At 37.8% G+C, this 72,089-nt stretch overlaps 3 protein-coding genes across 3 annotated transcripts; all 3 read left to right on the top strand.

Moving 5' to 3' along the window:
* The first annotated feature begins 6,343 nt into the window (after positions 1-6,343).
* LOC136781970 (uncharacterized) lies at positions 6,344-6,922 on the top strand. The gene has a single exon (XM_066741026.1). The coding sequence runs from the start codon at positions 6,344-6,346 to the stop codon at positions 6,920-6,922; it is 579 nt and encodes a 192-aa protein (XP_066597123.1).
* A 31,840-nt stretch (positions 6,923-38,762) lies between these two features.
* Positions 38,763-40,148, top strand: LOC136781969 (uncharacterized). Its single transcript, XM_066741025.1, has one exon. The coding sequence runs from the start codon at positions 38,763-38,765 to the stop codon at positions 40,146-40,148; it is 1,386 nt and encodes a 461-aa protein (XP_066597122.1).
* Positions 40,145-44,117, top strand: LOC136781968 (uncharacterized). Its single transcript, XM_066741024.1, has 2 exons — positions 40,145-40,151; positions 40,216-44,117. Exons 1-2 carry the CDS (start codon positions 40,145-40,147, stop codon positions 44,115-44,117), a joined length of 3,909 nt encoding a protein of 1,302 aa, XP_066597121.1.
* Positions 44,118-72,089: the final 27,972 nt, after the last annotated feature.

Raw genomic sequence — 72,089 nt, 5'->3', positions numbered from 1 at the left:
CTTTGCTGTAATATTTGCATTTAATTCGTTTAATATCATGCTTGAGGGTTGAAAGGGATCTTTTTCAATTGAATTTATAATCAAGAGACACGGTAGTGTCTGGAAGGCAAATACATATAAAAGTACCGCTGACGCTACCGTGTAACTTATAAATATAGCAAGTTTTGCCGTCCCAATTATTAAAGCAATTTATTTCCGTGAATGATTAATTGTCATGATTTAACTAAAGCTTTTCCTAAACTGGTTTTGAATAAGCTTTCATTTGAGACCATAAACATGAAAATCAGTTCATGCAATCTACAGGGTCTTTTTCTAAACTGGAACCATAGGAGATACCGTGTTATCGGACTATAGAGGTCTAATGATGGAATCCAAGAGCGCTGATTGGACAGTATCGAGTAGTGCCAACTTAAAGTAGGTCATTGCCAATAAGACGGATGTGATAAAAGTTTTATCCGCCATGTTGAGTGTTCATTAATGGTGCTCATGCTGTTTATAAATAGAAAGAGGTGTAAATAGAAGAAATGTCAAAATGTTGAGGTTACCGAGGGAAAATTTAAAAATATCAGAGTGAAATTATGGTACAAATATTAATTGACAGTTAAATTATATGTAATGTTTAGTTAAATATAGTATTTAATGTACTAAATATTACTTTTAAATTGTTTTATTAAGATTTTGTTGTTTTCTTTTAGACTCGTCAGAAGGCTGCGCTGCTAGGACATTAAATAATAGGTAGAATAAGGAAATTTAATAATGTATTTTCAATATAAACATGTAATAATTCGTTTTTAAAGATATATATATATATATATATAGGGTGTTTTTCTAACGGCGGCATATAGGAGATTCGTGTTAGTTGACTATAGCGCTCAGGATGATGGTATCTGAGAGCGCTGATTGGTCAATAACATGTAGTGCCAACATGAAATGGTCCGTTACCAATAGATGAATAAGAAAAATGAGACTCATCTGCCATTTTGGAGTGGAGAAGTGTTTACATGCTAGTTGTAGCAGAAAGAGGTGTGAAATGGAAAAGTGTCAAATAGTGAGGTTACTAAAGTAAAAATAGAAAATAATGAATGGAAAGTTCGAATATTCTTACTTTCCATTCATTATTTTCTATTTTTACTTTAGTAACCTCACTATTTGACACTTTTCCATTTCACACCTCTTTCTGCTACAACTAGCATGTAAACACTTCTCCACTCCAAAATGGCAGATGGGTCTCATTTTTCTTATTCATCTATTGGTAACGGACCATTTCATGTTGGCACTACATGTTATTGACCAATCAGCGCTCTCAGATACCATCATCCTGAGCGCTATAGTCAACTAACACGAATCTCCTATATGCCGCCGTTAGAAAAACACCCTGTATATATTAAAAATAAACTAAAAACAATTTTTACAAAAATGACAATTGCAACATTAAATTTGTATTTACAGGTATAATTCAAATAAACCTCCAGCAACTGCAGAACAAAGTTCTATTCTCTTCTCAAAGCACTAATACGTTCTGCAGTTGCTGGGGTGTTATACTTTCGCATGCTTCGATAATTGCGTCTTTTAGATAACGAACGCTCTCTATTTCTATTCCATTATAGATTTTGTTCTTGATTATTCCCCATATGCCGAAATTAAGGGGAGCAAGATCGGGCGATCTCGGTGGCCATTCTACAGGACCGTGTTTTCGAATTTAGCTTCCTGGAAATTTGCTATTTAAATAGTGGACTACAACTGCTGCTGTGTGGGTTGGAGCTCCGTCCTGCTGAAATATTACTTGTCTTTTGCAATATAAACAAAAGTAGACAAGCTATGCCGATTCTAGCCCCCCCCCCCACTCCTGTCCACTCGGATGAGCCTGGTTGCGAGGTAGTGGGGGGAGTCAAGAAGTGCTAAGCGGTGGTGGTGGGGGAAATCGGATGCTCCACGTGAGCTCGCAGCAAGTAGAAGCGAGAGGGTTGCGGGGGGTGCAAGAGAATACTTGCAGTCTTTGGATGTCACACCCCCACTCGTCTGACGTCAGGTCCCAGTCGGTAAAACAGATTCTCCCCTTGTTGATTTTTTCGCTCGCGTAACCTTGAATCTTTGCAGCATATTACTGACCCCGCTAGCCCCCTTTACCCTAAATGTAGCTGAGTGCGTTGCTTTTTTTCCATAGCTCAGCAATTTTTAAACTAATATATAATAGCATGTGCAAATATTTGATTTATTCATTGAGTGCTCGGGGTGCAACTTACTGCCCAGTATTCTCTCTCGAGTAAATAAATCGGTTGAGGGAGCAGGGACAACAGTTTAACACAATTTGTCCAAAAAATCCTGAAGATTGAAACGATGGCTCCAACATTTGTGGATTTTCAAGGTTTTCGATTGAAAGATAAATCATTCATAGTGAAGGAATTTGCGGTCTTACGCGATGGAAAAGTGTTTCACATTTTATTTTCACCACCGTTTCCATATACATGGTTAAATCAGGCGGAGATAAAGCAATCAAAGTAAGTATAATTGATTTTCCAAATATATATATCTTTTTAAGTGATGAATTTCTTGTTTTTCATTTCATCTAGCTGGTTATATTATAATCATCACGGTTTAAATTGGATGGATGGTTATTCGCCTTGCTATAGATACAAAGAGGTTATAAGGAAATATGTGAGTTCAAATGAGGATGAAGAAATTTTCGTGAAGGGACTCGAAAAGAAGAATTGGCTTAGTAATATCTGCGATTTTGTTATAAGTGATATCGATGAATATGAGTGGGATGATTTTAGACTGAAAGATAGTAATAACAATACACACCTACCTACAAGTCTAAACCATAATGTTATGTGTGCATTGAGGAATGTTTATTATATGAAATTTATGTATGAGAAAAAAGGAATAAATAAATTAGCTTGAAAATTCTATCTGCATTATTGTATCAAACTCCTGCAGTATTCTTACTGTTCGGATTCATGACACGTGTTTAAAATGAAGAATCAGCATATTGGATATCTGATATCTGATATTTTTCCATTTTTAAACGATTTTAACATACACACAAATAGATGACTAATAATATCAAATTTCATCTTCATACGAATTATAAAAAGATTCATCGCGGGTGAAAAGTTTCATTATCGTTTCACCCAGCGATCTATTGTTGGACACGAAGCAACTTATCAGAGATCTTCCAGTGATCATACATTTACAAAATGTATACCGAACTTCGAAAAAAGTTTAGCTCAATTAGAACAGAGCATGAATACTCTACTTGGGTTCGCGAATGTCGTGATTATGTTCAGGAGTCAAGAAATATTGATCGAAATGCTTCAGTAGGTACGCGACAGAAACACTTTGCCGAGATTGTAAGCATTAAATGCCTCCTCCTCCGGTCGGCAAAGGATAAGAATTTCATTAAATTTGGTTCTGGCTCCAATGCTGCGGAAGGACTCATTTGGAAGGAGCTTGAGTCAGCGTTTAATAGTCGAATATGCAGTGGCATGGTGATAAACTCAAATTATATAGAACCACGTCATTTTCTGTTAAATGCAGAAGAAATTGTGCATACCCGTGTAAATAAAGTATTCTGTAGTGTAAATTGTGTAAAAATAAACTGTGTGTTAAATAATCAATTTATTAGTAAGGATATTAGTGATGATAAGAACATTAGTACAAAAAATAGTGTTTTATATAAGACTGATAATTTTAGCGATTGGTATAGGCAAAATATTGTAGAGACAATATTGAATGACTTGAGTGAGTTTCAAGAACGCGATAGTGGATGGGCTCTAGAAAGAATATTGAACTTGATAGTCAATATAAGTCATTATAATCCAGTGCGTGCTGGATGTGGAGTCAAAGTACCGCCCAGTATAATACATAAAAGAGCAGTGATAAACATTGATAATGAGGATAGTGCATGTTTGCATGGGCTGTGACGGTAGCGCTTTTTCCTGCAAAACCTACCGCACATCATCCTATCCGCATTATCGGTCTGTTTTAGACGTTGGAAGCTTAACCTTTCTAACCACTCTGAAACAGATCCCGAAATTTGAATCGGATAATGACATTTCAGTCAATGTGTTCACAATGGAGGAGGAGGAAAATGAAAGCAAATCTGAAATAATCATCACACCTCTTCAGCTAACGAAAAAGAAGCGATCGAGACACGTTAACCTCCTTCTTATCACAGATGACCAAGGAAATGCACACTTTCTATGTATACGCAATCTTTCTAGATTAATAAGCAACCAGCCAAATAAAAGGGGACATACTATTCATATTTGTGAACGGTATGTAATGGCTATACAAATAAATGTATACATAAATATTATATTCATACTAAAATCATATATATTTTTTGTTTAGCTGTCTACACTATTTTCATACGGCAGATAAACATCAGGTTCATGAGAGGGATTGTGTGCAGCTTAATGACAATATCCGTGTCATACTGCCAAAGAATGCAGAAGACTGTTGGGTATCTTTTAAGAACCAGAAGAACAGTGAAAGAGTGCCGTTTGTCGTCTATGCAGACTTTGAATGTTTACTACAGAAAATTGACCATAGTGGTAATAGTAGTAGTAAAAGTAGTTACGATTATCAGAAACATGTATATTTTAGTGTAGGGTATTATTTAAAAAGTGCTCGTGATGCGTCACTTTCATTTTATAATTCACATCGAGGTGCTAATTGCATCGAATGGTTCGTATGCGAGCTCGAGAGCATTTCACGCATCGTCAGCGAAAAATTGAAGACTGTAATACCGATAAATACTCTTAGTGATGTTGAAATTTCGCGGCACTACAGTGAATCTAATTGCCACATTTGTGGAAAACCGTTTCTTCCAAATCAAGTGCGTATTCGCGATCATGATCACCTAACTAGTAGATATAGAGGACCGGCTCATAATAATTGCAACTTAAACTTTAAAGACTAGCATGTTATTCCCGTAATATTCCATAATTTATCCGGCTATGATTCACATTTTATTTTTGAGGCGATCGTGAATACGCTTGAGGGATCGGTAAATTTGCTGCCTGTAAATAAGGAAAAATACACTTCATTTAGTAAATATCTGCGAAAGTATAATATACAGCTAAGATTCATCGATTCGTTCAAATTTATGGCATCCAGTTTGGATAAATTGTGTTCATATCTGAATAGATCTCAGCTGAAAAATTTAGAGTCACAATTTTCGGAATGAAGTATTGAACAGTTCAGCCTGCTTACGAGAAAAGGTATTTTTCATTACGATTATGTGGATAACATTACTCGCTTGGAAGAAACGGTTTTACCTGCACGAGAGTTGTCCTATAATAGACTGTCCGATAGCGATATCACGGAAGAAGCATATAATCATGCCAAAGAGGTATGGACCAAATTCTCTGTGACAACACTCGGGGAGTACAGCGATCTTTATTTAAAGACCGATGTCCTATTGTTGGCCGATGTTTTCGAGAGTTTTCGCGATAGCTGCATGAAAAATTATAGTTTAGATCCCGCTCACTATTATACGCTTCCAGGCTTCACTTGGGACGCGATGCTCAAGCATACGGGAATCCGTCTGGAACTCTTCACCGATGTGGACATGTTGCTTTTTATTGAACGCGGTATACGCGGTGGTTTGAGCCAGTGCTCCCACCGCTATGAGAGGGCCAACAATCAGTACATGCGAAACTACGATCCAGCGGAACCGTCGAAATACTTGATGTATTACGACGTTAATAATCTATATGGATGGGCAATGTGTCAACCGTTGCCTACCCACGGTTTTCAATGGATCGATGACGCTGCCAATCTCGACATCCTTAATGTGTCCAAGGATTCGTCCGAAGGCTATATTTTGGAGGTGGACTTGGAATATCCACGCGAGCTTCACGACAAACACTCCGATCTACCATTCTGCCCGGTGCGTGAGAAGCCGCCAGGTTCACACCAGGAGAAACTGCTCGCAACCGTCGACGATAAGACGCGTTATGTGATACACTACCGTGCTCTACAGCAGTGTATACGTAACGGTATCGTCTTAAAACGCATTTATCGCGGTTTAAAGTTCCGGCAGTCCACCTGGCTGAAGGCGTATATCGAATTAAATACACGCTTGCGGACAGCCTCGAAAAACGATTTCGAGAAGAATCTCTTCAAGCTAATGAACAATGCAGTATTTGGTGAGACTATGGAAAATGTTAGGAATAGAGTTGACGTGAGGCTCGTAACCAAGTGGGAGGGAAGATACGGGGCGGAAGCGTTGATTTCCAAACCGAATTTTCACAGTCGTGCGATATTTAAAGAGAATTTGGTCGCTATTCAATTGTTGAAATTATCCGCGAAGTTTGATAAGCCCGTGTACGTATGCATGAGTATTTTAGATATTTCAAAGACCTGTCTGTATGAATTCCATTACGATTATATGCTTCCTACATTCGGTAGTAAATGTAAAGCGATGTATACCGACACGGACAGTCTAGTGTACAGTATCGAGTGTGACGATGTTTACTCGGTCATGAAACGTGATCTAGTCAAATTCGACACCAGCGATTACCCTGCTGATAATCGGTACGGCTTACCTCGAGTCAATAAAAAAGTGCCTGGGCTAATGAAGGATGAGAACAATGGAAAGATCATGACAGAGTTCGTTGGACTGAGAGCGAAAATGTATACCTTTAAGGTGCAGGACTGTACGAAAAATACCAAAAAGGCTAAGGGGGTCAAAGGTTATGTTATCGATAGAAACATAACCTTTGACGACTACAAGGATTGTTTGGATAATTTCACCGTACAGTCCCGTAACCAAAATTTAATTCGTTCGAAATTGCACAAGGTGTTTTCCACTACTCAGCGAAAAATTGCTCTCAGTCCGTATGACGATAAACGTCACATAACACCCGGTTCTGTAGCGACTCTACCTTGGGGACATCATAGGTTAAAAGACTAGATTTTAATAGCTGTATTTATTGTATTATATTTTATTACATAAATTATTATTATTATTATTACAAAACATTATTCTTATTTATCCACGAATTATGCGTTTTATCCATTCCTAATCATTTTACAAATACCTTATTCCCTTTCTTACGCAATATCTTCTCTACCAAGTATACATCAGGACTAGCTGTTTTTAAAAGTTCATATTCATAAAATCCACCATGTATGTCTGTACCACGAGAATCTCTAAGTAGATACGTGGCAGGATTTGTCCTTTGCACTTTTGTAATTTGAAATATTTCAGTAGTCCAATTCGGTGTGTAACCTTTAGCAAACGCATTTTTGTATTTACTGATTCGCACGAAATCACCAGCCTTGAACTTGGTACGTCCAACGATCTTAATGTTGCTATATACAGTAGCAAGCAGATGCTCAGCATGCTCAGGTTTCACGTCAACGGGTCGCATTCCTATAGTACGATGTCTTCCCGCGTTATAATCATCTACCAGCTGTTGCAGTATATTTCGCCATTTGTAACTACCGTCCAGTGTAAAACGTTTCCACATTTCGGTTTTTAACGTTCGATTTCAACGCTCGACTATTGACGCTTTTAACGTGCTGTACGTGGAGTAATGATTTATTCCATGTTTTTTCATGAGCAGTTGAAACTCGTTGTTGTAAAATTCTTTACCATTATCAGTTTGCAAATTTTTGGGACATCTTCCACTCTTTAAAATTTTTCCCATAGCTGTGGTCACTTCCTTACCACTTTTTGTCTTAAGCGATACTGCCCAACCATACTTCGATAAGGTATCAATCACTGTCAGAATATAGTGATGACCAGTATCAACATAATAACGCATATCAACAAGGTCAGCCTGCCAGAGATCATCGAAACCACGTATTATGACTTTTCGTCGTGGAAAATTTCTTCTCGCAGGGACATGTAACTCTTGCACCAGTTGTTTCTTTTCTTCACTCACGATTTTCCCTGATTCTCTTTTTACAACCTTTCCCCCAGGCACATATAATTTCTGTTTCTTTTTTTCACTCATGATTCTTTTTCTTTCGAAAGCAATCGATTATCATGAGTATAAAATGTATGATGCATCCTAAACATTCACTTTTTGGATCCATCATTAATCTTGCTGTTTGTTTGCAAAAGTTTTGCCTCAATCTCCTGTATTTTTTTATTTATTCTTTCTTCAGTTTTCTCCTCCAATTCAGCTAAACAGTGTTGCAAGAACTTTATATTCACAGCACATGTATTATTATCAGAATCAATAGTCAAATTTACTATTTTTTTATTATTCAAATCCAGTGCTCTTTTAGTCACATTTAATGTACCAATATTAAATTCTTTCCTTACGTTAAAACCACTACCAAATTTGTTAATTGACATATTGACGTGTGGTACGCAACTGAAGAAAATGTTTATAAACTGTACCCTTTTATAGAATAAGATCCTCTTCACGCAACTCTTCTATTATTGACTGTATTTCATTATGGTGGTTTGTATGACCTGCGGTGGTTGATGCAATTAAAAGTCGCAATCGATCAACTAATTCATTAGGATCGTTCCAATGTATATAGTTTACAAACTCATCAGTAACACGCATAAATCCACTACCAGCTATCACTCGTTGTGATGGTACTTTATTGTAAATTAGTGGTTGAATAATTTTCTTATACTTTGGACCCTTATTCCCTTGAACCTGTTGGTAACTATCATTTGCTCTTTTATATGATTTAGTTTGTTCAAGGATTTGCTTATATATGATCTTGTCATCAATGGTGTAGAGCTTTCTATCAGGCTCTTTCATGAAGATTAATTAAAAAAGACCTCTCGTACCAATATAGCGCTTTTTATCAATTAAAATATCACCTTCATGACTAATATCAAATGTACATCTTCCCATCACATATTGGTTCCTTTCATCTAATGTAACTCCGAAACCGTGATCGATTTCATCTTTATTACCGAAAAGGAGCAAATGCATATAGTGACGTGCAATAGGTGGAAATGATCTCCAATCTATGGAATGATTTATTTGTTTTTTGAGCAATCCTAAGGTTTCCTGTCTTGATGTTGAATGTGATGATGATGTAGACTCTTGTCCTGGCTCTGAATGTAATGATGCAGATTCTTGTCCAGGCTCTGAATGTAATGATGTAGATTCTGGCATTGATTTCATTGGTAATATTGATTTATCAAAAGTAGATTTTTCATCATTATCATCATAGATCATCAATGATTTATTTGTAAGAGTACCGTCATTGTTATGCAATTTCTTTTTTTTCTTGATAATATACTCATTGGGGGTTGAAGTATGATAACGTTTCCGCTTCTTGTCATGATTTAGATCAATGTTTAAGTCATAAGATTCTTCATTGCTATTATCTGTTTGCATAACTAGTTTTTTCAGTGGATCAACTATTGGTCTAAAAGTTTCATTCAATCTACTTTCCACCATTGATCTTTCCGATTTCAGTGCGCGATGTTTTTCACGAATCACCTCACTCGTTTCAGCAATCTTCTTAAGTAGTGACTTTTCATCCATTTTTTTTTTTGTAAACTTTTAATTGTTTAAGCAGTCAATGTGCTAGTTCAATCGATCTTTAAAGCTGTTCAATCAACTAGTTTAGCAGTTTGACCGACAGGTTCAGCGGTTCAACCGACCTGTTTAGCGGTTCAATCGATTGGTTCAACGGTTCACCTAACCAGTTTAGTGGTTCGATCGACCTGTTTAACGGTTCAATCAATCGGTTTAGCGGTTAACCAACCTCTTTAACGATTCGACCGACCGGTTTACCGATCCAAGTGACCCGTTTATCTGTATAACTGGTTTGCTTAATAATGTAACCGGTCCGTTTTGTGTAATTAAAAGCTTTACACTGTTCAATGCACTACGTTAAACTAACACTTTCCAGCACTGATATGATGATTTATGCTACTCGATGGTTGCATACTCATTGAATCCTTCCGATATCGACCATTTTGCATACCACTGTCCTTATCAATTACTAAAAATCCATAATCTTCTTGCCAACACTTTGAACACAATTCGCAAAATTTTTCAAATGTCATATCAGTGTTTACATGATCTTTGTAAACATGCTTCAAGTTAGTCCCATCCTGCTTAAAAATGATTATCATATTTGCATTGTCACGAATCAGATGTTTTGGGATCTTGGCATAGGTCTGACAAAGATAGAAGCAATCGATGCTCGAGTGCCGACCCATTGAAAAGTAGTCTCTTATATTGTCCTGCTTATCGCTTGCCACATCATCAAATATAAAGATTGAATTTGGTAATGCATCTGTCACATTTATAACCTCACTATTATTTGAAAATTGATGATAACCAATTTCCTCCATATCTGTCAATAGCTGTTCCAAGTAACGGTACTTCGGTTGCTGTAACGATTTCGAGTAAACGTACAGGTTGTCAAATCTTACACCGTGAGGACTCTCAATAAGACTTAGCAATACGTTTGTTTTCCCACAATTTGAGGGTCCGCAAACTATACAGCGTATAGTTGACGGTAGCAAAGTTCCATGACATTTCATATCACTAACGGTGGCAGTGTGATAATCGGTATTAGAGATATTGATACTTAATGGCTGCTTTACGAAATGCATTCTCGAACGACTGTGAGGTTAAATCTTAATTGCACGAGCTATTTATAGGCATGAAATCAGAGAATTGAATCAGTTTTCATTATGCCTGCATTTGTGTTGGATGTTACAAGTTTGGAGGAGTTAAGCAGTGATCAATTGGAATATGTACCGAAAATTGTACTTTTAAAGTACTTTTCACACAGTATTGACAGATATTGGAATAAATTACCCAAGCATATTCGTGCAGATCCTGAGGTTCAAAAATATCGCTATTGTTTACAACATTTCAATCTACCTAATACTACTCATGCGGATGGACTACCACCGTTGATAAAAGATTGTTATACATGTCGTGCGTCGGATGTGGATCATTTCTCAATAAAACAATAAACAAACTACCGTTTGAGCTTCATTTACCGGGATACTATTACTGTGGACCAGGAACTCGACTTCAAGAACGATTAGCACGTGGTGATCGAGGTGTGAACCAGCTGGACGAAGCCTGTCTGGAACACAATATCGCATATTCACAATATATAGACCTATCGCAGCGTCATCAAGCTGATAAAGTGCTCGCAAAACGTGCACGTAGACGTATCACAGCTGGTGACGCAACCTTGGGTGAGCGTGCTGCAGCAACAGCTGTCTGGGCGTCTATGAACGCAAAGCGTAAACTTGGTTTAGGATTACAAACAGATATGGTGAGGAAAGCAGCAGTGAGAAAAACTGGAAATAGTGCTGTAAAAAAACGTAAAATTCGAGTGCCTAAAAAACGGGGCGGCTTGTTGCCTCTGCTCCCACTGCTAGGTGCGGTGGGAGCACTAGCAGGTGGAGCATCAGGTATAGCGAAAGCTGTAAACGATGCCAAAGCTGCGAAAAAACAGTTGGAAGAAATGCAGTGTCACAATCGTATGATAGAAGCAACTGCAAGAGACGGACGGGGGCTATATCTCGCACCGTACAAACGAAGCGGAGGAGGCGTAGCAAAAAAATCAATGTCAAAGAAGCGAACAAAAAAGTAACTGTACACGGTCTACCAAGATCTGGTGCTACAAGTAATATTCAATTATCTCACGTATGTCGTGATATACCAAATTTCCGTGGAGTCTTTATGCGTACAAGTCTACCACGAAACGGTCCATGGTCTAATGAATGTGCAATCGTTAACCTTGACGATTCTAATGGTCCAGGCACTCATTGGGTTGCCTACGTTAAATGCAATAATCTTGTAAAGTATTTCGATTCTTTCGGTAATCTGAAACCACCGACTGAACTTGTTCGGTACTTCGGTCCGCTTAGTACAATTTATTACAATCATGACCAATATCAGTCGTATGATACGAGCATTTGTGGTCAGTTGTGTGTTAAATTTTTAAGAGAACAGACAAAATGTCTTTAACATTTACGCTATCAGGACACGGTCATGTGTTGGAATCAAATTTTTTCCCTCCGATCAATCTAGACGACGGTCACTATGAACTGGGGCTCGTAGATTTTCAAAGTTTCTACTCGATCGCCAATGTAGATGAGACGAATAATAATTTTTACTTTGGTAAAAATAAACTAATAACCATACCTACAGGCTGTTATGAGTTGAGTGCGATAAATGAATACTTGCGTATGCGGTTGGAGTTACCTTATGATGATAATGTTATTATTCTGCGCGCCAATAATAACACACTGAAAAGTGAAATAATGTGTAAATATTCTATTGATTTTACAAAAATTAATAATATTGGTTCTCTGCTAGGATTTTCGTCGGACCGCGTAATCCTACCAAACACTTGGGCTGAATCGGACGAACCTGTGAATATTTTAAAAGTAAATATTCTACGTATCGAATGTAATATTACCGCTGGTGCATATACGAACGGTAGACCACAACATGTCATCCACGAATTTTTCCCAAGCGTTCCACCAGGCTATAAAATCTCGGAAACACCGAAGAACGTCATTTACTTGCCAGTCATTGCAAGGGTAATCGATCGTTTCACATTACGTATTCTCGATCAAGACAATCGTCCTGTAAATTTTGGAAAGGAGGAAATCACCATACGATTACACATTAGAAGATGTTGATTTATAAGAATACCGACGATTATAAACCAACATTACTCGATGAACCAATCAGTCAATTAGCTGCAACAGAGCTGAATACATCAGTTCAGAGTGAAATAGGGAAAAACGTGATCGGTGACAAAAAAGTTTTGACAAGAAAAAATATAAATTTTTTACACTCATTGGGTCTGACTGTGAAGAAAAGAAATCATGGATCCATTGAACGTTACCGCACAGCCTGCGTACGACAACCGCATCACTAAATTGGAAATACATGCTTACAATCCATATGCGAATGCATCATTGGGAAATAGCGATGAAATTCGTATCCCAATACAACAGCAAGATTTTATTCTTTTGCCCAGTGGTAGTTACCTCTACATAGAGGGGAAGCTGATTGAAGGTACTCGTGCTGCTACTACACCTTTGACGGATAAAGTTATGCTCGACGCTAATTCCATGGCATTTCTGTTCGATGAAATTCGTTATGAATTGAACGGTATTGAGATTGATCGGTGCAAAAACGTTGGTATCACTACCAGTATGAAGAATCTCATATCTTTAAGCAGTGAAGAGAGTATGAGTCTACGTCATTCTGGCTGGTTCGTTGCCACTCAAGAGCGTGAAAATGTTGCTGACACATTCAGCTTTTGCGTTCCCCTGCATATGCTGTTGGGATTCTGCGAAGATTACAAACGTGTCGTTATCAATGCACGCCATGAGCTCGTTCGGATACGAGCGCGTAATGATATAAATTCAATATTTTCTTCGAATCAGTTTACCGATTCTGGGATTGAACTGCATCGAGTGCAATGGAGAATGCCTCACGTAACTTTAAATGAATTTACCAAACTACAATTTCTACGCATTATCGAGCAGAATAAAAATCTCACCATGGCTTTTCGTTCCTGGGAGCTCTACGAATATCCCCTTTTACCTCAAACACAGCGACATACATGGGCGGTTAAAGCAGCTACACAATTGGAGAAGCCTCGATACGTGATACTGGCGTTTAGAAAGAATAAGAAGAACGATCAATATTCGAATGTACTTAAATTTAGCGATTGCGATGTACGTGATGTTAAAGTCTATTTAAATTCTGAATTTTATCCGTACGATCGTCTCGACACTGATTTCACGAAATCTCGCTACTCCGTACTCTATGATATGTATGTAAAGTTTTTCCACTTATATTATGCTGGTGAAAAACTGTCGAAACCAATGCTCGATTACCTAAACTTCTTGCAATACGGTCCGCTCTTTGTAATTGATTGTTCACATCAGAACGAGTCAGTGAAAACCGGCACGGTCGATGTTAAGATTGAAATCGAGTGTTGGAAAAATATTCCGAGTAATACTACAGCCTATTGTTTAATTATACATGATAAAATTATAGACTATAATCCGCTTACGAATATTGTTAGAAATGTAAGTTAGATATGTAAGGTTAGAAAAAAAAATAAAGCACTTTTTAATAAATATATAAAGCATTTTATTCACTCATTTATTATACAAAACACTTATTGTTTAATCTTAAATTCTAAATTATTATAATTCCCGCCTAAGTATTTCATGATTAAAATATTTTGTGATGCTGCATTTATCAGCTCCGTAAACTGATCCTGCGATTCGAGTAAGGCAACCATCCGGGCAGGGAGATAAAACCAATCCTCCGTTGATAGTTTCGCTATTATCCTCATTCCATATTTAGTCTTTATTTTCATCATTTTAATTATTTCATATTCTTTATTTTCCTCGAGACTGTTTAATTTAACAAATGTCTTCTCAGAGATGCATTAACTCCAGTTAAAAATGCCATTTTATCTAGACCCTGTATTGCAGAAAACTATTATTATTATTATTATTGAAAACTAAAACAATATTTGAATAATATATTCCTACCTTTCTTTATCAGTTGAGACTGAGGTATAAACTGATCTGAGTATTCTTACTGGTTGTGGTTGATGCACTAACTAAAGTACTGATTTGAAGATTCTTGCTGGTTGTGTGGTCGATGCACTAACTAAAGTTTGAACAGATTGAAGCTGGTTCACTATTGTTCGAATCCATTTATATAGAAAAAATTGTTGATGGAAGGGGTAAAATTCGTTGGTGGAAGGGTTAAATAATTTTTTGTTGAAAATGTGTAAGATGATATACTGCTGATTAATCAAATTATGACTCTATTAAAATAATATGCATGAATCATTCAAGGACATATTGATGATCTTCAATGTGTTAGCGATCAACATATCTGTAAAGATCTATCATCTGGATAAAACATATATTAATATTTAAAAAAAAAATATGATCTTGCTGAAGATCTCAATTTCACCATACGTAGACATATCGTTATACGGTAAGGTCCAGTGTGGAGCGTATAAGAGGTACTAAATTTTCATCACGTGCTGATATTTAATACGTCAAAGATATTTGTATATCTAGAGCAGGCTTCTCTCTCGCTGAAATTTGATGCATCAAAAGTATTTGAACATCCAAAACATATATCGTTCATACAAACCTTTCTAATATGTATCATATGTAAGAATTAAACGACTTAGGCTTATTAATAAAATTATTCTTCTATTAAAAGCATGCGTATGAATTTAAGTAATGGGGGATAGTGCTACACATTTCATCAATTGGTCAATCTTGAAAAATTTATCACGAAAGTGTTGTGATAAATTTTCGATTACGGTTAATCGTAGAAATTTACTACACCATAGTATGTATTATATCTTAAGCATTTCTCTCTCTGCCTTGCATCTCTATTACGTTCATTCTCACGATGATTTTGGTTTCTTCGCTTAGTAAGAGGATGATATGTGTTTATTTATCTAAACTGGGGTGTAATTCTATCAAAAGAAATAAAACATGAATGATAAGTACACACACACACAGCGATTTTCGTTGAAAGGGCGTCTCTTCTTAAGGTAGCTGGAGGTGGAAATGTTTTATATACTTAAGTAATTCTAAACAGCTCATTAAAGTTCTGTTCTTACCTCCAAGAGTTCAAATAGTAGCAGTAGAAAATGGGTGGAAGTAATATAATGTGCGAATGCTGTATGGATGTAAACATTATAAATATCTTAGACGAAATTGACAGAGATTTGGAGATAATATTGGAACGTTTAATTGATAGTGATGAAGAAGGACAAATAGAGGAGGAGGATGAAGTATATGACAGTGATGTGGAAAACGAAGGGTACGAGGGTGATGATGAGGAAGAAGAGGTACAGGAAGAACAGCAGATATACGTGGAAGAGGAGGAAATACAGTTCCTTTATGAACTACACCACGCATATACAGCTGAAAGTGAAGTGTATGAAGAAATAGTGAATATTATAGAAGAGAATGGGGGTGGTAGTAATATAGTTCAAGATATAGCAGAACATAACATTGATATGGGTATATTGAATGCGGTAAATAAAATGGTGATGGTAGTGGAGTGTTTGGGAACTGATGAGGAAAGTGATGATGATATAGAAATGGTAGAAGTGAAGAAAGCAGATGTGATTGAACTTTTGGATTCAGATAGTGAAAACAGTGATGGTATAGAAATGGTAGAAGTCGATGTGATTGAACTTTTGGATTCAGATAGTGAAAACAGTGATGGTATAGAGATGGTAAAAGTTGATGTGATTGAACTTTTGGATTCAGGTACTGAAAACTGTGATTAAGGTTTTTAGAGACAGACGTTGAAAACAGTAATAATAGTTATAATGATATGGAAATGTTAAAAGTAAATGATATAGAAGTAAAGGATGTGGAAGTGGTAGATTTTGAATAACAATGAGGAAAATTGTAATTATATAGGCATGAAATGAATATGAAGGAGAAATAGATTGTAAGGAACGAATGAAATGTGTGAGTGTGAAATTTGAAGCATTGTGATCAGAATGTATTTGTATCTTTGAGTTATTTTAAATACGTATCAATTCAGCAATAAGCGCAGGGAGAATCTGTTTTACCATCTAGGAAACTGCTTTTACTAACTGAGACCTGACGTCAGAGGAGTGGGAGTGTGACGTCAAAATGCTGCAAGTATCCTCCCGCACCCCCGCAACCCTCTCGCCTATACTTGCTGCGAGCTCACGTGGAGCCTCCGATTTCCCCCACCACCACCGCTTAGCACTTCTTGGCTCCCCCCACTACCTCGCAACCAGGCTCATCCGAGTGGACAGGAGTGGGGGGGGGGGGGCCAGAACCGGCCTTACTAAACTACTAATATATATATTTTAAATAATAAAGTGCGTTTTTTATGCCGCAAGGCTGTTTCACCAAAATCTACGTATATTTATACGTTACTTCAATTCCTTTCATAATAAATTAATTTTACAATATGTGTTCTCTCTCTCTCTCTTATATCTCTCGCGTAAAGGGCTGGGACGTTTGGCGGACTCGTTGCGAACACCGGCTGGAATTTTTCATTTGAAATTAGGCATACCAATGGATGAAATAACAAAATAGGCAGATAGGCGCGCGATGTACTACACAATTTATAAAATGGAATTTAGATTCGCAAACTTCTTATAAAATTATACCACGTTATCAGTACCAAGAGATCTAACGATATAAATAAACCTTCTTGTTAAAGGCTAAACAATTGGAGTGTCACGTGATTAATTTTCCCCCACCACCGGGGTGTCACGTGATTATGTTTCCCCCACCACCGGGCTTCCCCCACCACCCTGGAGTGGGGGCAATCCCCCTACGCTAAGAAGTGGGGGTATTTCCCCTACCTCCCCTTCCCCCGCGAAACCTCGACCCCCTCGCCACCCGGTCCCAGAATCCCTATAGCCACACTACTAATGCCCTTACCGAGATATAAAAATGGACGACAGAGAAAAGGAGAAACAAAACGGAGTACGTCCAGACTCGCTAGTCCCAAAATCACGAGTGAATCGGGAGGACAGTGGCACGCGAGATAATTACTGTCGTGCGTGCGCGGATCGACCCCCTATCGACCCGCGATCGAACCTATTACGTGTAATGATCGCGGGGTCGCACAGGTGGCGCTGGCCCCTCCCTTTTACGATAGTAAGAAGACAGAGCAAAACAAGAACATTATTATTACGAGCGGATGCTTCGTTACACTCCCCCTCCCTAAAACTGAAGCCGGAGAGTCGCAGACTGTCAAGGGTTCAGGAGAGGAGAAAAAGAAAAAAAGAAACGATTAATTGGACAAATGATTATAAATGTTGTTATTCGGATACAATGAAGATTATATAATAAAAAAGTGTTATCCACTTCTAGGAGTATTGCTCCTTGTCTTACAACCAGATCCCATTACCTCCACCCTGGAACCAGCAGTTACTAAAGGCGAAAGGTTTTGGCTATGCATGCTTAAGATGATAATAAAAGAAAAGAAAAATAATGGATATGAACTATCAAATAATAATACCTAATATAAAGGAGAAGGAATTTTGAATAATAGCTAGGCCAGCAGTTTAACACTGGTCCGCCCATGTCAATACTTGCATACATGACTATTTCGAGTATTTTACTGGCTGACGAACGCGGAGTCGGTCAGACCAAACTTCACTCGAGTCGCCAACGTTGCTATCGTTTTGAGTTTGGCGGGGGGTGTTTTCCAAGGATGTATTTTCCTTAGGAGGCTTTACAGCGCGGGTTTTAGGGGTTTCCCTTTCTTTAGTAGTATCCATGGTAGTTTCAAGAGCTGGGCATTGCCATCCTTCCGAAATCTCGGGATATACTGCGATAAACGGTTTCCAATCAGAGATGTGCACCTGAGGGCTACGGCGGGAATCCGGATCAATCAATTCATAAATCACTGGAGAAATTACGTGAGAAACTGTATATGGCCCTTAAAACCTTGGACCTAATTTAGCTGCAAAGTTATCGGCTGCAGAGGATAGCGTATGGTTTCGTTTCCAAACGAGGTCTCCGGATTTGAACGTCAAGTCTCTTCTACCCTTATTATAGTACTTAGCCTGGCGTACACTTGCTCTTTCCATTTGTCGCTTTACAATGTCATAAAGGTGGTGTTTCTTGCTGTTGCTTTAATTAAGCTCCTAGGAAAGGTACGCCAATTTCGTCCTTCTGCTTTCCAAACTCCTTGCCGTAAATTAATAATAATACCGAAAGCTTTTACAAAATCGATTCCTAAAACGCAGTTATAATCTAGTGTGGGAGCGGCTCGAACGGACAGGATTCGTTTCTCGCCTTCAATTGAAAATTCTAGAAGTGCGTCTCCTGCCATTGCACATTGACTCCCATCACCTAAACGCAATTTACCTGCTTTAGAAAAATCTAAAAAATCTTTCATTAAATTAATAATATTACTACCGATATAAGTGCGTGAAGCGCAAGTGTCTAATAGGGCCCTAAACTTTTCTGGACCTATTGTGACCCATAGATAAGGCCTTTCGTCCTCGGCGCTTGGTTTACGGATATCTTTCCGAATCGGTAACACGGTTGCTATTACAGCTATTCTTTCCATGTGCTTTTCCTTAGATCCTCGCCTTATAAGTGGAATCCTGCTAACATCGTTCGTACTCCATACATTTTCTAAATTATTGATGGTTATGTCGAACTGTTTGAGGAAATCCATTCCTAGAATACAATCCAGAGCAAGGGTAGGAATCACACTAACGGGAAAGTCCGCGGATTTACTACTTACTTGTATTCGAAAGATTATATCCGTGGAGATGGCACAAATTTGACCATCGCCCACCTGTATGCAATTTAACGGTGCTAGGTGACTTTCTGAGGGAATCCCTGAAGCTATTCGAGCATTTATACAACTTCGCTTAGCTCCAGTATCCACGAGTCCCAGACAAACTACTTCCCCAATCTTTACTCGCAAATAAGCACGGAAATCGGGAGGTGATACTAAGTCACCCATTAAGTTTGGAGGAACCAGCCTCTGGGTCACGCTAGTACTTGGAAAAGAAATAAAATTATTATTAAAACTAGCTGTTTCTTTATTAGTAGGGGAATCGCAGCTATCTCCTTTCCTCTCCTGATATCGTGCTGGTGAGTTAAACGAGTCCTTCTTCAATCTGGATGATCGTTGTTCCAGACACGAATCTTCGGCTCCTCCCTCTAATGCAGCTGCTAATGATAAACTCCTATCCTCATTATCTAAAAATTTATTAAGGCGAATTCCCTCGAAAGGGATATCCTGTTTATTCGTGAGAGTAGTCCTATTGGTTTGCATTAATTTGCTATCTTCCGCCTTGTTTTGGTATGGTCCTAGATTCAAAGGGAGTTTCCTTAAGGTGTTGGGCCTTGATGGTTTGCTTGAGGCAGCGCTGGCCCCGTTCGCTCGCCTCCACTGGCGTTTCCCTGCAACTCGTTATAATTGTTGACAGTTGGCTGCGTGTTTGAGGCAGATACTCTCGGTCTTCGGGGGAGAGGACACTCGGGAGCCCAGTGACCTAATTGTTGGCAGTTATGGCAAGGGCTATTCTCCCGGGTGTGACGGATACTGGGTGGTGTATCGGCTGTTGGTGTATTGGTGGTAGTCGCCAAATTTGGGACTAGGCGCCAGCTTACGGTGGGTAGGAGAATGACCTAAAGATAAAATGTCCTAACGATAAAATGACCTAAAAACGCCAGTTTCACATTGGTTAAAAGCCGGTATTGCAGATTACCGACCGAATCGTCCGAATTTCCTAAATTTGAGTAGCTGGCAACGCTGGACTGTCAAACGTCAGTAAATAGAGTCAGAGGTTATGCACAGTAGAGAAAAATTCTGGATCTGTCAGATAAGTATTTTAAATGAATAAATGAAAATGAATGAATTACTTTGTGGGTATTTCTTACATTTTACAGAAGAGCTACGAGAGGAAACATTTAAAATATTATGATGTCATGGAAGATGAGGAGGTATTCATAGAATTTGCTAAGCAACATATTTTGAAATATTTAAGAGCCGAACCACAATAGGATTATTTGTTATCCACACTGACAGTCTTTGGATAAACGAGAGAGAGACGGTTATGCTGCTCGAATAATGTTAGGATATTAATACTGTGCCTGGATTGCATATTGCTACCAAACAGTTTTTGCTTTAGCAGCCTTCGTGTTGAATAATGCCTATAAAGAAGGCATGTTTTCAAGAGGTCTATTATATAGGGGAGATCGTTTTTCTCGTGTAATTTTGGTAGTGAGTATAAACTTAAAACTTTTCAATCTGGAACAAGCTTATGCAGGATTAACGCAAATTACTTGTATAGTTATTTGAGCAAATAAATTCTTTTTAGAAGCTCTATCAAACATATACCTTTTGCTTGGATATAATGTTATATGTTTTTTGTAGATTTGTTGAGAAGAAAAGATGTGAGATTACCTTTCGAACAGTCTTTGGAAACTACAGAAGCTACCTGACAAATATGGTTGCAATCTCACTGAGGTAAAAGAATAAGATATCTTGGTGAATTTTGTAAAATACATTTCTATAGAAATGTCCCAGTTACTTTTGATAAGAAGAAAGACCAATTAATTTTATTGAAACAATCTGTGTGTGTGTGTGCTATAATATTTATTACTTTTCATAGATACAATGATGAAATAAATTTCTGATTGCCTGGCCTCTATTGTGGAGAACCTGATTCAGAAATAACTACTACTAGACTCGAGGAATCGAATATAAACCTTACTAGAAGAAATTGGAATATTAATGTAAAGCATTGCACGCTGTGCATTTCTCTCAAATAGAAATTATTCATTCTATCATGATAAATACTTCATAATTTTAACTGAACTTTGTTAAATGACTGTTTCAATTTTTCATATTATTCTGTAGATTTTACAATTTACCTGATGGAAGAAAAATATGATTAGAGGAATTCTAAACTACTAATAGAAGCATTATAAATTTCCAGTGCTATTATTACACGAATTTCCTGAAATAGCTGCCTATAATTGGGGATATACAGAGTGTCCACATTTTAAATGATAGAAAAAACAGGAATTTTTGGTTCGAAAGTAATGACTTAAAAAGACCCTCGATTAAAAAATACATTTTGTGCATTAAGTGGAACTTAGAAGAGTGTTTGCAGATTAAATTTAAAAAACGCATGTTCCAATATTTATAATTGCGGTGTGGCAATTCTATGGTCAGATATATAAGAAACTTTGTGTCTTTTACCTTCATATATATCTGACCATAAATTTGCCACACCGCAATTATAAATATTGGAACATGCGTTTTTTAAATTTAATCTGCAAACACTCTTCTAAGTTCCACTTAATGCACAAAATGTATTTTTTAATCGAGGGTCTTTTTAAGTCATTACTTTCGAACCAAAAATTCCTGTTTTTTCTATCATTTAAAATGTGGACACTCTGTATATCCCCAATTATAGGCAGCTATTTCAGGAAATTCGTGTAATAATAGCACTGGAAATTTATAATGCTTCTATTAGTAGTTTAGAATTCCTCTAATCATATTTTTCTTCCATCAGGTAAATTGTAAAATCTACAGAATAATATGAAAAATTGAAACAGTCATTTAACAAAGTTCAGTTAAAATTATGAAGTATTTATCATGATAGAATGAATAATTTCTATTTGAGAGAAATGCACAGCGTGCAATGCTTTACATTAATATTCCAATTTCTTCTAGTAAGGTTTATATTCGATTCCTCGAGTCTAGTAGTAGTTATTTCTGAATCAGGTTCTCCACAATAGAGGCCAGGCAATCAGAAATTTATTTCATCATTGTATCTATGAAAAGTAATAAATATTATAGCACACACACACACAGATTGTTTCAATAAAATTAATTGGTCTTTCTTCTTATCAAAAGTAACTGGGACATTTCTATAGAAATGTATTTTACAAAATTCACCAAGATATCTTATTCTTTTACCTCAGTGAGATTGCAACCATATTTGTCAGGTAGCTTCTGTAGTTTCCAAAGACTGTTCGAAAGGTAATCTCACATCTTTTCTTCTCAACAAATCTACAAAAAACATATAACATTATATCCAAGCAAAAGGTATATGTTTGATAGAGCTTCTAAAAAGAATTTATTTGCTCAAATAACTATACAAGTAATTTGCGTTAATCCTGCATAAGCTTGTTCCAGATTGAAAAGTTTTAAGTTTATACTCACTACCAAAATTACACGAGAAAAACGATCTCCCCTATATAATAGACCTCTTGAAAACATGCCTTCTTTATAGGCATTATTCAACACGAAGGCTGCTAAAGCAAAAACTTTTTGGCAGCAATATGCAATCCAGGCACAGTATTAATATCCTAACATTATTCGAGTAGCATAACCTTCTCTCTCTCGTTTTTCCAAAGACTCTCAGTGTGGATAACAAATAATCCTATTGGGGTTCGGCTCTTAAATATTTCAAAATATGTTGCTTAGCAAATTCTATGAATACCTCCTCATCTTCCATGGCATCATAATATTTTAAATGTTTCCTCTCGTAGCTCTTCTGTAAAATGTAAGAAATACCCACAAAGTAATTCATTCATTTTCATTTATTCATTTAAAATACTTATCTGACAGATCCAGAATTTTTCCCTACTGTGCATAACCTCTGTCTCTATTTACTGACGTTTGACAGTCCAGCGTTGCCAGCTACTCAAATTTAGGAAATTCGGACGATCCGGTCGGTAATCTGCAATACCGGCTTTTAACCAACGTGAAGTTAGCGTTTTTAGGTCATTTTATCGTTAGGACATTATATCTTTAGGTCATTCTCCTACCCACCCAGCTTACAGCTCCTGGTGGTAGCGGAGGTATCAGCATCTATTGTGGCATCCCTTGTGAAACGGCTGGTGTGGCGCCGACAGCTGGGGTCCCCCTATTCTTGGGCGCTTTTCCGAATCCTCCCGACTTCTTCTTCAGAGTCTTTGCTTCTCCTACGCTGGCTAAGGCGGAATCTCTTTGAGATGATGTCTCTGTAGAACTCTTAGACTTATTTTTCTCCGCCTTTTGATTAAGTCGCTTCTGTTCAGGCTGGGATTTAGTGTCCGCTTCCTCCTCATCTTCTAGTGGGGCACATTTACTGGTGGTTTTGGACGGCCGGGCATAGACTGCACTGGGAACCGGTACTGTTCCGTTCTGATTAGTGGTGCTTCGGCGGTTTTTTAGCCTTGCCCATTGTTGTTCCAGTTCTTGGCCGATTCGGACTAACCTTCGACTAGAAGTGATTTCACTCTTCAGGAAATGCCTGGTGTATGCGGGCAATAAATTGTCATATATAATTGACAACCGCTTCTTGTCCTTAAGAGGTGGGTCTAAGTAGGAGAATATTGTCTCCATATTCTCCACAAACTCCTGGATTCCTTCTTGATCTCCTTGAAGACGGGAGTATGCTTGTTCTTTAATTCGCTTCCTGGCTTCTTTAGATGCGAATCGTTGTTTGAATTTTCTTTCGAAACTTTCCCACGTTCGACAATGTTGACCTTCTAATCGGTACCATTTTTCAGCTTCCCCCGATAGTACCACGGCAATGCCTTGAGCAAATCGCTATGGGCTACTCCGGACCCTTGGCAGCATCTGTCCAATCGTTCTAGTAGTGAATACGCACTTTCCTTCCTTTCGTTCACATAAGAGATCTTCCACTTATGTAGTGCATCCACGGCTCGACTTCCTTGGGCTATTCTTCCTGTGCGATGCCGGCGTCGGCGATTGCTAACTTGGGTATCGTTAGAGCTATCCGATTGGCTTTCCGTGTCTTCCGATGAATCATCTTCCGGGCTAGATGCGCGTCGGTTGATTAATCTAGGGTGATCCCTGTCCTGTAAGTCTTGACGGTGAGCAGATACTTTATGTCTTCCAGACGACTCCTTCCCACCTGACTCAGGTTGAGAGGGTGTTCCTACCAGTCGTAATGCCGGCTGGTTTGGAAGGGGTCTTTCAAGCTGAGACAAATGCCTAATTCCCTGTTGTATTTCGGGTTCTCGGGGATTTCTTCCTTGCTGGTTACAATGGCAGGTTCCTCCGGGATTATTTTGTAGGTGCGGCCAATTGCTGGCTGATTCACCTATGTGTATTCCTCCGCCCGTGGTATGGGATTCCATGGATAAGCGTTTAAAATCTTCTAGAGTAGCTTTAGCGATGTTCTGAATCCGCGCGGCTTCCTCTTCTTCCGGTGACAATCGCGTGGTTCTTCTTCGCACCGTGGATGTTGCGGCAAAGCACCTTTCTTGACCATGAGTCATTGAGTTTAGCGAATTCGCTAGGTGGTTTCCCCTGTCTTGGAAGGGTGATAGTCCTCTAGATCCCAAGGGTGGAGGTGGTTCCAGTCTCCATCCTTGTGTCGATGTTACGGGAGGCAGAGTGTTCAGTCCAGGAAGGTATGTACTGGCAGTGTATGGCAATATCGGCGAGAATCGTTGTACCTCAGAAGGAATCGATCCTTGTGAACAACTAACCGTTTGCACTGTGGTATTGATAGAAGCCATAGTAGTCACCATGGAGGTCGCTACAATCGTTGACACTCCCCCTGCTGCTACGGGGATCGTTGTGATTTCTACTGGCGTGAGTGTGCTAGTCTCGTCCACCGAATTTCTCTCAGGCCTATTGGCTTGAGAAGGAGTGAATCCCTTAGCTCCGGCTTCATCTCTGTTCGGATCCCAACGGGCTGTACTAGAGCGAAGTTCTTTGCGTTTCAGATATCTGATTAGCCTATCCTGTAGCTGGTTGAGTCCAGAGTTAGAGTTCAGGCCTTCTTCTTGTAAGGTTCTGACTAGGTCGCCAAAGGGTAGTGTCATCACCTCTTCTCTAATGACCTGTTCGGTGCGTTTACTATTTTGTCTCTTCTGCGCGCGCTTATCTCGACTTCCACTGTTTTTTCCAGACGAACCCATTTTTATGATTTCCGCTGTTCAGGAGAGAATGTGGAGATTTGGCCAATAACGTATATCTTGGTTGGGGTTAGCTGATTGAATGCGTATTTACTTAACCTATACAAAGCCTAATCGCAAATAGTATTTTTAATTCAAACAGTGTACTCACTTGAATAATGAAGCTGAAAAGGGCAAAAGCAAGTGTATGATTCGATAACGAGGCGGTACTTACACAAACCAAAAAAAAATTATAACTATAATATGTATATATATAAAAGAAAATGACAGGGAGTTTTATTTATTTGTCCTATAATAAGGGAATTATAATCAACCAGCAATTTCGAGGTCGCCAACTTGAGGTTTCCTAAGTGGCGAATAAACAAAAATTGACTGGTATAATATATAAAGAAGGAAAATTAATGAAGAAAAGTAATTGATTTTAGGCGACCTTTCTTGGACTAATCGATCACAAGAAAGACGCACACGGCTGACCTTCAAATCCGTAAACTTTATCTAAGTTGCGGATTTATTCTCGCCAGCCGTCAGGTAACAGATCTCGAATTATTCGTTTTCTGCTTATAGTATTGATTACAGGGTCTCCTCTATAGGGTTATCCCTTATTCATACTAATTACTAAATTTGCATCAATGGTACTTATTTGACCCACTTAAAAGGGTTCAGCAATCACTTGATCACTTAAGAATTGCAAAATATATATATAAAAAAAATGGAACTCAATAGTCATGTATGCATATGTATTATCAAAGGAAAATTTAACTAACTACTTCTACACATACAGAAAATTTCATGCAGGAAATGTCCTCGAGCTCGTCGGCGCTGAGAACCGCTGCTATAGCTATACGCGCTGAGTACCGCTGCCAGTACTCGAAAATTATTTTTCTCGGTACCGTGTAATAATTTCGTGTTATATTTCAACGTTCTATAACGCGTATCAAAACACGGCGAAGCAGCGAGCTCGACCGCGCGACGTAAACAATCGTTGTTTTGGTCCGCGACCTCGCGTCGTCTCACTCTATACAACCGATGCTCGACTCCAAGTTTCCCACAATAAACCTATTATTGACTGGAATATTATACTTCCATAAAGGTTAATAACTATAATAAGAATTAAATACAAATAATAGGATTAATTAATAAAAAGGTAATATTTTTATCCCCTAAGCGTCTTGACGAGTCCCACCTTGGGCGCCATTTGTAACGTCACGTTTCACGGCTTGACCTTGAATAGTGTTTTCACTCCAGGAGATTCCCTAAAAGAATATTTATCGAACGCCATTCGGCCTTGGTTTTCCAGGGGAGGGCAGGGACCAGAAACGGACGACAAGACACACGGAGGTTTTATGGCCAGGAAATATTAAATGAAGTCTCGTTATTATTTTTAATATATGAAAATCACAATTTTATTTCCGCGAACAAAAATGAAGCTATACATAAATTCTATTTCGCATTAACTCAATTTAATTAATTATTTCATCTGGTGGTGTTAGTTCTGGGCGCCAGTTCGCTGGAAATTTTCTTAATATGCCTCCGCGGTTGGCCGGCTGGAAACTCATCTCAAGTGTGGACCAAGACGCTTCATAAAATTTATCTGAAAATAAATGGGGGAACGGCCAGGGCAAGGAGATTCGCACGGGCACGCGTCGGACAGTCTTCGAGGAGGCTCTGAATCACCTTTCCTCCGACGAGGGACTACACCTCGTCCTACCACGTATTCCCAGAATACAGGGACTCCCTACGCGATTCGCGACCCATAAACCTTAGCCTTCTACTCTCTAAACCGTTCCCGAATAAGGCAACGTCACAATTAATGAAAAGGAACAATATCCAAATTAATACGTCCTCCACGAGTCGAGGAATTACCGCGCAATCGAACACTAACCGACTTGTAACGACGGACGAAGCTCGAGGACAAGAAAGAATGAATAAAAAGACAATCAAAAAGAAGTCCTGGTTCCTCCTACAGAGAAATCAGGTTTACCTGGAAACTAATGCTACTTAGGCCATAGAGTAGAGTCAAGAATGCTGCATGCATGAAGAATGCATAAGGAGGTCCAACTGCATGCTCCAAAAGGTTTGCTAAGAACCTGTTACCTGAAGAGATTATTATTTTCGACACTAGAGACGCTTGTGTTCTATGCCTCTCACTAACACATATAGAGCCCCAGCTTTGTATGTATATACATACATGTAATACTTCAAAATCATATTACATTGAACTAAACATTATTATTTAAAAACTTATCAGTACTACCCGAAGAATATAATTCAAAGCGTCAATCATTAAAAACGGGGATGAACTTCTAATATAATTATTTGGATATAATATTAAATGCAAGGAAAATAAAAATAATTGAATATTTTATAAAACTAAACAATGTTTATTTATAACAACTTAATAATAATACAGTAGAAATATACAACATATTTAATAGTTTATTAAAAATATGAAAAATATCTCTTTGTTAAGATTTAAATTTATTGCACAGTAAGTTTCTGATCTAAAACATATTATTAATAATCAGTTATAGTTATAGCAAAAATCACTTTACAACTTGGCAACTTTTCTAGACTTTTTAGTATTTTCTTTTATACTAAGTATTTTTTTATTTTCTGATTTGTACAGAAAATTAGCTCTCATTATGAGGTAAAAATTAAGTCTTTTTTTTGTTAATACGTTTTTATGAGTATTGCATCCTATAATTGGTATATGTACATCTTTCAAATTGTATAAAACATGAAATAATGTGTCTGCTTCTAAAATACGTCCACTACAAGTTTGTAAAAATATATTTTCTATTTTCCGCAAAAGTTTGCACAAATGCATAGATGGATACAATAAACCTCCCTTATTTAGAATATCAATTAATTTGTATTCTGCTTCAATTTTCTTCAAAGCTTTTTCAGTGTCATTTAAATGTATAGTTTCTATACACTCGGGGCACGAGGTCCACTATTTACATTTCCTAGCAACATATCCAGCCATATAGTTAGCAATATCATGAATATTATTTTCATTTTGGCTTTTAGCTATTTCTAAAGTTGTCTCATTATTATTGTTATTGGATATACCATTTTCTATTATATCATCCAATAATAATGCATATTCTTGCTTGCCTTGACTGCTATTGCTTGTCTTTATATGAGTTAACAAAGAGTTCAACAAGTCGCCACCACTCACATTTGAACCCTTACAAGGCTTTACTAAAGAATATGTTGACATCAAATTAAACAGGTATCCAAATACTATGGCATCTGAGTGATCATTAGACCCATTAATGCCACGAGCTAAACCGAAAAAACGCTGTAATAAAAGTAATAGTAAATTAAAGTTAAATATTTTAAGCTACTGCTTGTATTCAAGCATTTTGAAAGCATATCCAATAAAATATTAAATATTTAAGCAGTTACTTAAATATAAAAGCGAAAAATAATTCTATGCGGATTATTTTTAATTAGCGTTTGAAAACTAATAAAAGTATTAACTCACTGGTAGTAACATTTTTTTATATTTTTCATGAGTTGATTATGTTAAGTTACAGTCCACAATTGTTTTACTAACTAATATATAAAAGTTTCTATATCGATTTTCCTAGGTTAACTTATACAATTTTTTTATATACAAATTTAGAAACAACAATTTCCCTTCGTGGTATAATATTAGAAGGTTACTGTAATTTAACATATACTAGCGGTCCATTGTATAGCTGTTTTTCACATATTTGCTAAAAATAAAAGTAAATATATTTATTATTTCCTGAAAATTATTCTAAAAGATAATTGAAGTGAGTATCACTATAGGTCTTATTAATAAGCTAACCACGAGTTAAAGCAGTATTTATAGTCGATGTGACAGGAGCTATACCTTTTAAACCCATTATGATTAGCCTAATTATAGACTTGTATTCTTAAAAATTAAAATACTTTTATTAATGCTGCACTTAAATATTTTATGAGTTTTAATTGGAAATTAATATTTTGATAAAATACTTACTTCTAATGCATCTTGATTTAGTCTACTAGTCATTAGGTATTCGTAATTGCATTCAAATGTTAAAAAGGAAACTATTTCTAGAGTTGCCTTCAGTGTAACTTTCAAACCTAAAGCTGTATTATTCGTCATAAATTGTATGTTTTTCGTAATGGATAGATGCTCCCATTCGCATACAAAGTTAAGAAAATCAGTTATATCCTATGAAAAAACAAAAATGAAATGTGATGTCATTTACACTTTTAATAAATGAAAAATAAATGCCTTGTATTCTTCTGAATTTATCCGCAAAGCTTTGAAAGACGTCCGTGTCATCATGGACGTAATTAATTTGTCTACACGATTAATTAATTTAATTGTAGGACCAGAATCATGAAGATCTGCAATATTATCTTTGTATACAGTCATAGCAGCAGCCACTCGTTCTGAGAAAAGCTGTAATACCACATTTTTTATTCATAATATTGAAAGTAATAGAAAACGAAAGCTAATTATATGTAATAGTCGTATAATGATTAAGTATATTTATTATAATTTTAAAGTAGCTAATATACCTCAAAAGCCATTGGAACATTCATTTTTTGATAAAACTTAGGCTGCAGATGATTTTGTGTGAGCTTATAAGCTATTTTCAATGCGTGAGGGATTTGATTTTCCAAATCTATTAAAGCTGACCAGTGCTTCTTTTTTACAATGCCATCTGGTGTCTATAAAAAATTAATAATAATATTAATTTTTCAATGTACTCTAATGAGATGAAATATTATAGTTTAAACGTATAGTGAATTGATATAAAATCAAAGAAGTAATCAAATTAAACTGAAACTGTAACGAACATAATGATGGTATTATTACCAATAAAAACTTACTAATGCTTCGTCATTTGCCACAATAAAATTTCGAAAATTTTTTATCAAATGCGGAAAATCTGAGCAAACCATAATCGCCTTTCTGGATCGCACGGATGTTGACAACTAACATTTACTTCATCTATTCCAAATTTCGTCCACATCGAACGATTGCATTGGGCACCATCAGTGGTAACCACATCACAGAAAAATGAATGCTGTTCGATTAATGCGATACATTCAAGTATCAAGCAACTAAGCACATTGCTAGATGCACATCCCTTACTTAAGAAACAGCCTAAAGTTTGTACCCATTGTCCTCTGAATGGTTGATACATTATTACAAGGGCATGATCTCCGCGTTCATTTTTTTGATGGTCTGGTGTATAGTCGCCTAAGTCAACAAAACCTTTGAATTGTAAAGTTGATGAATCAAAACGTACTGATTCCATCAACTTCATTTCATCTATCAATATGCCACCTAAAACAATAGATGCCGTATTTAGTACAAACACAATTATACAATTAGACGTAATTATGCCAAACCTAGAAAACTTAAATCACAATGATATCTTGTACACTATTGAGAATTAAATTGCTATATAATATCTATACAAAACCGGAATTTATTCTTAAAATTCTATTACATCTTTTATTAAGTTAACTACTTTCCAAATTTTTATCATAGAAATGTAATATTCTTGATTCTGTGCTGAAACTTTTCATGCTATTAAATCATTTACACAAAAATCTGGATTAGTTCCTTTTAACATAAACATGTCCAACTGTTAAATAAATTTTATAAATATGAGATAATTGAATAAATTTTTAAAACTAAAATGCATAAAATATAGTAGCAGCATGTAAAGGCTATTTCTACTGCATGCAACCAATGGAATAAATTTGTTAGTAGAATATTATTTTTAGAGGTGAATGAGGGTTCAATAATCTAAAAAATTTAAAAACCTTACCTCGTTTTTCATAGTCTTCCATGTCTGTCGCCTTTTCCTTCATAGCGTTATAAACGTTCATATTAAAACCGTAAGCACTACCATTTTGTTTTAAATACTTCGAGAGTGTATTAATATGTGGTAAAGGTAGTACTTTATGACTTCTTAAATGCTCATAAAGCTTACGGTTCTTAATCCTCTTGAAAAGACACTCATAAATCCAATTTCTAGTATATCGCAATCCATATTTGGATTTAGTTGCAGCCGAAAAGCACATCATTACCATTTCCCTTTGTTCTTTCGGCAAATCAGTAATTTTTTCTTCTAAAATGTTTTCTTTACTTTTCAAAAAATTTTGATGTAATTCCAATATATTTTCTTGCATTTTCTTTATCTATAATAGGATAATAGAAACATATTTGAAGAAATTAGTAATGCACATTTTCTTTAAATTAGAAAATTTCTTAAATTTGATTGATAGATCTTCATTACAAATTATTGGGTTAGCTGGGTAAAAGTGCATTGTGTCTAAGGGTGAGTTTCACGAAGTTGACTTAAGCAAAGTCTGGCTTACAGTGATATAATTCATGTAATAGGAGCTTTATCACTTTAAGGCAACCTTTACTAAGTCTACTTGGTGAAACTCACCTTAAAACTACGTAAACAAAATAGTTAAGTATTAATCTAAACATATGTTATATATTTTGTTAATAATTTAAATAAAGAAAAAGAAACAGACAAAATTCGTCAGAAACTGCATAAATTTCAATTTAAGTATATATATTGTGCCTGCTTATTCTTAAATCACGATTTACTCAATTTTTTATTTGTAATAAAATAGTAAAAAAAAGGTATTTTTTTACCTTTGACTTAAGCGTTTTAGTTCTTTCGTTTGCACTTTTTAAGGCCTTACTTTTACACTTCAGTCTTGTCTTGAGAGACACTAATTGTGAAAGACTTCGTTTTTCATTCACGATGTTTTTGTGTTTCACTGATTTACATTGTAAACATCTATTTTTCCCAAATCTTGCAACTTTCGGAACTTTAACGTGACCCAAACAATGTGTAGAATATCTGCTAAAATAATAAAAAAAATCAGTCATTTACGCACTGTGAGTATTAAACCAAATGAATAAAATAAATTAATTGGTACCCCTGGTTATCGCCTATACCATTACAAAGAACAAGTGATGAAATTTTTTGTAAATTATTCACTAAATCTTCAGTAGAGCTAATACTTGTTATTCCAGGTATCTTGGTCAAATTTTATTGGCTAGATTAATCTAGATAACAATAATTAACCAAGCATTATTACACAAATCAGTTAAATATGGAATATAATAGTTTAACATTTCATTCATTTGTGGCATTTATTATATTTAATAAATTGCCGAAGAATATAATATATAAAATTTAAAAAGGAAATGAAAATTTAATTTTACTTGAATAGACTGGTCTTCATTTATCATTAATGTTTTCTGACAAATACCATCTGAATCGACAAGTAGAAAGTGTAACCTATTAAGTTTCATACAAGATATCCATCCTGTCGGAAGCACAGCAATAATTTGCGTTGGAAAAACGTTCAAATCTGGTCCTTCATATTGAACTTCAGAGGTTGTCAGCTGGAAATTTTTAAATTTCAACTACATTATTCAGTATAAGGAGCTTCTCAAGCAGAAATACATATATCTTTTACTATTAATTATATTTCATAATTTTATAGAACAAAAAAAAAGATGTAAAATTATTTATAAAATAAGTTTCATCACTATTTTGTATTCTCTTTTTAGTCAGCATTGCTCTGCGAAATGCTGACTGTGTTACTACTAAACAAGTTTTAGAAAAATGTAACGCAAAGTATTAAAGTCATTACCGTATCAGCTCGTGGCGCAATGGAGGATACTTGCAAGTCTTTTGGGTTATGAAATGAACTTCCAGGAACAATAACATTTTGAGCACCATTTTCCTGTTCAATGCACTGCATGCTCACACTCTGCAAAATTATTGAATAAACACTAGCTTAATATAGTAACAAATTATAATAAGACTATATAAGCTATATATTTTTTCAAATTAACAATATATAGCAAAAAACAACAACCAAACACTATACTAATATTACAAATGGAAGTTATTACCGTATCAACTTGTGACACAATCGAGGATACTCGCAAGTCTTCTGAGTTATCAACTGAAATTTCGAGAGCAACATTTGGAGTAGCTATTTCCTCCTCAACGCACTGCATGTTTAGATCCTGCAAAGTTGTCAGGAATAATGAAGGATGATAAATAACAATGTTTCTACCTGTTATGTCTGATTCTTTATAACATTTTAAGAGTTCAAAGAAGTTGAAAATATTAATTAATTCATTTGTTTAGTTAGAGCATAGCTATTTAAACTTGATTTGTCAATTACTAAAATACATCTTTATAATTAAGCATTAACTAGTATCAATTATTTGTATAAATCATCACCATCACAGGATGTGGTACAGCTGTTTTCAATAATGTTATTTTTCCTTTTTCTATAACATGAATTGTCCCATCTGGTAACAAAGTTTTGTAGTATCTTGAGATATCTGTTTCTTGGAAATGCAATTCGCATATCGATTCCTTACCAGAAAGAGTTTTACCTAACATTTTTTCCCATTTCTCTCTCATAGTAATATTCTAAAAAAAACATAAATTTAAACACTTTTATCGAAATTTAATAATGTTTTCATACCATCTTGAAACAGTATTCATACTCTCTTACCTTTGGAATCCGAAACAGAGTCTTTGTTTTTAATCTATTTGATAAATTATATTGTCTATCTGAAAGGGACCCACTTTTACACTGGGGATAGTTACAATAGCTCCGCATGATTTACTATTAATATATAAATGAAATAAAAATGTTTGAAAAAGTACACATTCAAATTTCAAATTCAACTCCAGGGACTCCAAACAGAAAAATAGGTTGGAATGGGTTGGAAATATGTACTACACAGATTTAAGAGTGAATATATTTTTCTCACAGAGTAATGGAACAAAAGCGCCACAAGTGGCCGAAAAATCAATTAATTCAAGTTCACGCTTTCGGATACCATTTATCTAGTTACTTTCATATGGAGTTGAGTCTCCTTATGCATTCTTCATGGCTGCATGCGTCGGTGCGTGTCCTCTACCACCAAGTCGACTGCTACACCTCCTGCTATGCTCCTAATTTCGGCTCTACTATTTGATGCACTAATTACGCACTATCCTGCCCAGGGAAATAACTACAGGGCAATGCCCTTACCGAGATATAAAAATAGACGACAGAAAAAAGGAGAAACAAAACGGAGTACGTCCAGACTCGCTAGTCCCAAAATCACGAGTGAATCGGGAGGACAGTGGCACGCGAGATAATTACTGTCGCGCGTGCGCGGATCGACCCCCTATCGACCCGCGATCGAACCTATTACGCATAATGATCGCGGGGTCGCACAGGTGGCGCCGGCCCCTCCCTTTTACGATAGTAAGAAGACAGAGCAAAACAAGAAAATTATTTTTACGAGCGGATGCTTCGTTACAATGCATATATGCAGAGGTTTTCTCTAAAATATAGAATTAATTGTATTATTTAACTATAGCACACAGGCACTAACTGTACATTGTCTAACTCAAAAAAATGTTAAAACATTAATTTTTAATACTTCTTTTAAATAAAATATGATAATTTTGCTATAATAAGAATTGCTATAATCAAAATTGATATAGTCAAGTAACACAAAAATTCCTATTTCGGTTGGTATTAAATACACCAATATTACCAACTTCCCTAGAACCTTAACGAATTTTATCGTTATTGTATAAATATGAGTTGCACCGACTATTGTCGTAAAGCTAAAGTTACAGAATCGCTCATTCGTTAGCGGAAGCGATAACTGTCGGTAGTTAGCGATACCCACAGCTGTCGTTAAGGGGTTTGACCCACTTGAGGCCAAAAACACTCACAATATAATAGTTGATGTGGTATATATTATTTATTACGAGCATTGTGAGTTTTTGGTGGAATGCGTGCAAGGAAAAGCAAAGGTTTATTAAAGTTATTCGTCGGATAAATTTTATATTAGTACCGTAAGAACCGTTGAACCTCTAGCGACATCTATCTCGGTCGTTGTTAAGTTATAACGATATTATTAGTTTTCCTTTCAATAAAAAAAGTCAGTGAAATATCAATTCTCAGCTAAATGATTCGGTTTAGTACAATTTATATTAACTTCAATTGTTCGTAACTCCGTCGCTAAACTAAGATTGAACCGAGAGTTTTCTTAAAAAGGAAAGGTACGTTTATTCGGTAGGATTAGGTAAGTTACCGACAGTACCGACATTACAAGCGACAATCATCGCTGACTCTGAGTTACAGTATCGCACTTAGCGATTTCTGTCGGTAACTGGACTTAACGATACCGAAAGTTGTCGCTAAGAGTTACAGAATCCCACTACAGATCTTTAGTTTAGCGAATGTTGTTCCTTTGCAGAGGGAATTTTTGGTACACGGAGTAGGGAAGGCTAAGGATATTTTTTCTGGACGGGAAGTACCTCTTTTACGTCACAGGAAGATTTCTCCCAAAAACAAAGTTGGCGATAGCAGGATGTTTACATCGCAGGAAGGGTTTTCGTAGATAGTCATAAAAAAAGAGAAACTCCCAGGTGGCTCATTTGCACCGTAGATGGATTTCCCCGTATGTAAAAAAAGACGTCTGAAAAGGGTAAATTTGGTAGATAGTTCTTGGTTTATTGCTCTATAAGCGATAATTCAGGTAGAGAAGGTATAGGGATGCTCTCTTTGCACCCAGGATAGGAATGTTTACTCTTATGTATATTCTATTTAAAATCTATGTTTTAATATAGTTATATCAATAAGTTCAATATCTACCTAATATTCAAATATCATTGCTTTATTTTTTATTTCGTCTAGCTCATATATGGTGCTACTGGAGAGTGAGCCAGAATGTAACATTCCACACTTTTCGTTATTCCTGTATATACAGATAACTTTATTTGAAGAAGTATGACTATTATTAAGGTGGAAAAGTAATATACAAATTGTTTGTTAACATTTTTTTATTGTAAAAAGTTTCTTTAACATGTGAAGAATATATTCCCAAAGCTTCAAGCGAAAAAAAACAATTTAAGAATGTTTACGAAGCTATCGAAGCTATACTCTCGAAACGCGTATATAAGATGAAATAGGAAAACGAGTGCGCAGTTTTGTCTTATGTCTTGTTTGGCCTAATAAGCTTTATACACACACACATAATTTGCTATTTGAATATTATTAAATACATATATGTACATGTACGGCAAACAGATTAAACTTTGATAAGAATGAAATTCATAAAAGTGTTAATAAACAGAACTTTAAAGTACAAAAACTTTAAACACGTTTTTCTCAAAACGTTTAATTTTTCGCGTCGTGAAATGCAAATAAAAAATTATTTGTCTAATTTACTGGAAATTTTGCAAATACATTTTTTAACTTATTGGCCTCAGCAATAAGCAAAGTATACATCAAACTTCATTAAAAAAACCATTATAAATAAATTTTTTTTCCGTTTGTTTATAAAAAAACGACATTTTTGTTCAAAACAACCTCAAATTTTAATTTTTAGACTTTTTTTATTAAATTTTACTATATTGTTATGGGTTCACACTGCGATAAGCAAATTCAATCACATTGGTACAACTAAATTTATTCTGTCCTCATAGAGTTATTTTACAATGTTGAATAGTATAAAATAAATTGATAGGAAACAGGTAGTGCCCTCTCCCTTGATTTTTTTATCTAGGTCCTTCTCGAGGTCCTTGAGCTGGACGCAGAGGGTATTATATGTTCGTTGAGTTTACTTAGTACAGTGTGGAGTCGAGGTATCTTGTTGGTGTCCGCTGCATTTATGCTGTTTTTGGGATCAATTGTATTAAGAGAATAGTTATAGTTTCGAATATAATTCCTTCGCTTGCTTATTTTATAGGTTTGTACGGTTTCCAACATAAACTCAGTAGCTGTTAACAAACAATTATTATGTAAATAAATCGTTCCGGAGCTCACTAATTCTATGCTGAACTTTGGTTTGCTTTTACAAATTACTTCTAGAATTTCTGTATGCGGTGTTGTAAATATCTATAACGATGGATTATTCATTGGTATCAGCATTGGGTGAACCAAATATTTTGCCTTGTGTTCACATGTATCTGTTTCTATCGCTTTTATATAGGTATAAGGCAATGTCGCACGGGTTTACGTTTTTTATCTTTGTTATCGGCTTTTCTAATAGACAAAAAAAGTGGTCATTAATTACGTTACACTTTTCTAATTCTTTCAAGTTGTACTGTGTATATCTTTTTGTGGTACTATCTATTGCTAAGTATTCTTTCTCTCAACAGATTAATTATTGTAATTAGTATTTTTGAGGAATTTGTTGGAATTGGAATAGGGTATAAGTGTATTAGTTCGTATTCTTTCGATGTAACTATAGTGGAACACTTAATATTACTATTAGTTTATTGCTTCTAGACCAAATTGTGAGTTTCATTAGTTTTTCTATTAGATGTATATTTTAATTGTCTAAAGTTATTGGGAATTACGTACTCGAGGGAATGTGTTGTACCTCGTCTTTTAAATATTGTAAAATTTTTGAATGTGGGATAATATTTGGATTAATTATTCCGTTTGTTGCTTGTATCGCGAAATATAGGTGTTCGGCATTCGTAATTCCCGCTAGAAGAGACTAGTGAGAAACCATCGACGAAACTGATTGGTTCGATGTGGCGTACTGTTGGCGTAAATCTTCGAAAAGGCCCGAAGCGTGAGAGGTGGGGAGAAGCCGAAATTTGTATGGCATTGCGGTGCGGATCTCGAGCGCGAACGATCGATTGCAAATTCATAGATGCAAACTAAACTAGCTCAAAGAGTTAATTTTTAGTTGTTAACTACATTGTGATTTACTTGTAAACTGTGTTATATTGGTACATTGGTTTGTGTGTGTTATGTAACGGGTTTCCACCGTGTTCGTGGTTTTTCTCCCGCTGAGTAGGAAAGGACAATAGGGTTTCCACCACGTTCGTGGTTTTCCCTCAGAAGAGTACGGTAAAATAAAAAGGACTAATTATATTGGAAGAGTGATTGATTTGTGTTTATTTTAATAAATCCTAAACCTGACACAACTGAGTCTCCCTGTTCTAAGAATCCAACCATTTTATTTAAGTGAACATCTCATACTGAACATTTGGTCCTTCGAGCCGGATCAGGGAGGTAATCTGTTGTGCTTGTTTAGAAATTAACAAGGTGTGTTTGAGTGCGAATCAATTTTGCGGGTATAAATCTGATTGTTAGTGCGTGTTGATTACGTGACTATCGATCGCGATTATATTAACGACTTAAATTTAGTCAATTCAAGCACAATAGTAAGCTGTTGTTTAGCCTTTGTGAACCGAGTGCGCCTCTCCGCTTCTTTGTATTGAATAGTTCGAATCTAAAGTGTGCCGACAGTCGTAGCGTTTGTTTACACGCGTTGTTTTCTGACGGTTGGAAGTCTAATATACTAGCTATGGCGCCTGTCCCAACAAGAAAGCTTATTGCGCAACAGCGTGAACGCGCTAACAATATCTCGCGAATCTTACCAGCGTTTAAGACTATTCAAAGGAACCGAATTACCAGAGCAATGATTCGCGATAGAAAGGAGAAATTACGAAGCTATTGGTCAGACTTTTGTAAGTGTCATGAAGACATTATTGTACGCGATGATGTTAGTGGAGATACATACGTTACCGAGTCATTTTATGCGCAGGTTGAAACAATAAGAGACGAGTGTCATGATGAACTCGAACAGGCTTTAACCGAAATGCCGGATGATGGATCAATTGTATCGAATAATGCGAGCGTCAGTGGCGATCAAAGTCAGGCTCCTTGTCATAATTTAAATTTACCAAAAATAGATTTGCCCCAGTTTTCCGGTCGTTGTGAAGACTGGGAAGCATTCGAAAATCGTTTTGTTTCATTAATTCACGATAAGCCTCAACTTTCTAATGTAGTTAAATTAGAATATTTATTAGGATGCCTACGCGACTCGGCTGCTGAATTTGTGAAAGATGTAACAGTAAGCGACGCTAATTACACATCAACGTGGAATGCATTGAAAGATCGATTTTCCAATTTGCGGTTACAAGTTTATAATTTGACGTTATCTTTACTAAAGAGCCCACCGCTAAAAAAGGAATCAGCTGCGAAGTTAAGAAGCTTATTAGATAATCTTAATCACAGTGTGCGCATGCTGAGAAACTTAGGCAGACCAGTAGACTCATGGGACGATATTTTGGTGGTAATCCTAAGCGAACGTCTTGATTCGACAACTCGCAAGTCTTGGGAAACGTATTTAAGCACACGAGGAATGCATTCTGAAGGTTCCGAGTTCGAACATGCTTCCTCGCGCAAAAAACCTCCGAGTTTCAAAGAAATGACTGAATTTCTGGAAGGCAGCATTCAAGCCCTTCATTCAGTCGAGCTAGAATCGAATATGGGAAAACCTGACACACATGGAAAACCGTCGGTTTTCAATAATCAAAGGTCGCTAGTAAGGGCTCATTACTCGGGAGCAAAGAACAAAGGCAATTTCAGCCAGTCCAGCTCTTTTAACACTAATGCAATGAAGTGCCCTTTTTGTTCGGCTGAGCATTACGTTGGTCGATGCGAGAAATTTAGATCCCTAAATAGCATCGAAAGGCATAAAGAGATAAAACGACTAGGTTTATGTTTCAATTGCCTAGGGAGACACCAAGTGAGAAATTGTAGTTCTAAACGTAGCTGCAAAAAATGTCAGGGTAGTCACCATTCTATGTTGCATCACGAAAGACAACCTAACTTTCAGACTCAACAGGATGCTGGCTTACAGAATCCTGGACCTACGAATCAAGAAAACCAGGAGAATCCTTTATGACTAGTGTCACTTCATTCGCGTTCAATTGAAGCACATACTGCTAGCAATCAGTCCCTTCTTCCCACAGTTCAGGTAGTTCTTATTAGTTCGAAAGGGTATGAAGTAAGTGCTAGAGCACTTCTTGACCAGGGGTCAGAAGTATCCTTTATCTCGGAATCTTTAGTTCAGTCTCTAAACCTAATGCGTCATCGTGTTAATATACCAGTAATCGGTATCGGTGCTTCGAAAAATGCCACTGCGCGTTACAGTGTTACGGTTTGTTTACAATCGTCTGACAACAAAGATTTCAAGATTGATTTCTTAGCTCTGGTTCTAACCCGTCTTTGCACTCGCTTGCCTTCTAGTACATTGTCACCTTTCGATCTAACTTTATTCACCAAGTATCGTTGGGCTGATCCTCGATTCTACGAGTCAAGAGAAATAGATTTAATTTTAGGCGTTGATATTTATGCAAGCATCTTACAACAAGGTTTTTGTCCATTAGTAGGATGTAACATTATTGCACAGAATACAGCGCTTGGGTGGATATTTTCCGGATCTGTAAATAAACGTAATTACAGTGATGTAACCGATTGTGTCCGCATACCACGAATCGCTGCTCATAATTCAATAGGCGGTGAAGATTTATCTGAAATATTAAAATTATTCTGGCAGATCGAGGAAGTGCCAGAGTCGAAGTTTAAACTCAGTCCACAGGACGAGTTTTGTGAAAAGCAATTTGCGACTACGCATTTGCGAAATTCCAGAGGTAGATACATTGTAAGACTACCATTTAAAGCCGAGCCACCTTTGATTGCATCTCAAACAAGAGGTTTAGCTTTCAATTCATTTCAAGCTCTTCGAAGAAAATTCGGCCGCGATCCTGAACTTGCACGAGAGTATCGCGACTTCATGCAAAATTATCTGACTTTAGGTCATATGGAATTAGTTCCAGAAGAGGAACTTAATGTGGATCGAGCGTGGTATCTTCCTCACCATGCGGTAATACAGAATGGACCATTTAAGCGCAAAATTAGAGTAGTCTTCGACGCCTCACGACGGATAGCGGTTCATGGTAGCTTAAATGACTTCCTATTGGCTGGGCCACCACTTCAGAGTGACCTTTCGCTGATTCTGTTAGGTTGGAGAAGTCATCGTTACGTTTTCACGACCGACATCGTAAAGATGTTCCGGCAAATTCTCGTTGAGAATTCTGACAAAGATTTTCAGAGAATACTTTGGGCTCCTGACCAAAACATGCCTCCTAGAGACTATCGACTAGTCACTGTCACTTATGGTACGGCTTCCGCGCCTTATTTGGCAATGAAAACTCTCCGACAATTAGCAATTGATGAAGGACACCGTTATCCATATGGTGCTCAATGCTTACTTGAACAATCATATGTAGATGATATTTTTTCGGGTGGAGATGATTTGTCTGACGCGATATTAAAGAGAGATCAGCTGGTAGCTATTTTACAAACTGCAGGGATTGATTTAGACAAATGGGCAGCCAATACTTCAGAGCTTCTACCTAGTGGCAATCTTACAGATTACGATTCTAATGTAGACAAACTTATTATCCCTGATCAAGCAGTTAAAACACTCGGTCTTATCTGGCATCCTTCTACTGATCGGTTCAGTTTTAACGTACAAATAGACACAGTTTGGAATCAAGACACATCTAAGCGAGTTGTGCTTTCAAATCTAGCACGATTATTTGATCCTCTTGGTTGGTTGGCTCCGGTAGTTGTACGTGCTAAAATCCTTTTACAAGATATCTGGATTTTGAAATTAGATTGGGACTCCCCACTGCCAACTGATGTATTACTTCGATGGAAAAATTATTGCCAGAACCTTCAGCACGTTCCTGAAGTATCTGTCAAACGATGGTTAGGAGGTGTGAGTATTTCGAAAGGAGAATTGCATGGGTTTTCTGATGCCTCCATGCGTGCCTATGCAGCAGTAATCTATTTACGAACTATTGATAATGACGGTAATTACCAAATTTCATTGTTGATAGCAAAATCAAAGGTAGCTCCAGTAAAAACAGTTTCAATACCGAATTTAGAACTTTGTGGGGCAGTTTTGTTGGTCAAGTTGTTCAAGCATGTATTACGATTGGACTTATTTAAAAATTTACCAGTGATGGCTTGGTCCGACAGTCGCGATGTCCTTGCATGGATTCGGAAGCATCCTGCTCACTGGAAAGTATTCGTAGCAAATAGAGTTTCTTATATCCAAACTGAGCTCCCATCAGCTGTTTCGAAATACGTACCTACTCGTGACAACCCTGCAGACCTTGCCACTAGAGGTATCGACCCAATAGTTTTAAAGGACTCTCAAATTTGGTGGCACGGTCCTAAATGGCTCAAATTTTCGAATCAGCACTGGCCTGAGCAACCAATCTCAGTTAAGCCGCCTCAAACTTGTGTCAATGCACTTCCTATTCAACAATATACTGATGAAGCACCGATTTTGAAAAGGTTTTCTTCTCTGACAAAATTGTTTCGTGTAGTCGCTTTATGCTATCGTTTTGTTGACAATTGTCGGCGACAGAAATCGGGATCGCCCAAGGCCTACGGTTCGCCAACATGCAAAGAGTTGGATGAAGCACGCTTAAGCACTATTCGCTTGGTCCAGAGTTCGACGTTCTCTAAAGAATTGACGCTTCTAAAGGAAAAGCGATTATTACCTCGTAGTAGCGTGTTGCAAAAATTAAATCCATTTCTAGACAAACACGGAATCATATGTGTAGGGGGACGGCTTAATCATTCAGCCTTACCCTTTCCTGAGAAACACCCGCCAATCCTTCCAAAGGATTCTGCGTTAAGTCAGCTCTTTGTTCAGCAATCTCATAGGTTAGCACTTCATGGTGGACCGACATTAACACTGAGTCTACTGGTACAACAAGTATGGGTAGTTGGGGCTATACGATTAGTTAAGCGCCATGTTCGCGCATGTGTCAAATGTTTTCGAGCTCGTCCCAGACGACAATTACAACAGATGGGTAATTTGCCGGCGGCAAGAGTGACACCGTCTCGTCCATTCACTGTAACTGGTCTTGATTACGCGGGCCCGTTTAGCTTAAGATTCGCAAAAGGTAGAGGACAGCGGTCCTATAAAGGCTATATTGCCTTATTCGTCTGCTTTGCCACTAAGGCAATACATTTAGAAGCAGTAGGAGATCTCACGACACAGGCCTTCCTCGCTGCACTCCGCAGATTCACCAGTCGAAGAGGCGTATGCCAGAAGATTTACAGCGACAATGGGACGAATTTTCAAGGTGCAGCGAATGAGCTGAAACTGATGTTCAAGGCATCTTCAGAATTTTACTCTCAGGTATCGTCGGAATTAGCAATAGCTGGCATAGATTGGAATTTCATTCCACCGCATTCTCCACACTTTGGTGGCTTGTGGGAAGCTGGAGTAAAATCGACGAAGCATCATCTGATTAGAGTGATTGGCGAGCACATTTTAACTTTTGAAGAGTTCGCCACTGTGTTAGCTGAGATAGAAGCGTGTTTAAACTCGAGACCGCTTTATCCAATGTCAGGAGATATGGACGACCTTACTGTCCTCACGCCATCACACTTCCTCATAGGAAGCTCATCAGGTTTGATTCCTGATGTGCCTATTTCAGACGTGCCTGAGAACCGACTATCCAGGTATCAGTTACTCTCCCGTCTTCAGCAACACTTCTGGAAGAAGTGGTCTCGTGAGTACCTGCACCATCTTCAGGAGAGAAATAAATGGAAAGGACCAACCACCAACTTTCGTGTGGGACAATTAGTGGTTATCAACGACGAAAGACTTCCACCTTCAAAGTGGTCCCTTGGTCGCATCATCGAAGTACATCCGGGAGATGATGGACTAGTGCGTGTTGCAACCGTTAAAACGAGTACCAGCACCTTGAAACGACCAATTGTACGTCTCAGCCCCCTGCCCCAGGAAGATGACGACCCTTCAAGGCGGGTGGCTATACCTTAATTTAAGTTCGTCTGAACGACGAAGGCGGGTGGGTTGTTCGGCATTCGTAATTCCCGCTAGAAGAGACTAGTGAGAAACCATCGACGAAACTGATTGGTTCGATGTGGCGTACTGTTGGCGTAAATCTTCGAAAAGGCCCGAAGCGTGAGAGGTGGGGAGAAGCCGAATTTTGTATGGCATTGCGGTGCGGATCTCGAGCGCGAACGATCGATTGCAAATTCATAGATGCAAACTAAACTAGCTCAAAGAGTTAATTTTTAGTTGTTAACTACATTGTGATTTACTTGTAAACTGTGTTATATTGGTACATTGGTTTGTGTGTGTTATGTAACGGGTTTCCACCGTGTTCGTGGTTTTTCTCCCGCTGAGTAGGAAAGGACAATAGGGTTTCCACCACGTTCGTGGTTTTCCCTCAGAAGAGTACGGTAAAATAAAAAGGACTAATTATATTGGAAGAGTGATTGATTTGTGTTTATTTTAATAAATCCTAAACCTGACACAACTGAGTCTCCCTGTTCTAAGAATCCAACCATTTTATTTAAGTGAACATCTCATACTGAACAATAGGAGATGATCGGTATATCTACCAGAAGCTGTTCCGCAGCGAAATATATATTATATAAGAGTTTTGTATTTGACTTTTTAATGCTTTTTTGTTAGTGTCTACCTCATTATCTAGATCTTCTAGATGTTTGTTTATTCTTTCTTCATCCTCGCTATCCATTGTTCCGAATAACGATTTCCCTAAAGAACCAATCGCATTAACTAAACCTCGTTTCGACCTCTCTGTAGGCGCGTTCACGGAGCACGCTTTTAGCACTGCCAACGCTACTGCGAATAGAAAAATGATTGAAATGTGTGTGTGTATGCGCAGAGTAGCGTTGATAGCGTCTCCGTGAACGCGGCCTCTACAGGGTTTTTCTCTAACAGCGGAACATAGGAGATTTCGTGTTATTTGACTATAGTAAATATTACTATAGTCAAATTACTGTTTTCCATTTAATTTAAATATTAAACGTAGTAACCAAGATTAATTGAGTAAAATGACATTTATAATGGACAATAAAAGTAATTAAACTAAAATAACCATTAAATTGTAACTATCTACGATTTTATTAATTATAATAATGTATAGTAAGTGCTTCATTGCTATAGTTAAATAACACAATCCTATGTTCCGCTGTTAGAGAAAAACCCTGTATGTTCTGTTATTTCAGTAAGTTCTTATAAGTTTCGTCTTGTCGTGTTTAGTTTGTAGTCTATATCGTTTACCGGTGTTAATACAAGTTTCCTTATTATTATCGTTCTTACAAAATCGTTGTTCTGTCATTATATTGTCTAGCCTCTTGTGTCTCGTATAGTATTCAGTGACGTCCGTTGTGATTAATAGTTTCCATTTTTCTTTATAGCAGTTTATAGCTCCAATAAGTTCATAAAGGGTCTATTTTGACTTGTTGTTTTGTCCGTCCAATATGAATAATTGTCAAAACCAATAGGAACCTGAAATGAATATTAATTTATTAGAAAAAGTAAAAGATATTCTCTTTTTTCTACAATACTGTGCGGCTCGTAGCTTGAACGCTGTCGACGGTCGACAGGTAAGCTTTATTTTTTATGTTCTTAAGTGGAGATTTTCGTATATAATATGCACGTTTTAGATGTAAGGTCATTTTTGTTTCTTCTATTGCACTGTGCAGTCGTTGAATAAGTTTTCTAAGTAAAAATGGTTAGTGCCCCCGAAAGCAACATTTGGCAAAGTTTCGGCCACACGACCGAGGGTTTTGTGACGAGAATGATGTTCCTTTGTTTGGTTTTTTCGGTGGTTGTAAGTACTTTTTAAAGATAAATTTTATACTTTTGTTATGTTTCTGGGTGCAATTTCTTTTTTAATTTTGTGTTATTGTGTTTTCCTTGTTTAGTCCTATGGAAAAATTTACGGGCCATCACAACGAGACAACAATACCGCCATCAGGAGCGGCATTTCGCGAAGGCCCATGCCAAATTCGATGAGGAGGAGTACGATTTCCACGAGGCGTTTGATTACTACGGATTTCGATGGTTGCAATGCACCGTTATGGTTCCTCGTCGCGGGTGGGGGTTTAGTAATCTTCAAGTAGAGAATCCGTTGAGGTGGGACCAACACGTTCCCACCGAGGATTACGTGCTATGGTACCACGGTTTAATACAATAAGAAAAATTTTAATGTATCTTCCTATTTTTTTTATAATAAATTTATAAATTTTAATTCGATTTTTGTAATATTCTTTATTTATTCCTTTCCCAAAACGAACTTTTTAAATAAATTATTAATTTTACCTCAATATTTTTTGTTTGTATTGCAATTTCCTACCTATTAGTGTGTAGTTAATTATAATATATATAGCTCAGTTTTACTTTTATTTGCGATTGATATTAGCTTTTGGTAGACTTGTATTATTATTATTTGTTAATTATAATATTAATTCTTACAGTACTAAGGATCTAAAACTACGCGGTTGTTTATTATAGTAATTTTTTATCGTCTATATTATGTAGAATTTTAACCGGTTTACGTGCACATTTACGAATTTCTTCCCGATTAGTATTTTATAGCGCTGCCAATTTGTTTTTTATTATTTGTGAAATAATCATTTCTAGCAACTTTTAACTTTAATATTAATTAACATACACTTTACGGCGAATCAATAAATATTTTACTCTTCTTGTAATAAAAATTCTTTAAAAAACAACGTTTTACAGGAGTATCACCACTTAATAATAATTTACAGGAAAAAGAACTCAGTTGACATTTACATAAATTTATAACCTCCAACGATCATTTTCACGTAAATAAAGACATTTAATTTCAATAAAATTCATATAAAACAAGAAAAACAACTATGCATAATTCAAGAGTAATAAATTTTCATACTTTCTAAAATTCTTAAAAATTATAAAAAGGATAACCGTTTTACAGCATTATTATAAGGGATCATTCATCCTCGGGATAAAATAAAAGAATAAAATTAATTATTTAATAATGACCAACACGATCATTTAAAAATTTATTTAATTTTCAATTTACTAGGTAATTATACATATACATGCATTACAAGAACAATTTTCACTTCAATAATCTTTACAAAGTACAATAATAACACACAATTCTAGATAAACCATCAAAATACACGAGGAAGATAGAAGTATTACGAAGTATTGTTCGTAAGACTATTACTACACTATAGAAAACTAATATACTAACAGAAATTGTAGTGTCGTACTACACATCTTATAGCGTAGTATCCGAAATACTACACATCCTATAGCGTAGTATCTTAAATGCTACATATCTTATAGCGTAGTACCCAAAGGCTACACATCTTATAGCGTAGTGTCAGAAAGGACACTACGCTATAGGATATGGACACTACGTAGAGTAATTACATTACACTTGGCAACGCTGGCCCGAATTTATAAACGAAACTTAACGCGATCCCTCACGCTTGCTTTACCGACAGTACAAGTCAATAAAAAATTAGTTTAATAAAATTCAAATGCGAGGCAAATTGAACAATCGTGCCTTTGTAGGACAATGTGCCAGTCCTAACGAGTCAAACGAACTTAAAATCACTCAAATTAGTTGAAAAATAACGCTGTACCATTGTGCCGCGTTTTTGAAGAGAGGTTACTTTTGGTCATTTCCACTTCAAGAACGCGGGACAGTAGTACAGCGTTATTCTTCATCCGATTTGAGTTTTTTTAAGTTGGATTGACTCGTTAGCATTGGCACCTTGTCATAAAAAAGCCCATTTTTGCAATTTGCTTCGCATTTGACTTTTATTAAACGAATTGTTCATTGACTTGAACTGTCAGTAAAGCACACGTGAGGGATCCCGAAGGGGATGCATTGAGCGACTCAAACACTCATTCAAGTTTATCTTCCAAACTATTAGGAATATGAACTTTTTTGTAGAGATTAAATTTACTCTTTTGGTTGTACTGAAGCGCGCTACAAACTCGGTTTCCCAAAATTATAAAAAAAAATTTCATAAAAATTATAAATACTTGTAATTTTATTTGTCATAATAATATTGAAAATTAGGCCTTGTAGGGCGCTAAAGAAAAGTTCTATGACTAATTTGAGATCAAGAAGAAACAAATATACCTAAAAATGTGGAAGATTTTTTTGAAAAACTAAATTAGCTATTGAAAGACAAGTTTTACACTGTTTTACCGACGGAGAAATTTCACAGTGCGTTAGACAAGGACAGGCTTATTAGCTCTCTTGCTTTAGGAGGGGTACATACCCACTCTATCCCCACCATTCCCCGCTAAATAAACTAACTATCCTACACACAGCAAGATGGCTGGCTAACGCTGCCTGTCGGTGTGAATTCGTTGCGGAAAAGAAGAACAAATAATTATTTGTAGATTTCAGGGTTAGGTTTTCGCAAATCCGGCGTTGTAACGCCCTTCCATATCATTTCCGATAGCTGCTATAAATTTTACAAATCATTTTATCATCTAGAAGTCTCAAAAAAATTGAATTAGTTGACGAAAGCTGAAGCGTAGTAGCTCACGCTGGTCGCTAAGTTGTGTAGCGCATCATCTACGAGCATCAACACGAAGCAAGACGGCTGGCTAACGCTGCCTGTCGGTGTGATTCCGTAGCGCAACGCAAGAATAAATAATTATTTCTAGGTTTTAGGGTTGGGTTATCACAAAACCGACCTTGTACCGCCCTTCCATATCATTTCTGGAGGCTACAGTAAAATTTTTAAAGTATTTTGTCATCTGCAAGTCTCAAAACACTTGATTCAGTTGACGAATGCACGACTCGTAACAGCCGACGCTGATCGCTAAGTTGTTTAGCGCATCAGCGTCGGCTGCTACGAGTCGTGCATTCGTCACCTGAATCAAGTTTTTTGAGACTTGCAGATGACAAAATACTTTAAAAATTTTACTGTAGCCTCCAGAAATGATATGGAAGGGCGGTACAAGGTCGGTTTTGCGATAACCCAACCCTAAAACCTAGAAATAATTATTTATTCTTGCATTGCGCTACGGAATCACACCGACAGGCAGCGTTAACCAGCCATCTTGCTGTGTGTTCGTGCTCGTAGGTGATGCGTTACACAACTTAGCGACCAGCGTCGGCTGCTATGAGTGACGCTTTCGTCAACTAATTCTAGTTTTTTGAGAGTTGTAGATGATAAAATGATTTGAGAAATTTATAGTAGCTGTCGGAAGTAGAGTAGCTGTAAGGATTCTGGGACCGGGTGGCGAGGGGGTCGGGGTCCCGCGGGGGTAGGGGAAGTAGGGGAATTGCCCCCTCTCCTCGTGTGGTTGTGCGCATGCGGTTGTGCGCATTATCGCGTTCCCCCGACGTTAAACTCGTAGGGTACACAAGTGGCCTCCCCCCCTCTTACATTAAGCAGTGAACGCAGAGAAGGAGAGAAGGAGAGAAGGAGAAAGAGAAGGAGAAATAGAATTTTGAGGTTATGAAATGAACGATATTTGGAATTTTTAATAAAAATTTATAAATATATTTTTAATAATATACACATAAAAATTATAACAATTAAATATTAAAAAAATTAATAATATATTTATCGCTCCTAATTGGGGGCCACCCTTCCTCATCATCAGGGTCTTCGTGTTGGAGGTTGGGTGACCCCCAAACTCCTTCCTGCATCCAACGGATTCCGCAGAAATCGAAATCCTCCTGGAAATTTAAATTTCGTGTCACCTCTTCTTCCCATTGAGCATTCCTGAATTTAATTCCCTCACGTATATATTTTTTGTGCTCCTTCTCAATAATTTTATCCCTTAAAACTGTAAGCGGATAATTCAAAAATAAATATATATATATTTTTTTTTATAACCAAAAAAAAAAAAAAATATTATTTAATTTGTTGTAACTTACGGTCTCTAATTTGCTCCAAAAGTTTCTTATCCGGATTTATCCGTTTAAGATACCAAATAAAATCGTACATATGTGCGTAAATATCTTCGTACATTTTGTTGTTTTTTTAAAAATAATAGTAAGAATCCTTGATAGTTTTCGGTTCAAATGCACAAACTAGAATGAACGCACCCATCCGCAGATCCACTACAGGAATTTCATGTAAGAGGGGAGACGTCAAATGGGTACACAAGTGGCCTCCCCCCTCTTACGTTAAGCAGTGAACGCCTTAGAGAGAGAGAGAAGGAGAGAAACCGCCATGCGCGAGCCAAGAGAAGCAGTTGGTTACTTTAAACGATAAGATGCGTTACTTAATACATTATCGCGCTCTGCAACAAAGTATGCGTAATGGACTCGTACTGGAAAGAGAAAGAGAGAAAGAACATTCGTAGAGAGCGATGCAGTGATCGCTCCCCCTTATTTATGTTACAGTATCTTTGACGATCGTCATATTCATTTGTATATCCATCGTCGCAGATACTTACCATCCGCTCTGTAATAAGAGCGGAGCCTACGTGACCTTAACTTCAGAAAAGTGGTTGGGACGTATGTGAAAAACACGACAACATTCAGAACAGTTTTCAAGCTGTAGATCCCCCTGGAATATTTCAGTCGAAGCATCGTCCGATGTCGGTTGAATGGAAATCTTCAAGGGTTTTATGTTATGATTTACATTATTTTTTTTTCTTTTTTATTTGCAATACTTATATTACAGGGTACAGTGGATTGGTGGAGAGGTAATTGAAGAAACACCAATGTAAGGGAAAAAGCCTTTCGGCATAAAAAACCCTCTTTATAGAAATACAAATTTACTTATAAAAATATATAAATAAACCAGGAATTGTACGTCCTGTAGAATTCCAATAAAAACAGGAACAGCAACAGCATCTATAATTAAAAAAAAAATTATTTAAGTAGCTTCTATGCTACATTAAAAGCACTCTATGTCGAACAAAAGTAGTACTACGATTTAATAAATCGCTGCGAGAGAAAAAGTGAATGCGAGATTCCTTCGCTATTAAGCCATTTTTTTTTTATATTTTTTATTAGTCTTTGACTTTTATTAACTCTTACCGATTTGGTGGTGGTGACTGTCTGTCATACAACCCACAAGCTCACATAGGCTGCATATTACGTAACCGTAATAACAATTGCCTCCTACGCGAGACTGCAGGTTGCTCCCCTGCAGGTTGCTTCGCTGCAGGTTGGTCCGCTGCAGGTTGCACCGCTGCGGGCAGCATCTGCAGGGCTACGGGCAGCGAATGTGGTCGCCGCAGTGGCTGCTGCTGCTGCTGCTGTTCAAGTATCAAGCGATACCCTCTTAGAACTGACTGCTGCTGCTGCTGCTGCTGCTCTTCATTATGCCGAAATGGCCTTACTATTGCCACTGGTTTGCAATATTTTTTTTCTAAGTCTTTTAATGTAAGTTTCTTGTCAGGTAAACTTATTGGTCGTGTGGAGCTCATGATGTCTCACTGAAGACTGAAGTGAAGAGTGCTCTCCTCTACGTATTCCAGACGAAGTTTACATATCTTTATCAATACATATTAGCTTTCTCTCTCCACTTCGGATGAAGTTTACATCTCATTATCAATGCGGAGAGAAGTTTATATCCATTTCTCAGTACGTATTAGGTTTCTTTCCGTTAACTCCAGATGAATTAGTAAAAGGTATATTTACAATAATATTTTTCAATTTATTTGATAAAAGAAATAGTAGAGGATAATTTACAATGATATTTTTTCAATTTGTTAGATAAAATAATTTAATAGTAAAAGAAGAAGAAATGTGGTGGTTCCTCTTCTTCTCTCTTAGTCTGCTTTGAAGCAATATCTTTTTCCTCCTCCTTCTCCACTACTTTTTTCTCCTCTTCCTTCTTCGTTTGCTTTGACTCAATATCTTTCTCCTCCTCCTCCTCCATTTTTTCTCCTCTTCTTCTTCCTTCTTCATATCCTTTGACTCAATATCTTCCCTAGTCTCTTTCTCTTCGTCTTTCTTCACTTTATTTTAAAAAAAACAAAGAAACAAACAATAATTATGAAAAAAATGTAAAAAATAAATACTTACAGTTTTTATGCAAATAAAGATGCAGTTTCCGTTCATACTCTTCGAAGTAACGATTGAAAAAATCGTTAATTCGATTGACGTATTCCTCTGTCAATTCTCTGGGAAGAGTGGGTGAAAGAGGAACAATATCCTCTTGAATCATGATTAATTTACACTTTTCGCAGCTCTTTTTTTTTTCCTGTGTGCAGCACCGACAACGGTATAAGATTGAATGAAGAATTGAGGACTTGTGTTCTCCTCTTTATTTCTATAAATAGTTTTCAAAGAATCACATATTTGCTTTTATCCACTTGGCAAAAACTGACACCTCCTCGTAAGGACAGTGGATACGTTCATTGTCCAAGTTCTTCTCTCGAACGTGTAAATTGCACGGAGTTTTTTCAAAATCATATAATTTAATTAAATCCTTAAACTTAGGACAACCATACACTTCTAAATTAATATTATCCACATTCATCCTATTCAATAGATTTTTTTCAATGTTCCCTCCCTTGTAGGCTACTACGGGATTCTCGCACGTTAGGCAACCTCTAATAAAATCTTCCACATCCTCCTGCTCGTATTTCTCGAATGCCGTATCACTATATTTTATACCATGAACCATATTGAGCAAATACCACACAGTTTTTTTGTCTTTCTCACTAAGATTTTTCATACTGTCACGCAAACGAAACGATGCGTAAGAAATTTGGTTACTTTTTAAATCACTTATAGCTATATCTTTATATTTAAGTTCTTTTTTATAAACTAAGAAACCTTCTATATCCATTATGTGAGTTATTCTATGCATTGTTGCGCTCGTGCTATTCTCGATGAAGAAAAAAATTGAAATGAAACATTCGAAGAAATATCTCCGTAGAGAGAAAGATTTTATCGTTTCTTTAAAATATAAAGTTACATTTGATAAGAAGTCCTTTCTTTCTTAATCTCTAGAAGATATTTTTTTTCCTATTGTATTATACTGTGAAGAAACTATAGGTAACAATGGGGAAAAAATTTCTTAGAAATTATCCCCTCCTTTTAAAAACATTAAATTTTAATACGTTATTTGTTCCCCTGTTGGAGGGGGAACAAAATTTTCTTAAATGCGACTAAAAAAAAGATCGTTCATTCTTGCATCGAGCGATTGACGACGACGACGACGACGACGACGATAATGACACCGACATTCGTTGATTTTCAAGGTTTTGTATTGACCGACAAAAGTTTTATAGTTAAAGAATTTGCGGTGTTGCGTGATAATGAAGTGTATCACAATGTATTTTCACCACCATTTCAAGAAGCTTCGTTGAGCGATCTCGAGAGAGAACAGGATGAGTAAGTATTATTTTATTTTTTTACATGTAATGTTGTATATATGATTTTTTTCTTTTTAAAGTTGGCTTTATTTTAATCGACATGGATTCAATTGGACCGACGGTCATTCACCTTATTACAAGCATAAAGATGTAATAAGAAAGTATGTAACGTCATACGATGAAGATTGGATTTTCGTGAAAGGACGGGAGAAATATGATTGGTTGAGAAAAATTTGCAACTTAGAAAATATATACAATGCGAAGGAGTGTGAGTGGGGTAAATTTAGTCTTGGATGGAGTAAAAATTTCGAACCACCGTTACCCAAATGTATGACTCATTATGGTATATGTTCACTGCAAAATGTCTACTATATGAAATCTGTATATGATCAATATATAAAGGAATAAAAGACATCTGAAAAAAAAAACAATGTATATCAATGTCAGTATGCATTTCGGATGAAACAATGGGATGTGTAGATACCCCTACTTCCATTCTCTATTCGATATATATAAGCGTTACTCTTCGCGAGAGACGCATTCGCAATTATTAATTTATTGTTGTTCACCGTATGACAGAGTCATTTCTTTAAGAAACACACACAAAATGTCGACTGAATTGCGAAGAAAATTTTTTACAATTAATAGTGTGAATGAGTACGATGCGTGGGTACTGGATTGTCGCGAGCATATTCGACGATTGAGCAACGCGGATCGAGCTTTGCCCGTTGGAACGCGTCAAAAGAATTTCGCTGAATCGCGTGTATAAAGTGTCTGTTGCTACGAGCGCAGAGAGAATTGAATTATATTAAATCAGGGGCTGGTTGTAGCAATGACGTACAAGGACTTACCTGGGAGGAGCTTGATTCGGCGTTTCGAAGTCGAATATGCAGCGGCATGGTAGTTAATAGTAATTATATAGAGCCTAAGGATTTTTTAGTAGACGCGGAAGTATTAGTGCGTACGCGTATAGATAAGGTATTTGTTAGTGCAAATAGTGTTAAGATTAACTGTGTATTTAACGGACAATTCATCTCTAAGGACAATAGTGATGATAAAAACATTAGCACGACTAATGCTACATTGTACAAGACTGATAATTTTAGTGATTGGTATAGGAAAAACATTTTAGACATTATTATGCAAAAATTAAGTGAATTTCAAGAGCGTGATAGTGGATGGGCTTTGCACAAAATTCATTATTTAATAGTTAACATTAATCGTTTTAACCCGTTGCACGCGGGTTGTAAAATTAATCTGCCATCCGCTATCACAAGTAGGAAAGCTCTGATAAATTTAGAAACTAGTGATAATGCATGTTTCGCGTGGTCCGTGACGGCGGCACTCTATCCGGCAAAACCTACGGCTCATCCAAATCGTACGTCCTCTTATCCACATTTTCGGACGGTTTTAGACGTCGGTAGCCTAACCTTTCCGACTACGCTAAAACAGATCCCGAAATTCGAGACGTATAATGACGTGTCGGTCAACATCTTTACCTTGGAGAATGATATCGATGCAAAAATCGTACCTCTTCAGGTGACGAAGAAGAAGAGATCGAGGCATGCCAATCTTCTTCTCGTCAACGATGAACAGGGAGCAGGACATTTCATGTCCATAAGGAATCTCTCGAGATTGGTACGAAGCCAATTTACCAAGAACAAAATTGCACATTATATATGCGATCGGTATGTATTAATAATGATACAAATATAACTGCATATGTTTTATTTTTTTAGATGTCTTCACTACTTTCGCACAGTGGAGAGGCTGGGGTCGCATGAGCAGGATTGCTCGCGGCTCAACGATAATCTCCGATTGATGTTACCGAGAGAGTCCGAGGATCGCTGGGTTTCCTTCAAGAACATCAAAAATGGGGAACGAGTGCCATTCGTCGTATACGCGGATCTCGAGTGCATTTTATCGAAAGTTGAACAATCGAACAATAGTGATATTTATCAGAAGCATGAACCTATAAGTGTAGGCTATTATTTAAAAAGTGCTCGCGATGCGTCACTCTCGAGATACGATGCTCATCGGGGTGCCGATTGTATCGAATGGTTCGTACGCGAGCTCGAAGTGATTGCGCGCATCGCGAGCGAGAAACTGGACACTATCGTACCCATGCGTGATCTTAGTCTTACCGAACGATCGCGTCACTATAATGACCCCAATTGTCATATATGCAAAAAGCCGTTTCTTCCGAATCAACTACGAATTCGCGATCACGATCATCTGACCGGCAGATACAGAGGACCGGCTCACAATAATTGTAATTTAAATTTCAAAGACTCGCATGTAATTCCAGTGATTTTCCACAATTTTTCCGGCTATGATTCACATTTCATTTTCGAGACGATCGCTAATTTGTACGAGGGATCGGTATATCTGCTGCCTGTACGTAAAGAAAAATACATTTCATTCACCAAATATCTGCGAAATTATAATATACGGCTGAGATTTATCGATTCGTTCAAATTTATGGCCTCCAGTCTGGACAAATTGAGCTCGTACTTGGCGGAATCTCAGCTGACAAATTTGAGGTCACAATTTTCGGACTTAAGCGTCGAGCAGTTTAACTTGCTTACGAGAAAAGGTATTTTTCCTTACGACTATATAGATAGCGCGGCTAGATTGGAAGAGACGGCTTTACCACCGCGCCAGTCGTTTCGCAGCAGACTGACCGACAGCGATATCAGCGAGGAAGCATACAATCATGCCGTAGAGGTATGGACCAAATTCCAGATGCGCACACTTGGGGAGTACAGTGACTTGTACCTGAAGACCGATGTACTATTGTTGGCCGACGTTTTCGAAAGTTTTCGCGATAGTTGCATGCTAAATTATAAGTTGGATCCAGCCCATTATTATACGCTGCCGGGCTTCACCTGGGACGCGATGTTGAAGCATATGGGAATCAGGCTGGAGCTTTTCACGGACGTGGATATGTTGCTGTTCGTGGAGCGCGGTATACGCGGTGGTTTGAGTCAGTGCTCCCATCGTTACGAGAGGGCCAACAATCGGTACATGCGGGACTACGATCCGGCGGAACAGTCGAAATATCTCATGTATTACTACGTAAACAATCTGTATAGGTGGGCAATGTGTCAGCCGCTGCCCACCCATGGATTCCAATGGATGGAGGACGCTGCCAATCTCGATGTCTCCGCTATACCCACGGATCATCCCGAGGGTTATATTTTGGAGGTCGATTTGGAGTATCCGCGCGAGCTTCACGACAAACACGCGGACCTACCGTTCTGCATGGTGCGCGAGAAGCCGCCGGGCGCGAGCCAGGAGAAGCTGCTGGCCACTTTAAACGATAAGACTCGTTACGTAATACATTATCGCGCTCTGCAACAATGTATGCGTAATGGACTCGTACTGAAGCGTATACATCGCGGTTTAAAGTTTCAGCAGTCCACCTGGCTACGCGATTACATCGAGCTGAACACGCGTTTGCGCACCGCGTCCACTAACGAATTTGAGAGGAATCTCTTTAAGTTGATGAACAACGCGGTTTTCGGTAAAACAATGGAGAACGTGAGGAATAGAGTTGACGTGAGGCTCGCAACCAAGTGGGAGGGAAGATACGGGGCGGAAAGCCTGATTTCCAAACCGAATTTTCACAGTCTCGCGATTTTCAACGAGAATTTGGTCGCGATTCAATTGTCGAAATTGTCCGCGAAATTTGATAAACCCATTTACGTGGGAATGAGTATTTTAGATATTTCAAAAATTTGCTTGTATGAATTTCACTATGACTATATGCTTCCTACATTCGGCGGTAAATGTAGAGCGATGTATACCGACACGGACAGTCTGATATACAGCGTGGAGTGCGACGACGTTTACTCGTACATGAAACGCGATCTCGCGCGATTCGACACCAGCGATTATCCCGACGACAATCGGTATGACTTTCCGCGCGTCAACAAAAAGATACCTGGTTTGATGAAGGACGAGAACAATGGTCGTATCATGACCGAGTTCGTAGGACTGAGGGCAAAAATGTATACTTTCAAGGTGCAGGACTGTGCGAGAATTACCAAAAAAGCCAAAGGTGTCAAAGGTTACGTTATCGATAGAAATATAACAATTGACGACTACAAGGATTGTTTGGACAATTTCACCGTACAGTCTCGCAGTCAAAATTTAATTAGATCGAAGCTGCACCGAGTTTTCTCGATCAGTCAGAGAAAGGTCGCCCTCAGTCCGTACGACGACAAGCGTTTCGTTACACCAGGCACCGCGGCGACTCTACCCTGGGGACATTATAGTCTAAAATTATAATTTATTTATTGTTTTTATTTGGTCGCTTTATTATTTTTTTTTATTTCAACGATACATCTTAATAAAAGTTCTTATAAAACATTGCTCTTATTTATCCAGGAATTGTGCGTACTGTCGAATCTCAGCCACTTAACGAACACTTTATCGCCCTTTCTGCGCAATACTCTTTCCACCAGATACATATCGGGATTGATGGTTTTCGAAAGCTCGTATTCGTAAAATCCACCCAACAGTTCCGTGCCCCTGGAATCCTTGAGGAGATACGTAGCGGGATTGGTCCTCTGCACTTTCGCCACCTCGAATATTTCGGTCGTCCAATTTGGCGTGTAGCCTTTGGCGAACATCTGCTTGTATTTACTGATTCGTACGAAATCGCCGACTTTGAACTTGGCACGACCTGCGACCTTGATGTGACTGTATACTGTCTTGAGTAGCTTATCTGCATGCTCGGGTTTCACATCCACAGGACGCATTCCCGTGGTACGATGCTTTCGCGCATTGTACGCATCCACCAACTCTTGCAGCATAGCGCGCCACTTGTAATTGCCGTTCAGCGTAAATCGTTTCCACATTTCCGTCTTCAACGTACGATTCCAACGCTCGACTATCGACGCTTTCATCACGCTGTAGGTCGAGTAGTGATTTATCCCGCGTTTCCTCATCAACGCCTGAAAATCACCGTTGTAAAACTCCTTGCCGTTGTCGGTCTGTAAATTTTTCGGACATCTGCGGGGTCTTTAGGATTCTCGTCATTGCCGTCGTCACTTCTCTGCCGCTCTTGGTCTTTAATGCCACCGACCAAGCGTATTTCGAGAGGGTATCGATTACAGTGAGAATGTACTGGTGACCCGCATCGACGTAATTGCGCATATCAACAAGATCGGCCTGCCAGAGATCGTCGAAGCCACGCACGATGACTCTTCTGCGTGGAAAATTTATCCTCGCCGGAGCATGGAGCTCCTCCACCAACTGTATCTTTTCTTTGCTCATTTTTTTTTCAAAAAAAAAAAAAATAGACAGTCTTTTTTCCTGCTCCACGATTCTTATAAATTAACACTGATAGTTCCGTCCGTTTCAAGTATCAGATCTTGCTTACTCAATTTCTCACCAATTTTTTCACACATTGTTTGCAAAATTTGGTCCATCTTTTTCTCAAATTGTTCATTATGTTTATTCAATGTTATTGTCAAATATTGTTTAAATTCGAGCAGTAAATGTTCTAAATTTGGTTCGTGAAAGTGTTTCCTACTCTCATCATCCAGTCCAATTCCAAATTTATTTATCGACATTTCAAATGCACCACTGTCACTTTTTTTTTTTTTCAAAATTCAGTCTCTTGTTGTTGCTCGTTATTCCTCTTTTTGATGGCTCGTAATGTCGAGAGTATACATTCTACGATGTATGTTAAACAAATGTAAATTTCACAACAGCAGGAATCAGACATTTAATTTTTTTTTACCTCGTACTACCGAAAGACGTTGATATTACACTGAGGTAAGAATGTAACGTGCAACTTTCTTTATACGATAAGATCCTCGTCGCGCAACTCCTCGATTATCGACTGTATCTCGTTGTGATGACTCGTAATACCGGCAGCCACCGATGCGATCAAAAGTCTCAAACGTTCGATTAATTCATTCGGATCGTTCCAATGTACGTAGTTGATTGGTCCCTCGGTGACACGCATAAGACCTTTACCCCTTTTTTTTTTATGATGTTGACGCTATACTGACGCCTGATGTTGACGCGTCAGACGTTGACGATTTTCTTGCGCCTGATGTTGATGGTAACCGATCAGGCGGTAACATAGGTTTTCCCAATAGTAATGGTTTCATAATTTCTTTATATTTTGCACCTTTATTACCTTTGGTTTGTTTTAGACTATCGTTTAACAGTTTATGCGCTTTAGTTTGATTGAGAATACTCGTGTATTGTCCCAAATCGTCGGGTTTTATAATGGCTCGATTGGGTTCTCTCATGAAAATTAGTTCATAAGTACCTATTGTACCGGTGTATAACGTCTTATCGAGTATGATATCTCCTTCATGACTTATTTCAAATTTACATCTACCAAGCGTCAGTTGATCATTTTTATAAAGAGGTCCAAAAGCACGATCAATCAAGTTATCCCTATCGGTCAGAAGTAATTTAATATACTTGCCAGGGATCGGATGAAATCGAATATGTTGAAAGACATGTTCAAACAAGCCTGGTTCATTTTTTTCATCAATATTTAATTTTTCTAGCAAACTTTTTTTCGAATCGGGCGACGTTTGATCGGTTATAGAAGACTCGTCGTCGTCGTCGTCGGTCATGAAATCCAATGGATTCGTAATAGTTTCACTACTACTACTAAGATTCTTTGCTCGTTTATACGGTGTCGATGTGAAGTAGGCTCCCCTCTTCAATTTATCGTTGACAAACGAATTATTATTATTATTTGTGTTATCCTCCGTTTGAGAAACGAGTTTCTTCAATGGATCGACTATCGGTTTGAATGTCTCGTTCAAACTGCTCTCCATTATCGCCTTCTCCGATTTCAAGGCACGATGCTTGTCGCGAATGACCTCGCTCGTCTTGGCGATCCTCTTCAGAAGCGATTTTTCATCCATCGCGATGCTGTATACAACAGCTTTCCTCGAATTGAACGGTTTTTAACCGACCTGTTGCGATGCTGTATACAACAGCTTTCCCCGAACCGACACGGGCTTTAACCAACCTGACACGGTGATCTGAACGGCCTGCACTCCACTATCAAACTGACACTCAATGCCGTGATCGTGAAACCTTACCGGCCTAACACTCGCAAGGCCGTTCACTCGATCGTGGCGTACTCGTTGAAACCTTTGCGATATCGACCGTTCTTCAGAGAGCTATCCTTGTCTATTACTAAGAACCCGTAATCACGACTCCAACAGGTCGAACACAATGTGAAAAATTTCTCATACGACATATCACTGTTGACGTGATCGTTGAAAATATGCTTCAGATTAGTTCCATCCTGCTTAAATATTATTAGCAAGTTTGCGTTATCTCGTATCAGATGCTTTGGTATTTTCGCATAAGTCTGACAGAGGTAGAAGCAATCGATGTTGGAATGTCTACCCATGCAAAAGTAGTCCCTTATATTGTCCTGCTTGTCGTTGGCCACATCGTCGAATATGAAAATGGAGTTCGGCTTTGCATCCGCGACGTTTACAACCTCGCAATTGTTTGAAAAGGGAAAGTAACCAATTTCCTCCGTGTCCTGCAGACGCTGCTACAGATATCGATACTTCGGTTGCTGCAGCGACTTCGAGTAGACGTACAGGTTCTCGAATCTCACACCGTGCGGACTCTCTATGAGGCTCAGCAACACGTTTGTCTTACCGCAATTCGACGGTCCGCAAACTATGCAGCGTATCGTAGATGGTAATAGCGATCCGTGGCGTTTTCTTATTTGCGTGGTAGCATTGTGAGCATCCAAATTTGTCACGCGAATAGTCGGCACGTGCTTCACGAAATGCATCCTCGCTATTAACCTTCGGGAACAGCTGTATCGTTCATTTATATTTCGCGATTTACGGAACTATTCGGTCAGTTGCCATTACGATGGCGTTCATGCTAGTCGTCGTCGATTCCCTGCAGAACTTGACGAATCATCAGCTCCAACACATACCGAAGATCGTATTGCTGGAGTACTTTCCAGACAGTATCGCGAGTGTGTGGGAAAGATTACCTCGGAACATTCGCGTGGACTCTGATGTGCAGCAATATCAATATTGCTTGCAACACTACAATCTACCTAATACCACTCACCACGACGGACCACCGAGACGGATGAAAGACTGTTACGTTTGTCAGCAAGAGAAGCAGTTGCTCTAAATGTCTGGATCGTTCTTCAATAAAGTCTTGAAAAAATTGCCATTTGAGCTGCACGTGCCCGGTTACAATTATTGCGGGCCCGGCACTCGACTTCGCGAAAGATTGGAGCGCGGCGATCGTGGTATAAATCCGCTGGACGAGGCCTGCCTCGATCACGACTTAGCATATTGGCACAACGAGGATCTACCGGAGCGTCATCAGGCAGATAAAGTGCTAGCGAGGAGAGCGCGTGAACGTATTACCGCAAGAGACGCAACCTTGGGTGAACGCGCGGTCGCCACAGCCGTAAGGGCATCGATGAATGTTAAGCGTAAACTTGGCTTGGGATTACATAATATTGTCGCGATGAAGAAAGCAGTAGCGGCTAAAAAAAACTACAACAACAACAACAACAAAATTGGTACTACTACGAGGAAGAGAAGAATTCGAGTGCCGAGGAAACGGGGCGGTATAATACCTATACTCCCACTGCTAGGTGCAGTCGGAGCACTGACAGGTGGAGCATCGGGTATAGCGACGGCTGTAAACCATGCAAAAGCTGAGAGAGAACGATTGCGGGAAATGCAACGTCACAATCGCCCGATGGAAGCATCGCGCGAGAGAGGCCGAGGTCTTTATCTGAGACCGTACAAGCGAGTCGTCGGAGAGGGAAACCGTGGAGGTGGAAAAAAAAAACAACAAAAAAAAACGGTCGAATAAGAGGAAGAAAATGAATGAGGGGAAATTTCGTCGCAATGTAGAAGGTCTCCTTCCGTATTCTGGTGCTACTAGTAACATACAATTGGCACGCATCTGCCGACGCATACCATACTTCCGTGGAGTCTTTATGCGCACATCTCTGCCGCTCGACGGGCCGCGGTGCAACGAGTGCGCGATCGTGAATCTCGACGATCAATGCGGCCCTGGTACCCACTGGGTAGCCTACGTCAAGCGTAATGACATCGTCGTATATTTCGATTCCTTTGGAAATTTGAAACCGCCGAAAGAATGTGTGCGTTACTTTGGTCCTAACGTTACAATCTACTACAATCATGATCGATATCAATCGTACGATAAAAGCAATTGCGGTCAGTTGTGCGTGAAATTCCTGCGAGAACAGATACTTTGAAAAAAAAAAAAAAAAAAATGTCTTTCACCGTGACATTATTGGATCGTAAATCAGTATTAAATTCAGATTTCTTTCCCCCGATCAATTTGCAATACGATCAGTACGAGATCGGTCTCGTGGACATGCAAACGTACAACTCGATAGCCAATGTGGACGAGACGAATAATAAGTTCTACTACGATAACGATAAGGTACTGACGATACCCAGAGGCTGTTACGAATTGAGTGCGATAAATGAGTATTTGCAGGCTCAAATTTCTGCGAGACACGAAATTCAAGACGACATTGACAGCGTTATTCTTCTACGAGCGAATAATAATACACTGAAGAGTGAAATATTCTGTAAATATTCGATTGACTTTGGAAAACCGAATAACATTGGCTCACTACTGGGCTTCTCGTCGAATCGCGTGATCGAACCGAACGCCCAGGCTGAATCCGACGAAACCGTGAACATTGTGAAAACAAATATTCTACGCATCGAGTGCAACATTGCGGGTGGTGCGTACACCAACGGTAGACCCCGACACATTATTCACGAGTTCTTTCCCAGCGTACCACCGGGCTATAAAATCTCGGAGACACCGAAAACCGTCATTTATCTACCGGTCATCGTCAGAGTAATCGACCGTCTCACGTTACGTATCCTCGATCAGGACGATCGTCTCGTAGACTTTGGACGTGAAGAAATTACCATAAGATTGCACATTAAGAAAAATGTTAATTTACAAAAGTAACGAGGATTATAAAGCGGTGAAACTGGATGAAACGTTCGCTAGTCGTTCGTCCTACGTGGAGTCGAATACACCGGTTCATCGGAGTGAAAATCGCGACAAGAGGAGCTTCTTGCTAACGAGAAGAAATATAGAATTTTTACAATCATTGGGATTCACCGTGAAGAGATTGGGCGAAGGTACATAGTGGAACAATGGCAGATCCCTTGAACGTCACCGCACCGCTGACCTACGACAATCGCATCACCAAAATGGAGATGCATGCCTACAATCCGTATGCGAACGCCTCGTTGGCGAACAGCGACGAGATTCGCATTCCCATACAGCAGCAAGATTTGATACTCCTGCCGTGCGAGAGTTATATCTACGTCGAGGGTCAGCTTGTGGAGGGCACGCGTGACGCAAGCGCCAACAACGAGGATATAGTTACGCTCGACTGCAATTCCGCGGCTTTTCTCTTCGACGAGATCCGTTATGAATTGAACGGTATCGAGATCGACCGATGCAGAAACGTCGGTATTACCAGCACTCTGAAGAATCTCGTTTCCCTGAGCACCGAGGAGAGCGCCAGTCTACGTCATTCCGGATGGTTCGTCGCAACGGGCAAAGACCGGCTGAAAAAGGAGGCGGCTGTTAAGAATTTCAGCTTTTGCATGCCCCTGAAAATGCTGCTGGGAATCTGCTAGGATTATCGGCGAGTCGTCGTTAACGCGCGTCACGAGCTCGTTCTCATTCGCGCGTGCGACGATACAAACGCCATTTACTCATCGGTGAAAATCACCGATTCGTCGATCAAGCTGTTACGAGTGCAATGGAGAATACCCCATGTGACCCTGAACGAAATTACGAAACTCCAATTTCTCAGTATCGTCGAGCAGGACAAGAGTCTGTCACTCGCTTTTCGCGCATGGGAACTTTACGAGTATCCGCTTCTGCCCAAGTCGCAGCGACACACGTGGTCCGTGAAAGCGTCCACGCAATTGGAGAAGCCGCGATACGTCATTCTGGCGTTCAGAACGAACAGGAAGAGTAATCAGCACGAGGATGTGCTCAAATTCAGTCATTGCAAAGTACTCGATGTCAAACTCTATCTGAATTCCGAATCTTATCCGTACGATCGTCTCGACACTGATTTCACGAAATCCCGCTACTCCGTCCTCTACGACATGTATGTAAAGTTTTTCACCTCCTATTACGCTGGTGAGAAACTCGGGAGACCCATGCTCGGCTATACGGACTTTTTGACGTACGGGCCGCTCTTCGTCATCGACTGCTCGCATCAGAACGAGTCCATAAAAACCGGCACGGTCGACGTCAAACTCGAGATCGAGTGTATGGAAATCATTCCGGATAATACTACAGCCTATTGTCTAATTATACACGATAAAATTGTACAATATAATCCTCTTACGAATATTGTTAGAAATGTAAGTTAAAAAAATAAGAAAACAATTTTTATTAAATAAATATATAATAAACAACAAATTTATTCATTATTTTTTTTATACAAAATACCTATCAAACTTTAGACTTAAATTCCACGTTGTGATATTTTCCTCCTTTATATAACATTATTAAATTATTGGCTGCTGCAGCCTTTTGTAGGTGCTGCAACTGCTCCGTATCTTCCGCCAATTTTGCCATTCTCCATGGCAAGAATACCCAATCGGTTGTTGACAGCTTTACAATGATTTTCATTCCATATTTTGTCATAATTTTGTCCACTTCGGAAATATCGTACTCTTGATTTTCCGTCAAGCTATTTAATTTCACAAAATTTTTTGGAATGACGCTTCTCAATTCATTGATTTTATTGAAATTCATTTTTATCTCTATGAAAAAAAAAAAAAAAAAAAAGATGATTAGTCTCATTAAAGTTAAAATCTCAATTAAATAATGCATGTACTAATCGAATGAAAAAAAAAATATCCTTACCTTTTTTTTATGTAACAAACAAGTTTCTTTTTAATGTGTTTAATCACACACTTATTTTTTCTTAATAGTTCAAGCACGCGAGGTACGACTATGCAGCTCTCGTTTAACAGACTGACTTTTTATATGAACGATATTATCGTATATTAAGCGTATTTAATTGCAATATTTGGAAGGGGTAATTTTTGTTTTTTCTTACTTGCGATGAATTTCCATTGTGATTGACCTATAGGTTTATCACAATATAACACAATAGGAAAAAAATATCACAATACGGTGATTATTCAGAGGGTATAGTGTATCCCTTCTCGATGAAGAAAGAATGGACTCCTAAGTGTTATCAAATGTAACTTTATATTTATAAATTGAACGATAAAGAGTTTCTCTTGACGAAATTTCTTCAGAGGCTTCATTCAGTCTTCGAACCACCATCAGTACAGATTGTATAATAGAAAAAAAAAAAAAAAAAAAAAATGGAAAGTGAACGGGGTTTTGTGAAAAAAAATCTAGTAGAGGAGGATGAAAATCCTGCAGAATCGATGCAGGAATACATCAAAAGAATTAACGATTCTCATAATCGTTATTTTGAAGAATATGAAGAGATGCTTCATCATAATATGCACTTGAACCGTAAGTAATTATTTTTATTTCTTTTAAAGAAAAAAAACCCAGAGATAATGTCAATAAATAGAATCATAAAAGAATTTTACGACACGTATTTTTGAAAACTTCTATCTCACTATTTGACCGATTGTTTTTTATTCAAAACGAAGAATAACGAAAACAAATTTATTTTTTTATTTTATTTTATACCAGCCATTGATTTAGAGGAGAGGGAGGAAGAGGAGGAGAGAGAGAAAGAAGAGGAGAGGGAGGAGGAAGAAGAAGAAGAAGAAGAAGAGGAGATGGAGGAGGAGGAAGAAGAAGAAGAGGAGGTGATTTTTGTAAGTATACTTGCTTTGTAAAATAGTTATTACAATATAGAAAAATAACAAAATGTTTTCAAATATGTCCCAGGTGAAAAATAGTGGTACACAAACGGAACCTATTTCCGTAATAACAGAGGCTACGCAAATGGAACCTGCGATAGATCTAACTCCACATTATTGGTGTACAAATTGCAAAAATTATGGTCACCTACACATTAATTGTCCACTTCCAGAGTGGTGTTCAATCTGCAAAACATACATTCATCATGCTATAGAATGTATGAAAAACTTTTAAAAAAAGCAAAAAATATATATTATTATATTCAATTATAATTTTTATGTGTATATTATTAAAAATATATTTATAAATTTTTATTAAAAATTCCAAATATCGTTCATTTCATAACCTCAAAATTCTATTTCTCCTTCTCCTTCTCCTTCTCTTTCTCTTTCTCTTTCTCTCTTTCTCTTTCTCTCCTTCTCTGCGTTCACTGCTTAACGTAAGAGGGGGGGAGGCCACTTGTGTACCCTACGAGTTTAACGTCGGGGGAACGCGATAATGCGCACAACCGCATGCGCACAACCACACGAGGAGAGGGGGCAATTCCCCTACTTCCCCTACCCCCGCGGGACCCCGAACCCTCGCCATCCGGTCCCAGAATCCTTACAGCTACTCTACTGTCGGAAATGATATGGAAGGGCGGTACAGCGCCGGATGTGTGAAAACCTAACCCTGAAATCTACAAATAATTATTTGTTCTTCCATTCTGCTACGGATTCACATTGACAAGCAGCGTTAGCCAGCCATCTTGCTGTGTGTAGGAGAGTTCAGGGTTAGGACACTCAGCTACCCCCACCCTTTCTTATTTGTCACCCTAGGCTCGAAGGCAATCTTTAGCAAACCTAAAATCCTGTGCAATATAATTGGTAGCACTGCGTAGATGGCGTTATTGCGCTTCTTTAGAATTTGATGCCCATTTGATTAATATTTTCGTTTACTCTTGTTTTTTCAGGCATTCTTTGATATATTTTTTTACTCTAGTATTAAATCATTCAATAATTTGATTAAGCTATTTCATTAATTCTTATTAATTACGGTCAATTTAGGTAAAGTTTAAAAATAATCTATCAGTCTTATCGGACCCAGTCTTCTAAGTATTTATATACAGGGTATTTCATAAGTCGATGCCGACCCGAAAGGCCTCAATAGAGTGGCCGATTCTGAGTAGAAAATCTTTATAATTTTGTTTTCTACATCCCTTAATTAAAAAGTTATCGGTGGTTGAAATTTCAGAAACCGCGGTTTTCTTAATGCTTCGGTTCGATAGGGCGGTTCAATCGGGGGGAGGAAGGAGGATCAAACTGGCCAATAAATAGCAATTGAATCGGCTAGGCCGTACTAAACAAAGTGGTGAATTCTTGGCTGATATTGATTTTCCATTATGGTATTTCTGTTGAGATTGTCAGTTATTATTCTGACTACCGAATTTATGAAGAGTTTGAATTGAACAGTTCTAGTTAAACTTACGCGTATTATTAACTATCTTTAATCCGAAAATATGCATGCGATTAATAAATACTGTTTGACATTCTTTTAGATTCACCATTATCTTAATAAATTGATGAGACAACGTTTTAATTTTTAACTCTAGATAAAATTGTTAAACGACTAAGATCTTGCAAGGTTTCGAAAGGTAGCTATAAACAATTAAAACGTTTAAGCTGCAGTACTATCGATTGTAGATATAACATTACTATCATTTCCTCATCACCTGGCGGTAGATAGTGCGATGCGTTTTTTTTAAAGTGGTATCCCCAGGAGGCCTAGTCCACTCTCAAAATTTAAAGCAATTGCTCAAAATGAGCACCTTTTACATTTAGGCAGACTTCTGCCCTTCGCTTTACATTCCGGGTTGCCTTCTGCACCATATCTGGCATAAGGCTTTTGAAGGCTTCCAAAATCGCATTCCGAACCTCATCTTCTGTGCCACCACGTCTGGGCTCCACTAAATTTTTAATGTGTCCCCATAAAAAAAATCTAGTGGAGTCAGATCTGGCGAACGAGGAGGCCAGGCGATTGGTTCACCGCGGCCTATCCACCTATTTGAATAAGGTAATTTAGCCTAAATCGGACATTTAACCGATAATGGGCCGGGGCCCCATCATGCTGGAAAATGATCTCCTTCTGAACTTTCGAAGGCACGTTTTTTGGAGCACACCAAGTTCATTTTCCAAAAACTCGGCATAAACGTTCCCATTCAGACGAGGATGGAGAAACACCGGTCCAATCTGTGAAAAACAAAGTTCTTAAAATGTTTCAATTCAATTAATGAATAAATTTGACTGACTACTTGGTTTCCAACTAAGCCAGCCCACACATTTATTGTGTAACGATACTGGAAGGCACCTTCACGAACAGAATGAGGATTTTCATCCGCCCACTGCACCAAATTTCTCCTATTAAAAACTCCATTCGGGGTGAATGTGCTTTCATCCGTCCACAAGATTCTGTCGAGAAACGTTTCGTCCCGACAACATTGAGCGAGGAAACCTGGGTTGAATCAATTTGTTAATGTTTCAATGGTAATTTTAAAAAGAGTCATTATTTGTTGTTACATACCTTCGCAAAAGTAAACACGCGCGACATACATAGTCATGCGGCAGTAACTGTTGACCCCTTTGGAAATGGAAAGGCCGCAACAGATTTCTGTGCATGATGCGATGCACTGTGGACCGGCTGATATTTACTTGCCGAGATATTTCGGAGATGCTCGACGTAGGATTCTCCTCAATTAAATCAAAAATTTCTTCTTCTTCAACAAAAGAAGTTGAAATAGGTCTTCCTGGCAACTGGCGATGAACTAAGCAACCAGTTTCTCGCATACGCTGAACTGTTTTGAGAATCGTTCGCCTATCAGGAATTCTTCGTTGAGGAAACCGTTCACTATAAATTCGGGCGGCTTTAGCTCCGTTTTCCTGTGCTATGCCGTAGCACACAATCATATCAGTATATACTACACTTGAAAACATGTTCGCACTTACAATGATAGTTTCGTGTTAAAAAGATGCTGAGCGGATGAGTGTAATAAATAAACAAGTGAACAAAAATACTAAATATTGCATTCAACATACAGTTGAAACTATCTTTTGTTTTTTTTTTCCTATCTTACGTCTTCCCCCGCTGATGAATTTCATTTCATTGTTTACTCTCTGCTTAACATCTTTTTAACACGAAACTATCATTGTAAGTGCGAACATGTTTTCAAGTGTAGTATATACTGATATGATTGTGTGCTACGGCATAGCACAGGAAAACGGAGCTAAAGCCGCCCGAATTTATAGTGAACGGTTTCCTCAACGAAGAATTCCTGATAAGCGAACGATTCTCGAAACAGTTCAGCGTATGCGAGAAACTGGTTGCTTAGTTCATCGCCAGTTGCCAGGAAGACCTATTTCAACTTCTGTTGTTGAAGAAGAAATTTTTGATTTAATTGAGGAGAATCCTACGTCGAGCATCTCCGAAATATCTCGGCAAGTAAATATCAGCCGGTCCACAGTGCATCGCATCATGCACAGAAATCTGTTGCGGCCTTTCCATTTCCAAAGGATTCAACAGTTACTGCCGCATGACTATGTATGTCGTGCTTACTTGTGCGAAGGTATGTAACAACAAATAATGACACTTTTTAAAATTACCATTGAAACATTAACAAATTGATTCAACCCAGGTTTCCTCGCTCAATGTTGTCGGGACGAAACGTTTCTCGACAGAATCTTGTGGACGGATGAATGCACATTCACCCCGAATGGAGTTTTTAATAGGAGAAATTTGGTGCAGTGGGCGGATGAAAATCCTCATTCTGTCCGTGAAGGTGCCTTCCAGTATCGTTACACAATAAATTTGTGGGCTGGCTTAGTTGGAAACCAAGTAGTCAGTCAAATTTATTCATTAATTGAATTGAAACATTTTAAGAACTTTGTTTTTCACAGATTGGACCGGTGTTTCTCCCTCCTCGTCTGAATGGGAACGTTTATGCCGAGTTTTTGGAAAATGAAATTGGTGTGCTCCTAGAAAACGTGCTTTGAAAGTTCGGAAGGAGATCATTTTCCAGCATGATGGGGCCCCGGCCCATTATCGGTTAAATGTCCGATTTAGGCTAAATTACCTTATTCAAATAGGTGGATAGGCCGCGGTGAACCAATCGCCTGGCCTCCTCGCTCGCCAGATCTGCCTCCACTAGATTTTTTTTATGGGGACACATTAAAAATTTAGTGAAGCCCAGACATGGGGGCACAGAAGATAAGGTTCGCAATGCGATTTTGGAAGCCTTCAAAAGCCATACGCCAGATTTGGTGCAGAAGGCAACCCGGAATGTAAAGCGAAGGGCAGAAGTCTGCCTTTGTGTAAAAGGTGCTCATTTTGAGCAATTGCTTTAAATTTTGAGAGTGGACTAGGCCTCCTGGGGACACCACTTTGAAAAAAACGCATCGTACTATCTACCGCCAGGTGATGAGGAAATGATAGTAATGTTATATCTACAATTAATAGTACTGCAGCTTAAACGTTTTAATTGTTTATGGCTACATTCCGAAACCTTGCAAGATCTTAGTCGATTAACAATTTTATCTAGAGTTAAAAATTAAAACATTGTCTCATCAATTTATTAAGATAATGGTGAATCTAAAAGAATGTCAAACAGTATTTATTAATCGCATGCATGTTTTCGGATTAAAGATAGTTAATAATACGCGTAAGTTTAACAAGAACTTTTCAATTCAAACCCTTGATAAATTCGGTAGTCAGAATAATAACTGACAATCTCAGCTGAAATACCATAATGGAAAATCAATATCAGCCAAGAATTCACCATTTTGTTTACTACGGCGTAGCCGATTCAATTGTTATTTATTGGCCAGATTGATCCTCCTTCCTCCCCCCGATTGAACTACCCTATTGAACCGAACCAATAAGAAAACCGCGGTTTCTGAAATTTCAACCACCGATAACTTTTTAATTAAGGGATGCAGAAAAAAAATTTATAAAGATTTTCTATTCAGAATCGGCCACTCTATTGAGGCCTTTCGGGTCGACATCGACTTATGAAATACACTGTATATACATTAAAAATTAATGTTACAGAAAATTTAAACAATTATATTGAATGTAAAAAAATCAAATAGAATACATTTTTTAAATTTATAACAATTTATGAGAAATAATATTTTAGTTCTTATATTTATCATTTATTAGCTAGCACCTATATATAATTTTTGCTATATGTTTGACGTTCAACACGCAAAATTAGTGAAAATATCGCCGTCGAAGGGTGAAAAATAGACAAAAATTAACTTGTAGGTGAGAGTGGGGCAAAATGATCCCCCTAACGAAAAACCCTTCCCAGTGACGCTATTATCGATTTTAACATAGCAAAAACTTTATGTAACGAAGATCATATATTCCTTTATATTTCTACGTGGTCGCGACAATTAAATTGTTAAATATGTTTTGTAGCAATCAATTTAAAGTAAATCTTACAAAAGGATCAGTTTACCCTCATCCGTGGGGTAAAATGATCCCATGCCGAATAATTTAAAATAATGAATTTATATTTATAGATACGTTAGACAAAAGCTATAATACTTTCTATAAAAAAGTAGAAAAGCATATTTTAGTGCTAACATTCTGAATTTTATGAAAAGAAAACGTGTTATTCAAGTATAATAATCGCTTAAAGCTCAAAAAGCGTGAAAAAAGTACACTGGATCCAATCTTCTCAATAAGTTTCGTTTTTAAACTGTTTGT

The sequence above is a fragment of the Prorops nasuta genome, unplaced genomic scaffold (genome assembly GCF_024137725.1).
Source record: "Prorops nasuta isolate Cenicafe-Biocafe unplaced genomic scaffold, Cenicafe_Pnas_1.2 PNAS00024, whole genome shotgun sequence".
NCBI classification, from domain to species: Eukaryota; Metazoa; Arthropoda; class Insecta; order Hymenoptera; family Bethylidae; genus Prorops; species Prorops nasuta.
The sequence above is the reverse complement of the archived record's forward strand: the minus strand, read 5'-3'. Positions and strand labels throughout refer to the sequence as shown.

Excerpts from the sequence above, each read along its gene's own strand:
- LOC136781970 (XM_066741026.1), top strand. The coding sequence starts at position 6,344 with ATGAGTATTTTAGATATTTCAAAGACCTGTCTGTATGAATTCCATTAC.
- LOC136781969 (XM_066741025.1), top strand. The coding sequence starts at position 38,763 with ATGGCGCCTGTCCCAACAAGAAAGCTTATTGCGCAACAGCGTGAACGC.